Source organism: Bos javanicus, chromosome 6 (assembly GCF_032452875.1).
Source record: "Bos javanicus breed banteng chromosome 6, ARS-OSU_banteng_1.0, whole genome shotgun sequence".
NCBI classification, from domain to species: domain Eukaryota; kingdom Metazoa; phylum Chordata; class Mammalia; order Artiodactyla; family Bovidae; genus Bos; species Bos javanicus.
Genome location: NC_083873.1, coordinates 38,400,959 through 38,473,047, shown reverse-complemented (window position 1 = coordinate 38,473,047; position 72,089 = coordinate 38,400,959). Strand labels below are relative to the sequence as shown.

The 72,089-nt window shown below is 40.1% G+C and overlaps 1 pseudogene; it reads left to right on the top strand.

The window, feature by feature from the left end:
* The first annotated feature begins 29,809 nt into the window (after positions 1 to 29,809).
* On the top strand, positions 29,810 to 47,356 carry LOC133250047 (protein SET-like; annotated as a pseudogene).
* Positions 47,357 to 72,089: the final 24,733 nt, after the last annotated feature.

The window sequence follows — 72,089 nt, the reverse complement described above, 5'->3', positions numbered from 1 at the left end:
ATCCTATTTCCAGTTCACCAATTTTGTGATATGTCCATTTTGTAAAGTAGGAAAGAACTCGCTGAAATAAAACAATTTGAAATGAAAATGACAAACTAATAAACAACCCCACTGCAAATGTGAAACCAAAACATCGAATAAACATTGTGCCATTACTATAAATCAAATAATACTGATGTCAAATGGAACACTGGTATCAACTCCAAGATATAAAATATATTAAATCCAGTATACAAAAATCCAAACACAGATCTACTTGGGGATGGACATGAGCACTGTGTTTGGAGCCAATATTAGAAAAAACAACTCCTTCTCTGGGTCTCATCTCTTTTTATAAAGTGAGGAATTTGGATAAAAGATCTTACGTTTTGGCTCTAACAATCTATAAGAGACTACAGCCAGCATCAGTTTCCTTCACTCTGTGTATTATTAATCGTGCTTCATGGAATTTGTCTAAATGCAATCCATGCTTGATTTTCATTCATAAGGAGCTCCATGGTCTATGTAGAGTCTAATTGGAAAATTAGTATTGTTTCAAAAACACCAGCTAAGTCTCAAAATGAGATGCCCTCAGTATGACACGCATATCTAATTTCTTCCATGGCTGCATAAAGTAAGCAAGAAAGGCATTCTCATCCACTCCTGACAGCTTTTATCATAGGATATTCAACAAATGTTTTCTGTCCACTTGTCTGAGAAAGCTGATTAGACAAAACAGCTGGGTGGAAACACAAAGAAGAACATTCATTACTTACCAAGGGACTATAAAAGATATTTAAAATGAATAAATAGTGGACACAAAAATGACTCTTGGAAGAACTGCATACACATTTTTATTGTGAAATTGTCAGGAGTGCGGTAGACCACATTAGAGGCTAAGTTTCCATTACATTGCAAGGATAGGTATGATTTTTTTTTTAATTAAATGCACATTATACAGGCTCCTATTAAACACAAAACTCTTTTCTGTGTAATCCTTAGGACACTGCTCTTGAGAAGATTTCTCAGAAAGCCTAGGTGACTTGGAATATTTAGAGGATTTACTAGCCTCAATATAGAAAAGATATCTTGAAGCCCTGGGCCATTTATTACTTCCTATGATCAAATTGTTCCTTTTGAATGCAGTGAAGAGATAGCAGTGAATGATATAAAGAAAGGGACATTGTCTCTATACCAGGGAAAGGCTGTCTGCCTGCTTCCCTCCAGCATATAAGAGAAGGAAGATTTACACTCATCACAAAAATCTCAAATCCCACACTTTCATCTCCTTCAGTATTCCTTCATTACAGTCAAGCACACACATGCCAAATGTTCTCCATTAGGAAACAATAAAAGTAAATCCTAACTTTGCTTTTGTTTTCTAAGGGTAGCCTTCAATTATTTTCTGTAAATAATTTACCATGGCAATTTTATCTAAAAGAAGAAAGTATAGGAGGAAGTGCAGTGGCCAGGGCTCAGAGGAGGCAGTAATATAATTCTCTGACTAACAGACTGTGTTGACTAGGGATCATCTTTCCTCAGGGCCCGAGTTTCTTCATCTCTACAGTGTGGCTTCATCTTTGGACTGGATCAAGGTCTAAATGAATACACTAATCAAAAGACTGAGGTCGACCCAGATAATCTCTGCAATTCCCTCTTCCTCACTTTCCCTCTCTTGACATTATAATCCTATCCAGAAAAAAAATTATAATTGCATATCCCTGCATAAAAGCATTCCATATCCATCATCTCATTCACTCCTCATGGTGAATATAAGGGAATTAAATTAAACTAATAACTATGGCAGACCTACTATGTACTAGTTCCTCTGCTGTTCTTATTTTAATTATCACCTTTTACTTTCAAAACAAATTATATGGAATGGAAGCATAGCTTCCCCTTTCTCAATAAAGATGCTGAGACTTAGTAATTAAATGATTCACTACAGTTCACATAGTCTGTTAAGAGTCACTGGCTGTGTAATATTCAACAGGACTGGGTCTCAGGCTCTCCCCCAGATCCAGAGGGTGAAGTCATTCCCATCTAAACCAGGTCCAAGAAAAACAACAGAGAGATAGTTCTTCAGAAAAAAAGAAAGGCATCATTTTACCTGAAGAAGATACACAGGCAAAACCATATACTCACTCTAGTTATTATAAGTACAAGGTCTTCCCTTCTTCCTCTTCCTCATCTTCTCTTCTATTGCCAAGTAAATTTTCTAAAGAATCATTCACTAAAATGAATTTTCAGTGACTCAATTAGAATATAAAATTGAATGGCCCTTTCTGAGGTGGCCATATCCTCTTTTCTGCCTTGTATCCTCTCCTGCCCTACAGTGACTACTGAGCCAATATAACGAAAGTGCTACACCCTGTTCCATGCCTCTACACTACTTTCTTCTGTAACTCTTTCCCGCTTTCTTTGTGTAGCAAAGACATACTCTTTCTTTATGCTTCAGTCCATGTCAATTTCTTGGCATCTTCTTCCCTGGAGTGTTTACCTCAACCAACTTGCTTCCACAGTATCTTTCCAACCACAGTGAGTTAAACCAGTATTTGTAGGGTCCTAATCCCTTTCCCCACACCCCAATATACTAGGAATTTCTTAAAGGAATATTTCTTCTCATTTGTTTTGGAAGGCTTAGAGCATAACATAGTCTATAGTAAAGCCAGTGCCCACAAAGTTTATGATGAACTGAATGAATAAATGAAGGTAGAAATAAATAAATGTGTGTGTTTCATCTGAATTGACTCCTAACATGGGCTAATCCTTCCCTCTCAGATTTCTTGGTTGAAAGGAAATACCTTGAGACCAAGTCAAAAAAGGATATTAATATCAAATATTTTAGAAACAGTCAACGGCCTCGTGAACTTGGGGGCATTTTCTAGCCATATGCTTTTCATCTCCTGGCTCAGCTGATAGAGTATGGAAGTAATTGAATGGCCACTCTTTTCTAGGATGTCAACATACATTTATCAAGGTTTCCAGGCAGTTAGTTTCTCTTTTGAAATCCTAAAAGATGTGACTCTTGGCAGTACTGCATAAACATTAGGTTATTTTCCTGATTTTTGCTTAAGAACTATCATTTGATTCATCTGCCAAGATAACTTCATTATGTCCTTGAGGCAATTCAATATACCAGCTATTTGTGTCTCCATTTTTCAAATTCACCAAGCAAAAACTCCTAGTCTTGAAAGTAGCCAGCACAAACCTTTAGGAGGCAGGGTTAGAACAGAGGGAGAGCATTAACTATTGTGGGTTCTCAGAAGTTTGTTAAAGACAAGATACGATGTTTCCATGCATTCTACCATTTTCTCTCAGCTTTTCTTCATCTTCCTATAGTGAGATTTAGATTTTATCTATGCTGTTGTTGTTCAGTCACTAAGTCTGAATAATACTTAAGTCCAAGTCTTTGAAACCCCTTGGACTTCAGCACACCAGGCTTCCCTGTCCTTCATTATTTCCCGGAGTTTGCTCAAATTCATGTCCATTGAGTCATGATGCTATCTAATCATCTCATTCTCTGCCATCATCTTCTCCTTTTGCCTTCAATCTTTCCAGCGTCAGGGTCTTTTATAGTGGGTCAGCTCTTCACATCAGGTGGCCAAAGTATTGGAGCTTCAGCTTCAGTCCTTCCAATGAATACTCAGGATAGATTTCCTTTAGGATTGGTTTGATCTCTCTGCTGTCCAAAGGGCTTTCAAGAGTCTTCTCCAGCACCACAATTCAAAGTCATCAATTATTTGGTGCTCAGCCTTCTTTATGGTCCAACTCTCACATCCATCCATGACTACTCCTGTAGGAAAAATCATAGCTTTGACTAGATAGCCTTTGTTGGCAAAGTGATATCTCTGTTTTTAAATATGCTGTCCAGGTTTGTCATTGGAGAAGGCAATGGCAACCCACTCCAGTACTCTTGCCTGGAAAATCCCATGGACAGAGGAGCCTGGTAGGCTGCAGTCCATGGGGTCACTAAGAGTCAGACACAAAAGTGAGCAAATTCACTTTCACTTTTCACTTTCATGCATTGGAGAAGGAAATGGCAACCCACTCCAGTGTTCTTGCCTGGAGAATCCCAGGGATGGCGGAGCCTGGTGGGCTGCCGTCTGTGGGATCACACAGAGTCGGACATGACTGAAGCGACTTAGCAGCAGCAGCTAGGTTTGTCATAGCTTTTCTTCCAAGGAGCAAGCATGTTTTAATTTCATGGCTACAGTCACCATCAGCAATGATTGTGAAACTAAGAAAATAAAATCTGTCACTGGTTCCACTCTTTCCCCTTTTATTTGCCATGAAGTGATGGCACTGGATACCATGATCTTAGTTTTTTGAATGCTGAGTTTTAAGCTGGCTTTTTCACTTTCTTCTTTCACCTTCTTCAAGAGGCTCTTTATTTCCTTCAGTTTAGATCTATCTATATTTTATAGCAACTGAATTTTTTAAGACTTTAATTATAGCTCTTTGATCATATGGTGCCTTGTATGATAGTTAGTGGTATACATGAGTCATCTTTGACCATAACAAATGTCATACCCCAGCCAAGCTCCACTTCTGTTGCAAGGCATAGAATTTTAAGGCTGGGTTGGCAAGAGGAATAGTCCTGGAACCTGGCTATAGGGACTAAGAGAAAGGAGAGCTGCAGCCCAGATCATGATGTTGCCAGGAAGAAGGAGCACTTCCAATGAGGACTGTATTTCTTAGGAAGCTGAGTTGCTGATACTATGTGACCACAGCAGTGTCTGAAGTAAGCTTCACAGGTTAGTGTCTTGTTACAATTACTGACACAATCATCTGAGTAAAAACAGACTTGCACTCTTAAGCCAGGAGTTTAAGAAAGTGGCTCCAGTCGCTGGGGTGGGAGGAGGGCGCTGGCTAGAGATATCAGGCCAATAAAGGTTCCCAATAAAAGAACAACACTGGGGAGAAGCTGTGCATAATGAAGACAGTAACTGAAATCTGTTAAGGAAACCCAAACTAGCTCAAATATAAATATGCTCTCAGAAGTTTCCTGTAGCATTTCCCCAGGCTGCCACAGGGAGGTAAAGCAAAAATGTGGTCAGAACTGGTCAAATGGATCTCACTTTGAGGTTGGTTCTTCACTTCATCTTGTTTATGCCTGGTCAATAAGGATGCCTTCAGCAGCAACTAACAAATCAAACACTCTGACCCAAATTGACATTTTAGACAGTAAATGCATTAGCTCATCACACCTGAAGTTGTCTCTAGTTTTTTCACAGTGGAAAATATTTGGAGCAGTTTCTGACACTATATGTTATGTGTTCACTATTGACAGGAAATGAGAGATTTGCTTCCGGATCTCTCTCTTCAGAATGAAAGATTTATTTTCCTAGGAATCATCAGCTAGTCTTCAGTCTAAGCCAGATCATATGTCTATTCCTAAATCAGTACCTCTGCCCAGGCAGTGCCATTGGCTTAACACCTGAGGCCTGAGTTCCTGAACAACTCACTTGCAAGGAATGGAGTTATCATTAAATCAACAGGGACCCTTCTAGAGCTGCAGATGGTATCAATTTTCAGGAGGAATTTTCTCTGCATTAGGAAAGCGTGAATATCTGAACTAAATCGAAGTACTTATAGACAGGAAAAAATGGAATTGGAATTCAGATAGGCCACTACAATAGTATCTACAAGGTCCTCTGTCTGTGAAATGGGGAGAGCGAGATTAATGCCCACCTTGGACATTGTTGGAAGGATTAAATGAGTTAATTCATAGGATGCACATAACTCAAGAAATGTGACAGTGTTTGTTTCTGGGATTGCTTCTATCATTGTTTCCCTCATTCTCTATTCTCCCTGATGAACCCACAAGCTCCATTCTGTTGCTCGTCCCCCTGCTTTCTTCCTGGCACTTGAGTGTCAATCCATTTCCTTTTAATTGACTCACCTCTTGGGTTGGCCAACCCAATTTTTGGTTCTTGATACTAGGTTTTCACACTTGCAATTACTCAAAAAACAAGTTCACCATCATCATCCTTTAAATATGAAAGCTCTAATCTCATCAAAGTCAGTGAACACATAATGATGTTTCATGATGTTAAGAAAAACAAAGAGATACAGAACTGAATACGACTCCACTATGGACTCTGCAAAGTTCACTATACTGACATCCAGCAGTGTGATTAGCACATGGTCAGTGTCCAATAAACTTTGTGGAATTAAATTGATATCTAAGGGAAATAACATGTTTGCATAAATAATCAATGTAAATCAAGTTGAGGCAAGTACAACAGTAGAGATATGAATAGGTATTGCAGAAGTTGGTAGCAGTTGAGGCATAAACATTAATCCAAATTGGGATGTGATTTGAAAAGATTTCTTGGTCAAAGTTGAAGTCTGAGCCAGAGAGTAAAGAATTCCAGCACAAGTTGAGGCCAAAGAATAGAGGTGCTCATTTTCCATCCACTAGATGTATTCTTGTATCACATTTATCAATTCTATACATGAAATACATTTACACAGTTAAACTTTATCAATTGCTTGTCTGGGAAAGTTTCCTGAGTTTAGCTGGATAAAAATTGATGTTTAGGGAAGTTTTCACTAAATACCACATATTCTGTCTATTAAGTAATAAATTCTAAAACAGAATAACAGATGAAAGGCATTTGAGAATCAGGATTCAAAATTGCTTTCCATTGCATGTATGTATAATTTCTGATGAAGCAAGGCAATGTTTGATATAGTTTCCTGCGGTCTTCAGAATTTGCTTTTTCATCCCACATAATCCTGCTATTTATTATTTCATGTTTAGTTTGCCTTCAGTAATGAAAAAGATTTAAAGATAACAAGATGGATAGTTGGGGGTTATAGAAACCTGGCTTCATTTTCAAGCCAGAAATCACTTGTAGCACAAGATGGAAACTCAAAATAACAGAATTAATAAGGAGAAAATAAGCATAGACTTGTGGTTTTAACAAGTGACCACTGCTGTGAAAACAACATTGCCACCAACTGGTATAATTTTTTATCATTCATTATCATGCCTAGCAGAAGGCATATTGTGCAAATACAGACAGCATAGGAAGAGGTCCAAATGGCAATTGTTATATCTCAGCATATTATGCACAGCAATGAAAAAGCAAAATGGATTTCATTTCTCCAGACACTCCATCTTTATAGTATATTTTAACAACCAAAGGCAAAGTCTCTAGTTCCAAGCATACCAAGTATGTTTTAATAATTTTTTCTCAGTGTGCAGTTCTTATTTTTTTGATAAAGCAGGTGGTTAAAAAAAAATCCTCTAGCATAGACTGATCTCCATAATGTTTTGACAACATTTGTCATATTATTCCTACCATATGAGACATTTAAAATATTATTCTCATTCTGTCATAGAAGTGAAAATTTTTTTAAAAAAACAGGAAATGAAAAATACGGTTAAATTCAGGAAAATTTTCCAAGGTGACACAATAATTTTATTGAGATATCAAATTTTATATTTTCCCTTGGAAATCCAAAACCAAAGCTGAGTTTGTGACTATTGCAAGTGATAAAGACAACATTGTCAACACTGACTATTAACAATGACATTAACAACACAGGTCTCTCTATTTTCATTGCATAAAATAAACACGAATGTGTAATTAGCAAGAATAGACTAGAAAGTTAAGTATCTGTGAGGTCTCTTTGTTAGAGGCTCTAGGTGGAGAATATAAAGCCACAATGCTTTCACACTTTATTATAGTTTCCATGGTAATCACTCCTCAAAATATGAAAAGGAACATTGAGATTTACTAGAAAAGAAGACATCACAGGTTGCAGTGATAGCATTGTGAGCCCTCTGCTCCTGACATATCTGCAGAAATGTGTGCACACTATCCCCCCACCTCCCTCTTCCAGCTCTCTCTCTCTCTCACTCACACACACACATCCACATATGGTATATGTGTGCACAGACACACCACTTCCTGACTTGAATTCACAAAAACCTGAAAATAACAGGTTAAAAAAGCACTGGACTATGTTAACAAAGAAAGCAGCTTATGGGACCTTGAGTTTAGAATACTAAATATATTGTTACATAGGTTCTGTCCAGCATCTTCAATATAAAAACAAACTGCAATTAACTAGACTAAGGCCAAGGTCTTTCAAGCAGTTAGATTTTGTTTCAGAGTCGAGAATGTCCTGTCCCCCTCCATAAATAATCAGGGTCCAGAGAGGCCTTCAGCCAGAGTACAGCATTTCAGAATCTTGGTTGGGACATGACACGTAATGCCAACAGTTTATAGATTGCAGAGTTAAAAGTGCTTAGAGCATGTACACATGCTAGGTATTATTCTAGGTTTAGGCACTATCAGTTACTCAGATGGTAAAGAATCTGCCTGTAATGCAGGAGACCCAGGTTTGATCCCTGGGTCAGGAAGATCCCCTGGAGAAGGGAATGGCAACCTACTCCAGTGTTTTTGCCTGGAGAGTTCCATGGACAGAGGAGTCCATGGGGTCACAAAGAGTTAGACACAACTGAGTGACTAACATGCACTACCAGTTAAGAAAATAAAAGATTTCTTACCCTCACAAAGCTTATAGTATAAAGAAGAGACAGGTAATAAACATAATGAGTCCTCCCCAATGGCTCAACTAGTAAAGAACCCACCTGCCAATGCAAAAGATGCAAGAGATGCGGGTTCAGTCCCTGGGTTGTAAAGATCCCCTGGAGAAGGAAATGGCAACCCACTCCAGTATTCTTGCCTGGGAAATCCCATGGACAGAGAAGCCTGGTGGTTCTTGGGGTCACAAAGATTTGGACACAACTAATTGGCTGAACAACAACAAATACACAGTATGATATGTATGGTACGATATGTTCAGTTCAGTTCAGTTCAGTTCAGTCACTCAGTCGTGTCCGACTCTTTGCAACCCCATGAATCGCAGCACGCCAGGCCTCCCTGTCCATCACCAACTCCTGGAGTTCACTCAGACTCACATCCATCGAGTCAGTGATGCCATCCAGCCATCTCATCCTCTGTCATCCCCTTCTCCTCCTGCCCCCAATCCCTCCCAGCATCAGGGTCTTTTCCAATGAATCAACTCTTCGCATGAGGTGGCCAAAGTACTGGAGTTTCAGCTTTAGCATCATTCCTTCCAAAGAAATCCCAGGGCTGATCTCCTTCAGAATGGACTGGTTGGATCTCCTTGCAGTCCAAGGGACTCTCAAGAGTCTTCTCCAACACCACAGTTCAAAAGCATCAATTCTTCGGCACTCAGCAGGTGATAAAATTCTATAGAAAAAAAACTAGAGTAAGGGGAATTAGGAGTGCTGATATGTTAACAAAGTTAATAGCATCTGTAAATGTGATGCTATAATATCTGCCTGACAAGCACATGCTAGACGCACCGTGTTCTGGACAAACCAATAACATGCCTGAGTCATCTTGCCTTGGCCTTCTACCTCCCTCATTACCTTTCACACCTCCTTGGGCAGAATATTCCTTCCTAGGGCATGCTTTTCAAATATAAACCAGCTAAGCCTTGGTCTATACCCTCAATCACTACCTTTATTGGGTTTTCACACTCCAAGCCACTATCCACCTTCCTTAATCACTCCAGGGCCAGGTGCCAGACACCTAGAGACAGCCCCTATGTATCAGAGCCTACTGAAATTATTCAAACTGATCAATCCTAAACATGCTTGCCTTGGCTTGTCTATTTCTTCACTTGGAAACCACAATAAAGGCTCTTGACCACAGTTACTAGACCTTCCTCAGTCTAGTAACAGACCCTGAGCTGCTGTGCATGTCCCCTCCCCATGGGAATTATGAATAATGAGCTCTATTTTCAATGGTAATTTTTTCCTGATCTGTTGGCCTTATTGTATAGCAAATTTTCTATGAATACACTGTATTTTAAAATAATAAGCATGGAGTACCGTGGGCTAGGTGACTTCTGTAGAACATTTTATTAAAGGATGCAAAAAAGAGGAGTGACTATGGGGGACAATTGAGGAAAGAACAGTCCAGGAAGAGGGACCAGCCAGTTAAAAGGCTTTTGGTGGTTTGTGCTAGGTGAGTTTGAGTAATAGTGAATATATCTAGGCTGAGTAAGCAGAATAGCCAAAGATGCTTGCTCCTTGGAAGAAAACCTATGACAAACTTAGAAAGTATATTAAAAAGCAAAGACATCACTTGCCCACAGAGGTCCATATAGTCAAAGCTATAGTTTTTCCAGTAGTCATGTGTGGATGTGAGAGCTGGACCATAAAGAAGACTGAGTGCCAAAGAATTGATACTTTCAAACTCTAGTGCTGGAGAAGACTCTTGAGACTCCCTTGGACTGTAAGGTGATCAGACCAGTCAACCCTAAAGGAAATCAGTCCTGAATATTCACTGGAAGGACTAATGCTGAAGCTGAAGCTGCAGTTGTCCATCTGATGTGAAAAGCTGACTCACTGGAAAAGACCCTGATGCTGGGAAAGATTGAGGGCAGGAGGAGAAGAGGGCAGCAGAGAATGAGATGGTTAGATAGCATCACTGACTCAATGGACATGAGTTTGAGCAAACTCCAGGAGATAGTGAAGGACAGGGAAGCCTGGCATGCTGCAGTCCATGGGCTCTCAAAGAGTCAGACACAACTAAATGATTGAACAACAAGGGAGACTAGGAATATAACTAGGACTGAACCAGATGAAAACTTATAGCTAATTTAAACTTTTCAGCTGTTACTTCTCATGACTAAAAATGACATTTCAAGGAAGTTTGGGATGAGAGAAAGAAGATTCCAAAGAGCTGGTATAGAAGAAAATACAGTGGAGAAAGGACACATTCTGTAGTTTTGAGGAGAGTCATCCTTCTATCAACATGTGGCTTGGAAGCTGCTCCATCAGTCAAACCCATGGAGACAGAATACAAAACTCCTTCTCACAGTGCAGATAGGAGAGATGAGACTAAGTCAAGGCTGGAAGCCAAATGAAGTGGCAGCCCTAGAGAAGGGTAAGCAGAGAGTAGAAAGAAGTTCTTGGAGCAATCCTGAGAAGAAAAATAGGCCATTAAGAAGTTGTGGTTTTATTTCTTGTTTCTTCCACAGGAACATAAATATACTAGGAAATTGAGTGTTGAAATCATGGATAAATATTTGTTGAGAAAGACATGAAAGCTTGTACCATAAAACTGAGAATGTTTATCTAATTATCTCACAAAGCTCATCTTCAAAGATGAGCACATTGAGGGTTAGGGCTTCAGCATATGAATTTGCGGGAGACACAGTTCAGTCCATAGCAGGGACCAAGTAGTGACCCCATGTGACCGCTGAGCCAAAGAAGTCCTAAATCTGTATTTGTCATGTTATGTTACAGGTCTCTCTAAAAACTCATTCTCATTTTAACCTATTTTAATTTTTGTCCTTCAAGTAAACAGTACAGATCAGCTAAGAAAACGAGTTAATTTGAAACTCTAGTTAACTTAAAATGAAGGATGTGTGGCATGTATACAATTATCCAATGTTCAAACAGAATGTTTTTAAGGAATTCAGATAATATTTGCATTGAAGAAATAATTTTCTTTCCATCAGATAACCATGGAGAAGGATATTTGTAGTTTCACTGTAACCACATTTGTTTTTAAGTCAAACACTTGTAAAAAATGACAGTTTGTAAAAACAATATCACTTCAGATCTACGGTATTTTTTTTTCTTTTTATTTATTTTGGAAGCTAATTACTTTACATATTGTATTGGTTTTGCCATACATTGACATGAATCCACCATGGGTGTACACGTGTTCCCCATCCTGAGCCCCCCTCCCACCTCCCTCCCCATCCCATCCTTCTGGGTCATCCCAGTGCACCAGCCCCGAGCACCTTGTATCATGCATCGAACCTGGACTGGTGATCCATTTCACATATGATATTATACATGTTTCAATGCCATTCGCCCCAACCATCCCACCCTCGCTCTCTCCCACAGAGTCCAAAAGACTGTTCTATACATCTGTGCCTCTTTTGCTGTCTCACATACAGGGTAATCATTACCATCTTTTTAAATTCCATATATATGTGTTAGTATACTGCATTGATGTTTTTCTTTCTGGCTTACTTCACTCTGTAAAATTTTTCTGTGACTTTACTCCAACTACAGTCCAACTCATGAGAAACCGTATGTTTCTAGAACCCTGGGTAGCATGGGTTTAGAGTAAAGTATAGCAAGGAAAGAAGCAAAGAGGTTGCTGCAAGCAACTTCTTTGTCTCTGAATTCCTGTAGGATTATGTCCATCACCTCTCCTCAGACATGCATCACTTTAGCTCTAATATTAAAGGTATATGTATGTGGCTGACAATTTCATGTCCCAGTAGGTAGAGGAAATGACAATCCAAAAGAGCTTATATTTGACCAAGGAGGAGGAATTGGCTGCTGAAGTGGATGTGACAGGAACCCAGGAAGAAAATGACCCTCTCATATATATATATGCTGTTCTCATTTCTATGACAATCAATTTCAAACACACTATCTCAACATCCCTCAAAGCACATGGGTATTTGTCAGGTCATATTTCCTGATGTGAGTTTCAGAAAGCCTGAAAACTTGATCTCAAACTGTGTTCATTTCCCTTCTCAGTGTATTAGGCAGATTTCTTATACTGAGTAACTTTTACAGAGCAGATACTCAGTGAATTTGTTGTGTTAAATAGGTAATGAAAATTTAGACCTCAGAAGGGCACAAGGGGCATGCGAATAGAATCAAACCATCCTATTTTCTTCTCGGAGGCAAGTGCAGTGTGAGAGAAGATGGCAGAGTTTCTGCTTAACTTTAATCTCCCTTTGCTTTGGACTAATGGACTAAAAAGTCAAATAAGGAAGAAGACAATGTTTCAAAGAGGGAAAAGTTGGCAGTGTTGAAAAATACTGAGAAAAAAAGAAGTTTGTTGATCCCTGATGTAGAAGACGGACCCCGTAGCAGATCGCAGAAGCATGGCCAACAGGAGCTACCCCATGTCCAAGGTCAGGGGCGGCAGCAGAGAGTGCTAGGCTGCGACAGCGCAGGAGCAGCTGAGAGGAGCTACACCACGTCAGAGGTCAGGGATGGCAGCCTGGAGGAGCTACCCTCCGCCCGAGGCCAGGGGCGACGGCCAAGAGGAGCAACCCCACGTCCAAGGAGCGGTGGCTGTGCTGGCGCAAGAGGGCTGAGAGGAGCTACTCCACATTCAAGGTCAGGAGGGGTGGGGGTGAGGAGATACCTCTCCTCCGAGGTAAGGAGCAGCGGCTTCACTTTGCTGGAGCTGCCTTGAAGAGATACCCCGCGTGCAAGCTAAGAGAAACCCAAGTAAGACGGTATGTGTTGCAAGAGGGCATCAGAGGGCAGACACATTGAAACCATAATCACTAGTCAATCTAATCACACTAGGAACACAGCCTTGTCTAACTCAATGAAACTAAGCCATGCCCTGTGGGGCAACCCAAGACGGGCGGGTCATGGTGGAGAGGTCTGACAGAATGTGGTCCTCTGGAGAAGGGAATGGCAAACCACTTCAGTATTCTTGCCTTGAGAACCCCATGAATAGTATGAAAAAGCAAAATGATAGGATACTGAAGGAGGAACTCCCCAGGTCAATAGGTGCCCAATATGCTACTGGAGATCAGTGGAGAAATAACTCCAGAAAGAATGAAGGGATGGAGCCAAAGCAAAAACAATACCCAGCTGTGGATATGACTGGTGATAGAAGCAAGGTCTGATGCTGTAAAGAGCAATATTTCATAGGAACCTGGAATGTCAGGTCCATGAATCAAGGCAAATTGGAAGTGGTCAAGCAGGAGATGGCAAGAGTGAACATTGACATTCTAGGAATCAGGGAACTAAAATGGACTGGAATGGGTGAATTTAACTCAGATGACCATTATATCTACTACTGCGGGCAGGAATCCCTTAGAAGAAATGGAGTAGCCATCATGGTCAACAAAAGAGTCAGAAATGCAGGACTTGGATGCAATCTCAAAAACGACAGAATGATCTCTGTTTGTTTCCAAGGCAAACCATTCAATATCACAGTAATCCAAGTCTATGTCCCAACCAGTAACACTGAAGAGGCTGAAGTTGAATGGTTCTATGAAGGTCTACAAGACCTTTTAGAACTAACATACAAAAAAGATGTCCTTTTCATGATAGGGGACTGGAATGCAAAAGTAGGAAGTCAAGAAACACCTGGAGTAACAGGCAAATTTGGCCTTGGAATATGGAATGAAGCAGGGTAAAGGCTAATAGAGTTTTGCCAAGAGAATGCACTGGTCATAGCAAACACCCTCTTCCAACAACACAAGAGAAGACTCTACACATGGACATCACCAGATGGTCAACACCAAAATCAGATTGATTATAGTCTTTGCAGCCAAAGATGGAGAAGCTCTATATAGTCAGCAAAAACAAGACTGGGAGCTGACTGTGGCTCAGATCATGAACTCCTTATTGCCAAATTCAGACATAAATTGAAGAAAGTATGGAAAACCACTAGACCATTCAGGTATGACCTAAATCAAATCCCTTATGATTGTACAGTGGAAGTGAGAAATAGATTTAAGGGACTAGATCTGATAGATAGAGTGCTAATGAACTATGGACTGAGGTTTGTGACATTGTACAGGAGACAGGGATCAAGACCATCCCCATGGAAAAGAAATGCAGAAAACCAAAATGGCTGTTGGAGGAGGCCTTAAAAATAGCTCTGAAAAGAAGAGAAGTGAAAAGTAAAGGAGAAAATGTAATATATAAGCATCTGAATGCAGAGTTCCAAAGAATAGTAAGAAGAGATAAGAAAGCCTTCTTCAGCGATCAATGCAAAGAAATAGAGGAAAACAACAGAATGGGAAAGACTAGAGATCTCTTCAAGAAAATTAGAGATACCAAGGGAATATTTCATGCAAAGATGGGCTCAATAAAGGACAGAAATGGTATGGACCTAACAGAAGCAGAAGATATTAAGAAGAGGTGGCATGAATACACAGAAGAACTGTACAAAAAAGAGCTGCATAACCCAGATAATCACAATGGTGTGATCACTCACCTAGAGCCAGACATCCTGGAATGCAAAGTCAAGTGGGCCTTAGAAAGCATCACTATGAACAAAGCTGGTGGAGGTGACGGAATTCCAGTGGAGCTATTTCAAATCCTGAAAGATGATGCTGTGAAAGTGCTGCACTCAGTATGCCAGCAAATTTGGAAAACTCAGCAGTGGCCACAGGACTGGAAAAGGTCAGTTTTCATTCCAATCCTAAAAAAGGCAGTGCTAAAGAATGCTCAAACTACCACACAATTGCACTCATCTCACATGGCTAGTAAAGTAATGCTCAAAATTCTCCAAGCCAGGCTTCAGCAATATGTGAACCGTGAACTTCCAGATGTTCAAGCTGGTTTTAGAAAAGGCAGAGGAACCAGAGATCAAATTGCCAACATCTGCTGGATCATCGAAAAAGCAAGAGACTTCTGGAAAAAACATCTATTTCTGCTTTATTGACTATGCCACAGCCTTTGACTGTGTGGATCACAATAAACTGTGGAAAATTCTGTGGGAAAATAAACTGTGGAAGAGATGGGAATACCAGACCACCTGACCTGCCTCTTGAGAAACCTATATACAGGTCAGGAAGCAACAGTTAGAACCGGACACAAACAACAGACTGCTTCCAAATAGGAAAAGGAGCATGTCAAGGCTGTATATTGTCACCCTGCTTATTTAACTTATATGCAGAGTACATCAAGAGAAACGCTGGGCTGTAAGAAGCACAAGCTGGAATCAAGATTGCCGGGAGAAATATCAGTAACCTCAGATATGCAGATGACACCGCCCTTATGGCAGAAAGTAAAGAGGAACTAAAAAGCCTCTTGATGAAAGTGAAAGTGGAGAGTGAAAAAGTTGGCTTAAAGCTCAACATTCAGAAAACAAGGATCATGGCATCTGGTCCCATACTTCAAGGCAAATAGATGGGGAAACAGTGGAAACAGTGACTGACTTTATTTTTCTGGGCTCCAAAATCACTGCAGATGGTGACTGCAGCCATGAAATTAAAAGACGCTTACTCCTTGGAAGCAAAGTTATGACCAACCTAGACAGCATATTAAAAAGCAGAGACATTACTTTGCCAACAAAGGTCCATCTAGTCAAGGCTATGGTTTTTCCAGTGGTCATGTATGGATGTGAGAGTTGGACTGTGAAGAAAGCTGAGCTCCGGAGAATTGATGCTTTTGAACTGGTGTTGGAGAAAACTCTTGAGAGTCCCATGGACTGCAAAGAGATCCAACCAGTCCATTCTAAAGGAGATCTGTCCTGGGTGCTCTTTGGAAGGAATGATGTGGAGGCTGAAACTCCAGTACTTTGGCCACGTCATTCGAAGAGTTGACTCATTGGAAAAGACTCCAAAGCTGGAAGGGACTGGAGGCAGGAGGAGAAGGGGACGACAGAGGATGAGATGGCTGGATGGCATCACCGACTTGATGGACGTGAGTTTGAGTGAACTCTGGAAGTTGGTGATGGACAGGGAGGCCTGGCATGCTGCAATTCATGGGATTGCAAAGAGTCGGACACAACTGAGTGACTGAACTAAACTGAATACCTAAGGCAAAACAATCAACAAACATCTATTAATTATTGCAAATAAAGTAAAGAAGAGAGCTAACATTTTCTGTCACCTAAACCAAGGCAATTTATTTGGCAATTTTTGTACATCACTCCATTTAAGATTCAAAATAATTCTACACAAGAGGAAGAATTTATATTTTTCATGTTACAAAAGAAAAAGGCTAAAGTTGATGGAAGCTAAGCAGAGCTAGAATTGGGAACTAAGATTTTCTGACTTCAAAGCACACACTCCAAAGTTAAAAGTATTCAGCTAAGTGCCCTAAAAGGATGTAAAAGTGATATTCATTTCTGAACCTCCCCAAAGCTTTATAGTCTCATTAGGCAGAATCAAGGCTCATCCCAACTTAAACTCAAGGATCTTAGAGAACATCTAATCTAACATGCTTGCTATACACAAGAGGAAACCAAAGTGTGGATTCAGACAGTTCCTTGCCAGAAGCTACATAGCTAGCAAAGAGCAGAGTCAGTCTAGAAATAGGATCTCCTGACTCATGCTCAGCAAGGTGAAATGCATTCTTTAATCTTTCATGGCATTTAGATGTACATTTGCCATGAATTAAAAGCACGATGGGATACACTGATGGTGACATATGGGTCTTCTTCCTTTACCCTCTATAGTCAGGAAGAAAACAACATAACAAGTAATTATAATACAATGCTAGACTAGAGGAAGAACAGGGGGAGCTGGATTAGTGAGGGCATTTTTTAGGATTCTTGGCTCCTAGGGGGCTTAACTCAACCTGATCTACTTAAGCCAAAAGGAGCTGTAAATCTTTGCATGAGCCAGGAAATTTTCATGTTCAAAAGCATTGTCTTGGAATGCTTTCTCCTGTTCCATATTTTTGGCCAAGCCTTCCCAGAGCAATAGTCATCTCCCCCACAAAGGTTTCTCTTTATCTCTCCCTACTTCCCAAAGGCAAGCGGCCAAGCCTTTCTGTTGCCAATCTTCAGTCTTCAGTCTTACATAATTGATGAATTTTCTGTCTCCTCCACCGGTTTATGAGCTCTTCCAGAACAGAAACAGTTTCTTGCTTATCTCTGAAATCCAGTATCTAGCACTTAGTAGGACAAAATAAGCTCTCATTAGATGCATTGTAAATGGTAGACGAATGATATTTTTTAATTTTGGTAGGACCTTCTTTTTATTTTAAGTTGACATACTATTGATTGACAATATTGTGTTAGTTTTGGGTATACAGCAAAATGATTCAGTTAGATATATTCTTTATCAATTTTTTTCTCTTATAGGTTACCACAAAACATTAAGTATAATTCCCTGTGCTAAGCAGTAGGTCCTTCTTGATCGTGTATGTTATATATATTAGTGTATGTTAATCCCAAACTCCTAATTTACCCCTCCCCCCGACTTTTCCCTTTGGTAACCATAAGTCTGTTTTTTATGTCTTTGAGTCTGTTTCTATTGTGTCTTTAAGTTCATTTGTACAATATTTTTGATTGCTCGTATAAGCGATATCATATGATATGCGTCTTTGTCTGACTTACTTTACTTAGTATGACGATCTCTAGGTCCATCTGTGTTGCTGTAAAAGGCATTATTTCATTCTTTTTACGGCTGAGTAATATTCTGTTGTATAAATATACTACATTTTCTTTATCTATTCATCTGTTGATGGACATTTAGGTTGCTCCCATGTCTTGATCATTGTAAATAGTGCTGCTATGAATACTGGAGTGTCTGTATCTTTTCGAGTTATGCTTTTCTTTAGATATATGCCCAGAGGTAGAAGTTCAGGATGATACAGTAACTCTATTTTTAGTTTTTTAAGGAACATTCATACCATTCTCCATAGTAGCTACACCAATTAACATTCTTACCAACAGTGTAGAAAGGTTCCTATTTTTACCCACATATTCTCCAGTATTTACTATTTATAGACTTTTTGATGACTGTCATTCTGACTGGTATGAGATGATACCTCATTATAGTTTTGATTTATAATTCTCTAATAAATAGTGATGTTGAGCCATCTTTTCTCATGTGTTTTTTTCTAATTAATTCAAAGTCAAGTAATTAAAGACTGTATTTGAGATTTTCTGAGAGACTTGTGAAGGTCAATTCCCTAAGAAACTGTTTTAAGCTAAAGGTCTACACACTCAAATGGAAAGTCATAGGTTACTTTAAAATCACTGAAATGAGCCCTGTCTCTTGGAATATGCTTCTCAAGACAATTTTTCCCCCCCAAAGTTGGAGAAGCCACTTATATGTTCTAATACTTATTTGTGAATACTCCCTAGAATAATTTAATTTATATTTTAATTTTATGGTTTATGAATTTGCTAACGGACAAAGACTTCATGATATTTCTAGCAAAATGGCTCATTTGCTACACTAGAGGATGGCTTTGAGCTTCTGATTATTTTACATGGTTTGCTACAAAGAATAAATGTCAATAAGTAAATAAACAAAATCTTCAACTCCCAATATAGTTGCCACTCATCATTGGAGTTTGGCCCATGTTAAGTAGGGGTGAACCCAAACTCACCTATTGGAGTTTGGCCTATGTGAGAGTTGGACCATAAAGAAAGCTGCTGCTGCTGCTGCTGCTAAGTCACTTCAGTCGTGTCCGACTCTGTGCAGCCCCATGGACGGCAGCCCACCAGGCTCCCCCGTCTCTGGGATTCTCCAGGCAAGAACACTGGAGTGGGTTGCCATTTCCTTCTCCAATGCATGAAAAGTGAAAGTGAAGTCGCTCTGTCCTGCCCGACTCTTTAGCAACTCCATGGACTGCAGCCTACCAGGCTCCTCCATCCATGGGATTTTCCAGGCAAGAGTACTGGAGTGGGTTGCCAAAAGCTGAGCACTGAAGAATTGATGTTTTTGAATTGTGGTGTTGGAGAAGACTGTTGAGAGTCCCTTGGACTGCAAGGAGATCAAACCAGTCAATTCAAAAGGAAATCAGTCCTGAATATTCATTGGAAGAACTGATGCTGAAGCTAAAGCTCCAATACTTTCGCTCCAATACTTTCGGAACAAACAATATCTAGAGTTGAATCAGATATCAGGGAAGAACTGTGATATCTGCAACTCTAACTCTCGTAAGGTAGACAAGCAACTTGAAAAAGTGTGCTTTGGAAATGTGGTTAATTGTGGTTAATGAACTGAGTCATTTGAAAAGACCCTGATTGAAGATAAGGGAAAGATTGGAGGCAGGAGGAGAAGGGGACGATAGAAGATGTGATGGCTGGATGGCCTCACTGACTCAACGGACATGAGTTTGAGCAGGCTCTGGGAGTTGGTGATGGACAGGGCAGCCTGGCTTGCTGCAGTCCATGCGTCACAATGAGTCAGACATGACTGAGTGACTGAACTGAATTGAACAGAAAGCAGGACACAGAAACTGTTGCTGTCTATGGTTTCCCACATGAAACACATCCATGTTCATAATGCTAGAAATTTTGTATAAATTTGTTTTCTGATGATTACATTGTCCTATGACACTGTTAAGACTAGCTTTGAGGCAGCAGAAATAAATTACTGTAACTTCCGTTTATATGTTCCAATTTGGAAAATCCCTGGGTACAACAATGGGAAGAAGAGAGAACAGGAGTTGTCACATCAACATTTAAATCCTCTGGTGCTGAAGTGACACATGTTACTTTTGTCCCATTTCATAAGCCAGAAATGGTCATATGGCTACATCTAACCACAAAGGAACAAACATACCTAGAGTTGAATCAGACACCAGGGAAGAACTGTGATGTCTGCAACTCTAACTCTCGTAAGGTAGACAAGCAACTTGAAAAAGTGTCCTTCGGAAATGTGGTTAATTAGAAATAAAATCCAAAATTCAAGCACAAAATAAACAAGAAAAAACTGTTATTCCTCTTATTCCTATTACAAGTGATTAATTAGTAAAGCAAACAATAAGCTCATAAACTCTTATGAGATGTCCAAATATATGAGACATCCAAACATGTCATCAAGAGAACTTTGATATCTGTGACCATGAATGATGATTCTTGCTGTCTATGGGTGTTACACGCAGGTACAATAGCCAGTGAGAGGAATACATACACAAGATTTATAAATTAATATCTATTCCCAGATTAAGAGCTAAACTATAAGACTACATAAAGCTATCTCTCCATATATATATGTGTGAGCATGTGTGTTCATATATATGTATATGCAACTAATAATAATACATAGAATATAAAATAAATATGTGTGAATAACTCTAAAATATGAAGTTTGGACCAATTAAGAGTGCTATTCCTGAGAAACTATTTGATATGGGATCCTCAGAAATATGCCAGTTTGCTGTGTGCTGGGTATTTGCACCTAATGATAAGACAACCACACGGCTAAATACTTAGGCAAGGTTGACAGAAGTGGTAGGGAACAGAATGCCACAGAATGACAAAGGTCAACTCAGACACCCAGTCAAAGGCATGTTTTGCTTAGATTGTTTTATCAACTACTGTATTTCTCTGTAGAGAAATTTGAGAGACTTGGAAAGCATGTGTCTCCCTCTGCTGCTACTGCTGCTAAGTCGCTTCAGTCGTGTCCGACTCTGTGCGACCCCATAGACACTCCCCCATCCCTGGGATTCCCTAGGCAAGAATACTGGAGTGGGTTGCCATTTCCTTCTCTGGGAACATGCAAAGAAGTATCTTTGGCCATTTAAGGAACATTTAATTCTTGAACCTTTTCATCAACTATATTACTTTCAAGTTGTGAATACAACACCGTTGGAATGCCAAAGTCAACATGAGCATCATATATTTCTGAGTTTTGGTGATTTTGCCATCAGTTTCCCCCCTACCACCTCATGAAAATGAGCTAACCAGGTTGCTTAGATGATGCTGTATGATAATATTGAAAAGTGAAAAGAAAGTGGATATCTCAGGAAGTAAGTAGATCCTCACTGATGAAAAGAAATAGGGAAAGAAAGTGGTGGTGGTAGAGGAGGAGGAGGAAAAATTTAAGTGTGTCACGAAAGTCCCAACACTGAATATTTAAATTCACTAAGATTCTCATCAAGCAGGTTTGAATTTTTATAATCTCGGTGGCAACTTGGAAAGTACAAAGGGAAGGAGATAGAAAGAGAGGAAAGAAGGAAGGGAAAGGGAGGGAGGAAGAAAGAAAATAAAATGAAACCTAGTAGATTTTGGCAGAGATTTATTCTAAGATTACTGCTGCTGCTGCTGCTGCTACTAGGTCGCTTCAGCCCACCAGGCTCTGCCGTCCCTGGGATTCTCCAGGCAAGAACACTGGAGTGGGTTGCCATTTCCTTCTCCAATGCATGAAAGTGAAAAGTGAAAGTGAAGTCGCTCAGTCGTGTCTGACTCTTAGTGACCCCATGGACTGCAGCCTACCAGGCTCCTCCATCCACGGGATTTTCCAGGCAAGAGTGCTGGAGTGGGGTGCCATTGCCTTCTCCGACTGAATTTCCTCAAATTGCTTTCAATGATGACAAGGGATCAAATACATGGTAATAAGAACATGAAAATATGTAACAGAAAATTATCTAAATTGTTTCCTCTCATTTCTATTATTTTCATTAGGGTGAAAGGATCAAAGGTTTATTCCTGCAACTGGAAACATGCTAAGCATTTCATAAACATTTTTAAATATGTTCTTTTCCACCCTCTTGATTTCCTTTTAACTAGATTCAAGAGGACAAAATTTTACCAGCTTGACTAACCACTTGGATTCTTATTAATTAGAGTCACTGTTAATTTCTAAAGTTGAAACTAATGAACAATATGATTTTCTTCATGGACCCAGCAATTTGCCATATAAGGCAAGTAACCACATTTCCATTGTTTAAAGGTTTATGAACATAGGCAATACTAATTATAAATACCAAATCAATTATTTTGGAAATATTTTCAGTTATATTTAGTACTATCTAAAGACTATTTACTTCCTTCATACATGTCTTACAAGAAGCTGCTTAATAAATAGAGGGGTGGTACAGAGCCGAAGATTTGAGAACACAAAACCAGCAAAACTGTAAGTTCCTTGTTACCACAGTGTTTGTGGTTATTACTCCTAATTTTAGAAGTTTCAGTCTCATGAGCCTGAAGCATGCTGTTTTCTGTAAAGTACCAAAAAACAGAATAAAGGTTTTCCTCTTAATTTTGCAAGACTGCCTTAAGAAATCAAGGGAAACGCACTGGCTCAGCAAAGAGAAACTTCATTGTCTGTACTTAGCACCTTGTGGATGGTGGGACGATATGCCTCTCAGAGTAGAAAGAAACATTTGATGACATAATCTATTTTCTTTCTTATTGGAAAATGGATCTTTCAGGCTGGAACAGGTTTTATTTGTTAATCTGCTTTGTTTTGTAAATAAACCAGCATAGTGTATTTTTATATCCATATTTGGATAGGCCTTATAAATTTGAAAACTTTTTGTACATAAAGTCAGCAGAAATAATACCTCAAATGAGTGGTAGGAGATGGAAACTGGAAATCAAACAATTTTTATTGAATTTATTTTCTTTTCTTTTATCAACCATCAGGATGACTGCCATTCACATCACAAGAAATCTAGCTAGCACTTCTAAGCTAACATCTAACCAAGGCACCAATTTAAGAAGGTCAAAGGCTCTTGGTGGTAGAAGAAATCCTAGAGATTAGCAAATACAGCCCCCACCACTAACTAAAGTCTTTCCATGTATGATGCATGCACCACTTGGATCAGAATCTGCTGAGGTGCATACTAAAAAGCACACTCTATATCAGACCTATGCAAGTACAGTCTACACCATCAGCATGCTCTCTAACATTGAGAACAAATTTAATTATCTTTCATATGTCAGCTCTTCGAATATTAAGGAATACTGTCTTGCTGCTGAAATATTTTTTCTAAATACACTGTGTCCAAGTATAGTTAAATATCTGATAGAAAATATGCAGACAATCATTATTTCTCAAATCAGATTTAAAATGAAAGAAAGAAATTAGTCTCAGCAGAGTTATTAGAATTTATCAATTCTTGTTTCTAAGGAGATGAAAACTAAAATTAGACGCTGCATTCAAAACACTTAGCCCAGTGTCTGACGCCCAAGTCCAAGTAATAACGGTGGTATCAGTAGAAACGGCTGCAGTGGTGATGACAGCGAACGTGGAGGCGATGGTGTTACTGGACTGTTCTGCAGACTCACTGCTGCCTGCCTGCCTCCCTCCCTAACTTCTTCCTTCCTTCCTTCCTTCTTTTCTCCCTTTACATATTTTTTGTAATTATTTTTAAGTATTTATCAAAGTGATATATGTGCATGGTAACAAATCAAAAGATAGTTCTAATTTTTTTAAAACAACAAAACTCCTTTTGCATATTCCACCAAATAAAGCTTAGTTATACAATGGTATTATCTTTTAATGTTTGTTTTAATTCTACTGATAATTTTTTGTAATAGTAAGTAACATGTTAGTAACTACACTTCTTATCAGCTTAGGAGCACAACTACTGACTCTACAAAATGATGAATTAGCTACCTAAACTTCCACTTCCTCCCTTCCCTTCTTCCCAAAGGTAAATAAATATATTATTTATATTATTTTCCCAGTTCTTCAAATGATCAACTCTGTAACCTTAGACCTATACGTCTATTTCTTGTTCCACCAACTTTTGATGGTGTCTCTTGGTGTTCTGACTGTATGAAATGAGGATTTTTAGCCGCAAACTGTTCTTTTACTTTCATGCCTCCTTTAATTCAGTCACACTTTTACCTGTGCACCATCCATAGTTCAGTTCAGTTTAGTCGCTCAGTCACGTCCGACTCTTTGCAACCCCATGGACTGCAGCACGCCAGGCCTCCCTGTCCATCGCCAACTCCCGGAGCTTACTCAAACCCATGTCCATTGAGTTGGTGATGCCATCCAATCATCTCACCCTCTGTCGTCCCCTTTTCCTCCTGCCCTCAATCTTTCCCAGCATCGGGGTCTTTTCAAATGAGTCAACTCTTCACATCAGTGGCCAAAGTATTGGAGTTTCAGCTTAGACGTTAAAAAAACTGGCTGTGAGAAACAGAAACAGGAGCGGCAATAGATGGCACTAGAAGATCGTAAGTCTCAGAGGCAAAGTGATTTTCATTTTCTCCTTCAGTCCCCATAATACATGAGGAGGGCAGACTGTCAGGGAGTTGGGGGACAGAGGGGAGCAGAGGTGGGGCAGGGGGCAATGGCAGGAGAACCACAGCTGCCTTGGTAAGGATGCTAATTCCCTTGTTTACTTTTCCTGGACAGAATCCTGTAATGTGTTGAGGGGCAGGGAGCAAATGGCCACTGACTACAAAGATTCTGCTCCAGGCACAACATGAACATGAGTCAGTTCTTAGAATCAGGTGGCCAAAGTATGGATTTTCAGCTTTAGCATCAGTCCTTCCAATGAACACCCAGGACTGATCTCCTTTAGGATGGACTGGTTGGATCTCCTTGCAGTCCAACGGACTCTCAAGAGTCTTCTCCAACACCACAGTTCAAAAACATCAATTCTTCAGTGTTCAGCTTTCTTTGTAATCCAACTCTCACATCCACATTGTCTCACATCTTACATTGTTCATAAATTGATCATAAAAGGAAAAAAGCAATGAACAGCCTTTAGTAAATATTGCATATTAAGATTATGTTTTCTTTTCTATATGTTGGGCTCTTGGTTCTAATGGAGGGACTATTCTGTATTATTCAATTTGTTACCACATGCGTATGATTTGGGTGTTTTTTTGTTTTTTTTTTGTTTGTTTGTTTTTTGTGGTGGAAAAAGTATCTAGTCAGGTTTCCAAAATCTAGACAAATGCTAGTGTAAGAGGGTTTTATTTAGAGGTATTGAGATTCAAGCTAGAATAGTTAGCTTCCTCCAAAAGTTTGCTTCAGTTTTGTTAAAGTCCCCTGCTCTACCTCATTAATTGGCAACAATCTGTGCTTACCTTGTTCCTGGTAGCACAGCTGATGAGTTTTGAACACTGGCCATTGACACCAGCACCTATTCTTCTCACCACTGCCCTATGCCATCTTCCCCAAAACTCAAAATATATGAAAAATATTTGATGAGGTGTTACTCTTTGTGATTGGAAACAAAATTCCAATATTATGTGGAAACACAGAACTTTAGCACTTGTAGAGATCCACCTCCGAAAAAAAAAAAAGAAAGAAAGAAAAACATGAATGGTCCAAATTTTGTCCAAGTATCCAACTCCACCACAGTTTTCAGAAGCATGGTAGAGGAAGGTAGCACCACGAGGTTGATGTAATTTTCCCATTAATGGATCACCCATGTGTCTTTCCAATTTCAGCCTACTCTTTCCTGGTGGTAATCCTTAAAAATTTAGCTAAGAGGTGCTGGGAGCTGCACTGCCTGGCCGTCGCCTCTTCTGATATGTGCTTATGCTCCCCTGTCCTAATTCCTGTCTCCCAAGAATCTGTGGAAAACCCTGTTCCCTAGTCATACCCACGCCTGTATGCGTGCGTGCTAAGTCATTTCCGTCGTGTCCGACTCTGTGCGACCCTATGGACTGTAGCCCACCAGGCTCCTCTGTCCATGGGATTCTCCAGGCAAGAATCCTGGAGTGGGTTGCCATGCCCTCCTCCAGACCCATGCCTATATACTTTTCCTAATTCTCTTTGGTATTATGGGAAGGGGCCCAGAAGGAATGAGGACTTATTTATGATTAAAGTATATAACACTCTTCTCGGAATATCTGAAGATGCTCTCAAAGTTTGATCCAGTTCTAAGAAACACTGACATTCTGCCAATGAATCCCTTCCTTAGATTTTTTTTTTTTTTTCCCTTTCTGAAATCCTGGGGGAAAAAATCTCTGTTTGGACAACAAATTCTCATCTAGCCTTTGTACTCTTGTCACCATAAATATCTAGTTGTAACTAGATATTTAAAAGAAGAAAAGATTTTGTTTTTGTATCAACATACTTTTCCTAATACCTACATATGGTTTCCTTGACTGCTAGATAAATCACATCTAAATTTTATTCCAGACTCAAAATGAGTTGCAAATTGAAGTTTACAAGTGATATTTCACTCATAGCCACTCCACTACTATTTTTTACAAAGACATATATCTGCATAAAAATACTCCTAAAGTAGGTGCTGCTATAGCAACTGCGTGTTCCTTTCAGCTCAGGATGCCTAAGGGTACAAACTGCAAAACTGACAATTCTCTTGATAGCTTCTGACTGTATCAAAGCTGAAAGATACATTTTTTTTTCTTAATAGTATGTTTCTTCCCAAGGTCACAGATCCCAGAGTCAGATTTAAATCCTGCATCATGCTCTGAATTAAGCAAACATCATCTCAAATAGCACTTGTATTTTCAGCTTGCAGGCTGCTTCTGAACTTGCATAATTGAGTTTTTATTTCATTTCTCATTCTTCTACAGTTGATTTTATAACAGCGTTCCCTATAAGCAGTTTATCCAAGAGAATCATGGAGGAAGGACAGCAATCAGACCATTGTTAAGAATTCTCAAACCAGCTATTATTGAGTGCCTGATAGATGTCAGGCAGATTGCTAAGCTCTTTGCATTGCATTATTTCATCATATCTTTATGTACACTTTATCAGGTGGATGAGAAAGAAAGATTTCTGAAGTCCATTAAGCCTAACTTCCCATACCATTAGGTGAAAACATATATCACAGTGTGAGGTATTTCACGCCCAGATATTTCAGCTGCAGAATCGGTATCTGCAAAGCCCAGAGGCCAGAAGTCCCTGGAGAAGATGATCTTTCTCGAGAAGAAGGAGCAAATAAACTGGTTTTCCCAACTCTGGACATTCATTGAATTGGGAACATATCCAATTCAGATATGTGCATTTTAGATATGTATGTGTATATATACATACATATATGTGTGGACATGTAAATGTGTATTTTTTCTTTATCCATTCATTGTCGATGGACACCTAGGTTGTTTCCATATCTCAGCTATTGTGACTAATATTAGTACTAAACATAGGACTGAAGATATGTCTTCAAGATACTGATTTTACTTTCTTTGGATATATACCCAGAAGTGGGACAACTAGATCATATGGTAGTTCTACTTTTAACTTCTTGAGAAACTTACTGTTCTCCATAGTGGCTGTACCAATTTACATTCCCAGGAATGGTTTTATTTTTTCTTTTTCTTGGTACATCTTCACCAATATTTGATATCTCTTGTCTTTTTGGTAACAGCCATTCTAACGGCTGTGAGATGATGTCTCATTCAGGCTTTGATTTGCCTTTTCTCCAGAGATTCTGATTTATCTGGAAGTCAGATTTTGCCATATGTTAGAATCACCTTGAGGGGATTTTTAAAGCTGCAGATATCAAAGCTGCACCCCAGATCAATTAAAAGTAGACCTGAGAGATATTTCTACACCAGAGAGATATGCAAGAAAGAAAAGACTGACAAAACTTGTGGGATTAATTAGAGGTGGAGGGGGACAGAGAGAAGTCAAGAAAGGCACTCAGATTTCAGCTTGAGAAACTGGGAGACATGTGATGTCCAGCAGTCTTCCTCCTGAGTTCAGTTCAGTTCAGTTCAGTCGCTCAGTTGTGTCTGACTCTTTGCGACCCCATGAACTGCAGCAAGCCAGGCCTTCCTGTCCATCACCAACTCCCGGAGTTCACTCAAACTCATGTCCATCGAGTCAGTGATGCCATCCAGCCATCTCATCCTCTGTCGTCCCCTTCTCCTCCTGCCCCCAATCCCTCCCAGCATCAGAGTCTTTTCCAATGAGTCAACTCTTTGCAAGAGGTGGCCAAAGTACTGGAGTTTCAGCTTTAGCATCATTCCTTCCAAAGAACACCCAGGGCTGATCTCCTTTAGAATGGACTGGTTGGATCTCCTTGCAGTCCAAGGGACTCTCAAGAGTCTTCTCCAGCACCACAGTTCAAAAGCATCAATCTAATATGCACCACTGGCAGCCACATTCTCTCATGAAATACACATTCTTTGAGCCCTGCAGGGAGAGGACCTCTGAATATGTATTGATACGGGGAGTCTTTATGAAGAACTGGAACTCTAAACTAAAAACTGTATTTCCCCAGTATGCAAAAACATTGATATCTATTTCCTGTCAAAACCTTTAACCATCTCCTGAATAGTCAGCTCAGTTGTGCCAAAGGAGATAGCACCAAATCCTCTTGTAGATCATAAAAGAACTGATCACATAGTATGCTAATCATTTGTACCCTTGCCTGATTCCGCTATCAGATTAGGAGCTCCTTAAGTGATACAGTAGGGGTAAAGAATCTGCCTACAATGCGGAATACCTGAGTTCAATCCCTGGGCTGGGAAGATCGCTTGGAAAAGGGCATGGCAACCCACTCCAGTATTCTTGTCTAGATAATTCCATGGACAGAGGAACTGGTGGGCTACAGTCCATGGGGTACATGGTTACAAAGAGTCAGACATGACTGAGTGACTAACATTTTCACTTTTTCAAAGGATACAGTGTCTTTGTATCTCCAGAGCTCCTAGTACGTAGTAGTTGTTCTTGAATGTGATGTGCATAAAGGCACAAATGGCCAACAAATAGAACACAGTTTACATGAAAGGATAATAAATTCTCTTTGATGTGGCTGCTTCATAAACACACTTTCCCCAAACTAAATTGCTTGTGTTTTCCTTTCTGTCCATGTCTTCTCCTAGAAAGTTTACAAGAAGCCACTGCCAATTAATGCTGAACACATTCATTGGTCCAAGAGGATATTATTTCTGAATAAAATTTAACACACTTTGGCATGAAGCTGTCAGTGTCAATCGGCTTAAATCAAACTGAAATGTCAAACTACTTAGCATATGGCTTATCCATATCTAATGTTGGAAGCAAGGGTAACATTCTCCCAAAGAGAAAATAACCCTGGTACACAGGGAGCTGCCAAGTCTTTAAAGGGCCAACCCTCATCTGAAAACACACAAAGTCCTGTACTTACAATTTTCAACACACCCTTTCATAAGCACGTAAATGCAAGTTATAAGGGGGCAGGGGTGAGTCTGCCCTATTTTTCACATCATTCTCAGAACTACACAGTGCCTGGTACAAAGTGAACATGCCACAAACATTGGCTAAAGGGAGGGATACGAAGAGAAGAGTTATTTGTCAAAGCAAAAGCATCAGATCTGCCCACCACCACAGATGCCATTAGCAGTCACATATTGTGGCTGATGTTTGCTTTAAAATGCAGTAAGAGTGCTTAACGGACAAGTCCTGAGTTTTTATAGTCAAGAAAGGAGACATTCAAACAATAGTTGGTAAGAAAATTATGAATATTATCTGTGCAAAAGAGATGATCAAAACCAAGATTATCAACCTGCAGGGCTCTCTCGTGAAACCAAACTGCAGTGATACACTCACATCAGCCCTTGTAGAATATTTGGACTTACAGATAATCCAGTAAGTGTCTTCAAAACACTGGATGGTCATAAGTTAAGGAGCCTCCATGCCAGACTTCCAATAGATGAATAATGCTATATAGTTAATCAAAGATAACCAACAATTACTGAGAGTTTACTATACCCCACGCAATATATCATTAAGTTTGAAGTTGTCATTATCTACTCATTGATTCATAATTTACAGAATTATGTTGCTACCAAGTTGCTACTCTCATCATCCCCATTTTACAGATGAGGAAGTTGACTGGGGAAGTTAAGCAACTTGCCCAAAGTCACACAGATCAAAGGTGGTAGAAATAAGAATCATATGCAAGCAAAATGCAGAATCATTCTTTAACAAAACATAAACACAGTTAAGGGCTTCCTTGGTAGCTCAGCTGGTAAAGAATCCACCTGTAATGCAGGACACCCCAGTTCAATTCCTGGGTCAGGAAGATCCCCTGGAGAAGGAATAGGCTACTCCAGTACTCTGGGGCCTCCCTCGTGGTTTAGATGGTAAAGAATCTGCCTGAAATGCGGGAGACCTGGATTCAATCCCTGGGTTGAGAAGATCCCTTAGAGGAGGACTTGGCAACCCGTTCCAGTATTCTTGCCTGGAGAATTCCCATGGACAGAGGAGCCTGACAGGCTGCAGTTCATGGGGTTGCAAAGACTTGGACACAACTGAGCGACTAAGCACAGCACAGCAAACATAGTTAAAACTAATCTAATAAATCTCTAGGCATGTTTCAAGGGAAACAGTTAAATATTAAGATTTTCTACTAAATGATCTCTTAAAATTGCAAAATTGATCATTCATTAGGAACAAAACCAATCAATGGACTTTCTTTCTTGTGCCTGGCGTTGTTTCAGGGGGACAGGGAATGCAGTGTATTATATTAGGGAATGCCACTGCTCTCATGGAGCTTACATTCTAGTGGGGGAAAATAGATTATATGCATAAAATATAAAGTCAGTATTTTCAGATTACGACAAGTGCTATGGAGAAAAGAAAGCAGAATAATATAATAAGAGTGACTTTGTGACTTAAAGTTACTTTAAGTTAGGTGGTTGACAAATTTTTCTCTGACATCTGGGCTAGTGACATCTGGGCTGAGCTCCATGTTGACAGGAAGAAGCAGCCTTTTGAAGATCTAGGAAAAGAGAAATTCAGCATAAGGAACAGCTGATGGCGAAGTGCTGAGCCTGGGGAGAGCCTGGAGCTCAAGGAGCAGAAACAATGCCAGTGTCGGAAGAAAGGAAAGAATAGGAAAGGAAAGGTGAGGAGAGAAGGGAAAGAAGCAAAACCATGGGTGTTTCACAGTAATTGCATCCGATATATAAAGTCATTTGTGGATAATTAATCACTTTGCTATCATATACTCCCATCCACTGAATGGAATGTATCTTTATTCCAGGCCTCTTTCAAATCATTCAGTAAATTCTCATGGTTTTCTTTATATACTGCTGCCAAGTCGCTTCAGTCGTGTCCGACTCTGTGCGACCCCATGGACTGCAGCCTACCAGGCTTCTCCGTCCATGGGATTCTCCAGGCAAGAACACTGGAGTGGGCTGCCATTTCCCTCTCCAATGCATGAAAGCGGAAAGTGAAAGTGAAGTCACTCAGTCGTGTCTGACTCTTAGCGACCCCATGGACGGCAGCCTACCAGGCTCCTCCATCCATGGGATTTTCCAGGCAAGAGTACTGGAGTGGGTTGCCATTGCCTTCTCCCATCTTTATTTATTATTATTTTTTTTTAATTTTATTTTATTTTTAAACTTTACATAATTGTATTAGTTTTGCCAAATATCAAAATGAATCCGCCACAGGTATACATGTGTTCCCCATCCTGAACCCTCCTCCCTCCTCCCTCCCCACACCATCCCTCTGGGTCGTCCCAGTGCACTAGCCCCAAGCATCCAGTATCGCGTATTGAACCTGGACTGGCAACTCGTTTCTTACATGATATTTTACGTTTCAATGCCATTCTCCCAAATCTTCCCACCCTCTCCCTCTCCCACAGAGTCCATTAGACTGCTCTATACATCAGTGTCTCTTTTGCTGTCTCGTACACTGGGTTATTGTTACCATCTTTCTAAATTCCATATATATGCGTTAGTATACTGTATTTATGTTTTTCCTTCTGGCTTACTTCACTGTGTATAATAGGCTCCAGTTTCATCCACCTCATTAGAACTGATTCAAATGTATTCTTTTTAATGGCTGAGTAATACTCCATCGTGTATATGTACCACAGCTTTCTTATCCATTCATCTGCTGATGGACATCTAGGTTGCTTCCATGTCCTGGCTATTATAAACAGTGCTGCGATGAACATTGGGGTACACGTGTCTCTTTCCCTTCTGGTTTCCTCAGTGTGTATGCCCAGCAGTGGGATTGCTGGATCATAAGACAGTTCTATTTCCAGTTTTTTAAGGAATCTCCACACTGTTCTCCATAGTGGCTGTACTAGTTTGCATTCCCACCAACTATACATCCACAATTCTTAACTTTATTCTCACACATTAAATTTTTAAATCAATATAAATGGGACTCTGTTTCTTCATATATATATATAAGCAATTATAAGAACAACATGGCAAACTTGGTGAAAAATTCTTGTTCCCAAATGATATACACCTCTATAGTCATGGAAATTTCCTTTTCTTTTTCAGACAGAGCTGAATAAATACTGACACATTTTTTTTTTCCTTATTAAGTTCCAGTCTGACTACATTGCTTTCTCTTGTGGATATCACTTCCCCCTCCACCCCTTCCTTCCTCCATCCCACCTTCAGTCCCTCCATTCCTCCTTCCTTCTTTCCATTTACCTATCTTTTTAATGGGCTTCCCAGGTGACACTAGTGTAAAGAATCCTCCTGTCAATGCAGGAGATATAATAGACAGGGGTTTGATCCCTGGGTGAGAAAGATCCCCTGGAGAAGGGTATGGCAACCCACTCCAGTATTCTTGCCTGGAGAATCCCATGGACAGAGAAGCCTTGAAAGCTACAGTCCTTAGGGTCACAAAGAGTCGGACACAACTGAAGCAACTTTACACGCATGCATTCAGTTTAGTTCAGTCGCTCAGTCATGTCCAACTCTTTGTGACCCCATGAATTGCAGCACACCAGGCCTCCCTGTCCATCACCAACTCCTGGAGTTCACTCAGACTCACATCCATCAAGTCAGTGATGCCATCCAGCCATCTCATCCTCTGTCGTCCCCTTCTCCTCCTGCCCCCAATCCCTCCCAGCATCAGAGTCTTTTCCAATGAGTCAACTCTCCGCATGAGGTGGCCAAAGTACTGGAGTTTCAGCCTCAGCATCATTCCTTCCAAAGAAATCCCAGGGCTGATCTCCTTCAGAATGGACTGGTTGGATCTCCTTGCAGTCCAAGGGACTCTCAAGAGTCTTCTCCAACACCACAATTCAAAAGCATCAATTCTTCGGCGCTCAGCCTTCTTCACAGTCCAAGTCTCACATCCATACATGACCATAGGAAAAACCATAGCCTTGACTAGACAGACCTTTGTTGGCATGCATTAGATTAGATCTATTTAATAAACATTGATTTCAGAATCTGTTATATGTCAAAAACTACACCTGAAGCACAGAAATATAACCTTAAGTTGCCTGTGGCCTACTGAGGTCAGATAATTAATAAGAAGTTGAAATGCAGTGTGGTAAGTTCTCTGGTGGAATAGAAGTAGCCTGTGATGGGACCACAACAAGGCCCCTCCCCCAGCCTGGGGTGGTTAAAAGACACTTCCAAGAAAGGCTCAGCCTAGAGACAAGGAGGTCTGGGCAGAGACTGTTCAAAGAGCCCAGGACAAATGGGTATATTCATCAGACATGAAACAACCACCCAATCTGGCCAATGTGTACAGGAATAAAATATATTTTTTCAATTATACAAGTAACCACATACACAAGTTTAGTATAAAAATACAAACAAAAACTAGGAAAATGGAAAGAAAGATTTTAAATATATGTTTCCTTCACCTGAAAATCTTACAGACAATAATTTTTAACCATATGGTTACATAGACTTTCATAATTTTTTCTAAATGTATATATACATGCCTATTTTACATAATATAAATAACATGATACATGTTATTCTGCAACTTCTTTTTTCATTGAAAATATCTTGGAATGCTTATGTTGTCTATGAAAGTGAAAGTGAAAGTCACTCAGTCTTGTCCAACTCTTTGCAACCACATGGACTGTAGCCTGCCAGGCTCCTCTGCCCATGGAATTCTCCAGGCAAGAATACTGCAGTGGGTAGCCATTCCCTTCTGCAAGGTATCTTCCCAACCCAGGGATCGAACCCAGGTCTCTCACATTGCAGGTGGATTTTTCACCCTCTGAGCTACTAGGGAAGCTATGTTTTCTATACATATAGATATCATTCTTTTTAATATCTATATGGTATCTATTTTTTTCAGAAATGATATGTAGTTACAGGTTCATATTAAGAAAAATAATATTAAACCTAAAAAGTGAAAATGGAAGTACCCTAATCCTCCCAGAACTTACCATTCTCATTCTCATTTCCCAGAATTAATTAACCTTTTTTAATGTCTCCACATACTGTCTTGTAAATGCTGTGGAGTGTGTGTATATGTGTGTGTATGTAAATATTTTCTCCATTCTCTTAAAGTCAAGCTGTTCTCAGGGACTCATCAGTATACAGACACCCTACTTTTGCTATGCTAATCCACCCCTCGGAAGAGCTGGGAGTGAGGTGTAGAGAGGTGGGTTGTGGCACTGGGCTTCCCAGGTGGCACTAGTGGTGAAGAATCTGCCTGCCAATGCAGGAGACCCAAGAGACATGGGTTCGGTCCCTGGATTGGGAAGATCCCCTGGAGGAAAGCATGGCAGCCCACTCCAATATTCTTTCCTGGCTGGTAGGCTCAGTCCATGGGGTTGCAAAGAGTTGGACACGACTGAAGCAGCTTAGTATAGCACATAGCTATTCACCACAATCAAGTTGAAGGTTCTAGTCAACATGCAGTACAACCTCAGTAAAGACCAGTCAGAAAAGAATTGCATTTTCTGACATGAAACATTCTTTTACTAGGGTAACAGGCTAAAAGAAAACAGAAAATGCTCTTATTGCTACTGTTGGAGAGGGAAGGAGAGTTTTCTTTGTAAATTATTCACTCTCTTAAGCCAAGTTTTTCAGAACATGCATTTTAAATAAGGCACAGGAAAACCAACAGGATCCATAGGTAGAGAATCTATTTGAATTGCCACCTGCCACAAAGAAACGAATACTGTATCCTCTAGATAAGGACATTCAACTTTACATGCTGCAAGGTTACCAGTGATCCTAGCTCCTGGCTCTGGGATAATTTATAGCAAATGAGGCATGTCTTTGTAGGAATTATTTATTTACTTTGAAGTAAATCTGTGATCTGTGAATGACCCTATTACTTGTTAATAGAGGAAAGTACTTGTGACTGGAATGAAAGCAAAAGCATATACCATGTTCAACGCGCAGTTTTCACAATTTCGCCCCAAAAGGTTCATTTCAGTAACATTCACAAGGAGGTAAGCAAAGCAAAACTATCGTCCACACTTGAGAGGTAAAAAAATGGATCCCCTCACACTTAGATACCTGACCCGTCCAATTTTACCTAGAAGGTTCACGAGCAAGCCAGAACTGGGGGGCTTGTCACCCCAGGGGCTCTCAGGGTCATATTCAAATATTTAATCATTATGAAGCTAAGATTAGCATTGCAGTTTATATTTGATAAAGCAAGTTTACAACAAACAATTTCATACAATAACTCAGTTTAAAAAGAGTATTTGAGGTACTATTTACAGCACTTCTTCAGAACAAGAAAATATAATCTCGGGAAATTTAAAAACTTGATTCAGCTCATGCCCCTAAAAAGTGACAGTATTCAAGTGACACTGCTTCTGCTGGAAACGTTCACTTACTCCTATCCATTTTATTACACCACAACACTTAGAATTTCAAAACATTTAAAGCCAGTATTATTTTATTTCTCCAACTCATGCAATAAGGCAGCAAAGAGATTTTCACCCTTACTTCCCAGAGCAGAAATCAGCGGTTTAAACTACAGTCACGCTATTGGGAGAATTAGCAGCTAGTTCCAAAACCAAGGAAATTTATTCTCCCTCTGCAAGACTGAGATAACTGTACTATCTAAATAATCACAGCGGTTTCTCTAGGAAATCAGTACAACTGTAGAAATCTGTAAGAGCCTACTGCTTTGGTCCTTTATAGGATAAGATTTTACTCTGGGCGAGTAGATTGTGGGTGAGATTTTCTAGATTTAACCACGTGGGGGCAGTATGATCATGGCATTGAAAGGCTTCCAACCTCAGCAGTTCAGGAGCGCGCATGGCCAATTAATGCAGGAAAGCATCCCTTTGTGTCCTCTTTTTTGACTTAGAGATATGCAAAAAAGATAGCAAGCTGTGCTGTCCCTGAATGAAGAGCTCTGCTTCTTCCATCCAGCTTAACTGGAGGGATGTGGATGCAGGATGAGGGGCAACCATTATAGCCTAATGAGCCAATTACTTTGAGTGGCACAAATACACCTAGGGACTTGGAGAAAGGTGCTTCCACAAAGCTGGAGGGATAAAAGAACAGGACTATAATTTTAGGCAAATCACAAGCTTAAATGTGCCCCTGGCCTTAAAATGTCTTTTCTTTTCTTTTCATTGGACTTCCCAACAAAGAAACAGGAAAGAGATGTTTATATTGGCATTGTCCCTTTTTGTTGGTGACTGTAATTTGTACAAGTCACGTTTATCCTGGCAATAAATCTACAATGCAACCAGCTTGAAAACGCATGCATTCAAAATATTTAATCCTGTTACTTTTACCTACAATTTTATTATGGAAGAAACTAGCTCTCGCCCTTCCGTATATGTGAGCTTTTTTTTTTTTTTTTTTCTGATATACTAAAAGGACTATCTCACTTTACCCTTACAGCACGTCTATATAGTAGCTGTCATTGTTTACATTCTACAGATAGGGAAAGCAAAGTCAAGAAACATTAACTGAACTGACTCAAGTTCACACCCAGAGAAAATAGGCAGGGCCTGTTCTATTTGATATACAAACCCACAATTTGTCTTCTCCGCATACTTACTTAAAACTCTGAAACATTTCTCCCTCTCTTTTCATTAATCTGTGATTTCTTTCATTTTATTATTGTTCAAATTTATGTTTAAATAGGGAAATCTCATGAGGGAAATAAGAAATAGCTGATAAACTAATGTCCAAATGGGCCTTGATGTTTTAAAGGTAAAAATGAGGGGGAAAAAAAAAAAGGAGGAAAAATATAACATGTTGATCTGATGAGAAAGAATAATCATACACAAAAGCACAAAATGAAACATAAAAAATTTTCTATGACCTACACACATACTTCTCTCTACAAATATTACCACAATACTAATAATAAATAATTTGAAATACAAGTATAATATATAATGGTGTATGTAATAAGCTGCACTTATAAAGTATCAGCTATTAACCAGGCACAGTTTGTAGCACTTTAAAAGTATTAAATCAATTAAATCACTTAATGTGTATGAAAAGCCATATACTCATTTTTATTAATATTAAAGGATCTTACTCTTCATAATATTTTGAACTTCTCCTATTTGCCCTATTTTTTTCTTTTAAACATGTATTTTGGAGACCTTTCCATACCCATGCAGGATAATCTTTTTTGTTTTTTACTATTTTAGACTATTCCATAGAAAAGATGAATCACAATTAACAGATACTGGTGGTAATCTCTGCTCCCAATGATCTTAAATAAGAAACTGGATGGTTAGCATTCTTCTAATTTAGAAGTCCCATTTTAGCAACAACCGTAAGACACTGAATATGATTAAAGGGTGGTTAGGTTAGAAAGGAACTGATAAATGAAGAGAAAGACTATTTTTATGGTTTAGAGAACTATCAGGAAACAGCATTGCCAGGCACCTTGAGGCCATAGCAAGCAGCACTGGGCTGGCCAAGGACAGAGGTCACTGACTTCACAGGTCAAATTATCCTGTCCCCTGAGCACATTATCCTATCAGGAAATTATCCTGTCCCCTGAAAACCTCCTGAAATAAAATGCTTCAGGCCCACGGCAACAGGTTCCAATCAATCAGTCAGTTCAGTCACTCACTCATGTCCAATTCTTTGCAACCCCATGGACTGCAGCATGCCAGGCTTCCCTGTCCATCAACAACTCCAGGAGCTTAGTCAAACTCATATCCATCAAGTTGGGGGATGACCAACCATCTCATCCTCTGTCATCCCCTTTTCCCCCTGCCTTCATTCTTTCCCAGCATCAGGGTCTTTTCAAATGAGTCAGTTCTTCGCATCAGGTGGCCAAAGTATGGAGTTTCAGCTTCAGTATCAGTCCTTTCAATGAATATTCAGGACTGATTTTCTTTAGGATGGACTGGTTTGATATCCTTGCAGTTCAAGGGAGTCTCAAGAGTCTTCTCCAGCACCACAATTCAAAAGCATCAATTCTTCAGCACTCAGTTCTTTATAGTCTAGCTCTCACATCCATACATGACTACTGGAAAAATCATAGCTTTGACTAGATGGACCATTGTTGGCAAAGTAATGTCTCTGCTTTTTAATATAGTGCCTGGGTCATAGATTTTTTTTTCCAATGAGCAAGCGTCTCTTAATTTCATGGCTGCAGTCACCATCTGCTGTGATTTTGGAGCCCAAGAAAATAAAGTCTGTCACTGTTCCTATCAGTATCTTCCGATCAGTATCTTGTAAATCAACTATCTTTGTGGCACAGTTCAGAGAGCCTTCCACCAGATGCTGTCTATCCCCTGGGTTCTGGAGAACAACCATAAGAATGAGAAGGACTTGGGGCCAAACTCCATTTATTACTCTGGTTCCATTGTTTCTCCCACCCAAGCTGAAGGACTACTAGCATCACTACCAATTCAAACTCTTTATCTGATGGCTTTCAAAAAACCTGAGCTTTCTTCTTTCCTTGCTGCCAAATGTCTACAAGTCATTCCAGGAAGGATCAAAAGTGTCTTTACTACATACTTTGATCTTCATCAAAGAGATCTGCAATTTCCTTCTGTTAGCTGGGTTCTGGGTCTGTGAACTGATGTAGATCTGAAAACTAGATAGTTCAGTTCAGTTACTCAGTTGTGTCCGACTCTTTACAACCTCAAGGACTGCAGCATGCCAGGCCTCCCTGTCCATCGCCAACTCCTGGAGTCCACCCAAACCCATGTCCATTGAGTTGGTGATGCCATCCAACCATCTCATCCTCTGCTGTGCCCTTCTCCTCCTGCCTTCAATTTTTACCAGTATCAGGGTCTTTTCAAATGAGTCTGCTCTTCGCATTAGGTGGCCAAAGTATTGACATTTCATCTTCAACATCAGTCCTTCCAGTGAATATTCAGGCCTGATCTCCTTTAGGATGGACTGGTTGGATCTCCTCGCAGTCCAAGGGACTCTCAAGAGTCTTCTCCAACATCACAATTCAAAAGCATCAATTCTTTGGCACTCAGCTTTCTTTATAGTCCAACTCTCACATCCATACATGACCACTAGAAAAACCATAGCCTTGACTAAACGGACATTTGTTTGCAAAGTAATGTCTCTGCTTTTTATATGCTTTCTAGGTTGGTCATAACTTTCCTTCCAAGGACTGTCTTTTAATTTCATGGCTGCAATCACCATCTGCAGTGATTTTGGAGCCCAAAAAATAAAGTCTGCCACTGTTTCCACTGTTTCTTCATCTATTTGCCATGAAGTGATGAGGCCAGAGGCCATGATCTTAGTTTTCTGAATGTTGAGTTTTAAGCCAACTTTTTCACTCTCTTTCACTTTCATCAAGAAGTTCTTTAGTTCTTCTTCACTTTCTGCCATAAGGGTGGTGTCATCTGTATATCTGAGGTTATTGATATTTACCTCAGCAATCTTGATTCCAGCTTGTGCTTCTTCCAGCCCAGCGTTTCTCATGATGTACTCTGCATAGAAGTTAAATAAGCAGGGTGAGAATATATAGCCTTGATGTACTCCTTTTCCTATTTGGAACCAGTCTGTTGTTCCATGTCCAGTTCTAACTATTGCTTCCTGACCTGCATACGCATTTCTCAAGAGGCAGGTCAAGTGGTCTGTTATTCCCATCTCTTTCAGAATTTTCCACAGTTTATTGCGAATCACACAGTCAAAGGCTTTGGCATAGTCAATAAAGCAGAAATAGATGTTTTTTTCTGAAACTCTTACTTTTTCTACAATCCAGCAGATGTTGGCAATTTGACCTCTGGTTCTTGTGTCTTCTCTAAAATGAGCTTGAACATCTGGAAGTTCACAGTTCACGTATTGCTGAAGCCTGGCTTGGAGAATTTTGAGCATTACTTTACTAGCGTGTGAGATGAGTGCAATTGTGCGGTAGGTTGAGCATTCTTTGGCATTGCCTTTCTTTGGGATTGGATGAAAACTGACTTTTTCTAGTCCTGTGGCCACTGCTAAGTTTTCCAAATTTGCTGGCATATTGAGTGCAGCACTTTCACAGCATCATCTTTCAGGATTTGAAATAGCTCAACTGGGATTCCATCACCTCCACTAATTTTGTTCATAGTCATGCTTCCTAAGGCCCACTTGACTTCGCATTACAGGATGTCTGGCTCTAGGTTGAGTGATCACACCATTGTGATTATCTTAGTCATGAAGATCTTTTTTGTACAGTTCTGTGTATTCTTGCCACTGGATAAGGGGCCAAGGTTTCTCACTGTGATAACTGGTGTCAGCCTTCTGCCTACCAACTTTCAATCTTCTTTTTTCTTCTCTTCCCCTTCCTTCCCCTTCCTCCTCCTCTCCCTGTCTCTCTCTCTCTGTCTCCTTCTCTGTCCCTTTCTCTACCTCTCTTTCTGCCCTTCCCCACAGAACATAATAATTTAACAGTTATCACCCTATCCTTATTGGACAAAGCACCCCAGTTGCCACTCTGGACATAACGCCCATTATGATCATTATTTCTGTTTTGCAACTGGCATTTCTATGCTACAGTGTGGCTTCTGCCATTCCCCAAATCCACCATCCATATGTGGGAGCCCTCAGTTTTGTGTCCGCATTTCCCACCATAAAACGAAGTCAATATAAAACAGCAACCACTGAGCTATTGAAAAAGCTGGTGTACTTCCTACCAGTGCATTCTCTACACGCTTAGTGAAGCTTGTGTTCCCTGGGCTCTCCTGGTACCCACAGTCAGGTGTAGCACTCTCAGTGTCTTACACAATAAAGCCATTCAAACCTTTCCCCTTCTCACGCCAGAGAAGTTCTGCCACCAGCACCCCATTCACTGTAGTTCACTTTTATATTTAAGCTTCAAGGTCCCATCTTGAAAATTCAGATATCTTTTCCAGAACATGAAAGCAGAGTCATGAGAAAGTGCCCTGACAAAATTTCTCTCCTAGCAAGCCTCATAATCTACTCTGCCTGGTCCAATACCCTCTAATTCCATTCTCACAAATGCTTCCCTAGTTATTAACGGTACATATTAGTCAACTTCTGGGGCTTCCCTGGTGGCTCAGATGGTAAAGAATCTGCTTGCAATGCAGGATACCTGGGTTCGATCCCTTGGTTGGGAAGATCCCCTGGAGGAGGGCATGGCAATGACAGAGTTAATTCCTAGGCAGCCTGATAAGAAGTCCAGGGCCCCTGAGGAGAGAGGGGTCTGGGGCTCTGAAGGATGAGATAGGGGTCTGGAATTCTCAAGGAGGAGGAAAAAACAAACTTTTTTTTCTACATTTCTTAGTCTTAAAATATTTTTTTCTTTAATCCCAGAACTGATGATTACACAACAAACTCAGTTTAAACTCTGTACTAATGATACTTCCCTGGTGGCTCAGACAGTAAAGCGTCTGCCTACAATGCTGGAGATGCAGGTTCAATCCCTGGGTCAAGAAGATCTCCTGGAGAAGGAAGTGGTAACCCACTCCAGTATTCTTGCCTGGAAAATCCCATGGACCAAGAAGCCTGGTAGGCTACAGGCCATGGGGTTGCAAAGAGTCGGACATGACTGAGCGACTTCACTTTCACTTTAAGGATTATACAACCATGTGTCCTGCTTGAGGACAGTTTCTCCTTCCTGAAAACCTGACTAATCCTGTTGTCTTAAAATGTATATTATTGGAGTGAGTTTGGTAAAATCTTTCTATTGTTAAATTTTAATCCAGTCATCTTAAAATGTAAATTGTGGGAGAAGGTTTAGTAAGATCTTTACAACCTTGAGACATTCTTTTGATTTATTGTAATAACCAACTTTAGAAATATATAACTCCCTTTCTAAGACTATCAAGGGTGGCACTCTCCATCCCCCTTCTGATGTCTGTGTCAGAAGCTTTCTACGTCCCTTTTCTTACTTTAAGAAAACTCTGCTACACAAAAGCTCTTGAGTGATCAAGCCTGGTGCCTGGTCCCGAAGCTAAATCTTCAGAGATCATGAATCCCACATTGTTCACTGTAAGCTATCAGCAACCCACTCCAGTATTCTTGCATGGAGAATCCCCGTGGATGGAGGAGCTGGCCAGATACAGTCCATAAGGCTGCAAAGAGTCAGACAAGACTGAGCAACTAAGCACAGCACAGTCAACCTCTGAGATTCCTTGGGGGTATAAGCTATATTTTCTTGAGGTCCAAATAGTACTTCCCCATTCCAACAGTGACTGCTAAGATCTGATCATAGATAGTGGTCTAGATGAAGTAAAGATTAGTGGATGTAGAGCTTGAGGAGAATAGGAAAGCACTATTAAGGCCTTTCGTGGCAGAGCATCAGATGGTCTGCAGGAAAGAGAGGCTACTTTCCTCTGGCAAAAGGAAGAGGGGTGCTTCTTCCTTGGTGGGACATTCAAGGGAAGGTGAGGTTCAAGGTCCTCAGGCTTCTGGACCACAAATTCAGTTTTCAGGCTCTTCCTGCTTTTCTGTAAGGTCCTAACGAAGAAGATACGTCCTGGCTGTGCACTTGGTTTGTTCTGCAGCTGCGTTCCCTTACCTCCTGCACAGTCTGATGCAGGCTTGTAACAGATCGCACTGCTGTTCACAGCAGCCACAGAACCCCTCTGACTCTCACAGACTGTCAAGCTGGCAGTTTATGTCTCTGTCTATTGTTTTCTTTTGCCAAGGACTGCAATGCAGTTAATCCACTGAAATATCGTCATAACTATAATTTTTCCCAAACTGTTTACTCAGCAGAGCCTTTCCATAAAAAGTGTTACACCTACTCCTTTCACCTCCCAATTAATTGTAAGTGAAAACATTAGTAATTATAATGCCACTACATGCCAGGAGCTATTACCCTACTAATTACTGATACTATGGATCCTTCATTGCCATCAGATCACAAGAAACCCAACTCCAAATCAGATTCTTGATGTCTGCTTTCCAGGACTTCTCCTGACCCCAACTGGCAAAGCATAGAGTTCCCACAAAGCATAATTTCAACTATTATTGACAAGAAGTTAGGTAGTACAGGAAAGATATTTAAACAAATAATGACAAGATAACAGAATAAATTCTAAAATAAAGATATGAATATTATTTACTCTGAAACCCATCTGAGAAGGCGGGTGATTATACTTGCAAAGTCGGGTATGTCTTCATGGAGAACTAAGGCAACAAAACTCATCCATCATTCATTATGTGTCAGAATCTATGCAAAGCCCTTTATATTTAATACTTTAAATAACCCTATGTTGCAGACAGTTCTTCTGGCTCCATTTTAAAAATGAGAACACTGACCAAAGCTTAGTGAATTCCCACAGATGCTAAGTGGCAGAACCCGGGGTCATGCTTTTGAACACTGTGCTAAGTTTTTTCTGGAAGACTTGATGCTGACCTGGTTTTTGATAAGGTGCTTTTTATCAATTATAGAAGGAGAAAGTACAGTGGGCAAAAAAGAGAGGAGATGCAAAGTCAAAGATATATGAAAAGACTGCCATATTTTAGGATAATAAGAAATTCAGTATGAACTGGGAGCCTTTTAAAGGGTATCTTAGTTTGTTTGGGCTGCAATACCAAAATATTACAAGACTTATAAAGAACAGAAATTTATTTCTCACAGTTCTACAGACTGAGAAGTCCAAGTTCAAGGCACCCAAAGATTCCTTGTTTAGTGGGGTCTATCCCAGGTGGCACTAGTGGTAAAGAACCCACCAGTTCAGGAGACATAAGAGACGCAGATTCGATCCCTGGGCTGGGAAGATCCCCTGGAGGAGGGCATGGCAACCCACTCCAGTATTCTTGCCTGAAGAATCCCATGGACAGAAGAGCCTGGCGGACTACAGTCCATAGGGTCACAAAGAGTCAAACACAACTGAAGTGACTTACCACAGCACACACATCTTCCTGGTTCATAGAATGCTGACTTCTGGCGATTTCGTCACATGGTAGAAGAGCCACGGTAGCTCTCTGGGGTTTCTTTTGTGGGCACTAATCTCATTCATGAGGGCTCTACCCTGATAACTTATTCATCTCTCAGAAACCTCACTTCTTAACACTGTCACACTGGAGAATAAGTTTAAACATGTGAATTTGGGGGAAACAGCAGTGCTCAGTCCATAGCAGAGGATGAACAAGAGTGAAGAACAGGCCAGAGAATTTAGACTGTACAACCAGTTCGTGGGTTTTACAACAGGATGTCATGAAACTCTGAAAATGAATTATGGCCTGGATACCAGCAAAGGGGCCAGAACTTGTGCTGTTCCACTGATGTTACCTTACTCTTCTCCTCTCTGAATCTAAATGCCAGATACCCTATTTGTATCTATATGACTTTGGATGAATCTCTCAATCTCACTATCCTGTTTCTCTAGGTATAATATGAGGAAGATAATAGCTACCACCTACCTTGTCAGATTGTTTAAAATATTCAGTGAAATAATGTGAGCATAGTACTCAACTCAACATCCACATTTAACAGAGTAAGAATTCAACTATAAGCTCTTGTCCAGAGATAGAAATATTAAAAAAAGCAAGAGAAGGGAATAACAGTTCAACATTATGTGAAATTCCACTTTCAATAACTGGTATTTATTCCTAGGTGAGAAAGGAGGTGTGAATCTGCTCTTCCCATATTTAGCCCTAGTTCCCCCTCCGCCTCTCAGAGTGTGAGCATCTCACAGACCAGAAATCTTTTGTGTTTAAAGCCATAGCTTAGCATAGTGAATGATACAGTATACATTCAGTGAGGGTTCGCTAAATGCTTGTTCATATCCTGGGTGTTATTCTTCTCCACTCTCTCCGTCTTCCTAGATGTCTTCAACCTCTGTCACTGGTTTATTTGTCAAAGTTTCTCTCTTTGAAGAAATAGCTGTCCTGTGTTGGGGACTTGGCCTACCCTGGTCTGCAGGCAGGTTGCTGGGCAGAAGTGATTTCTTTCAGGATTATCTAGAAGCAGCTACTCTTTTAGAATCGGCTATTCAAACCAGAATCTGTTCCTGAGTTCTTGCCTAATTCCCACAAACATTTCACCTAGAACTGATGTCTATCTATTGCCCTACCAGCCCCAGAAGGAAAGAGGATTAATAAGAGCATATTACTCTCAACTCCTCCTACCCTTTATTTAAGCCCCATCTCATGTCCCAACCTGGGACTAATCTTTTCCCACAACCCTGCCAGGGACAATATCCTTTCCCATCCTGGGAAAATCCATCTCCACCCACAAGGTATGATCTGGTCCCAGGCTCCTGGCAGTCATCATGATCTGACAGCTCATTCCTAAAATGCTTGTTTATTTAGAGTTAGTCAGCGCTGTATACAAGAAATAGCTTGCCAAAGTGGGCCTGCCAAAATGGTGCTGTGCTGGTCCAAGCTGATCTCAACTGGTCCAAGCTGATCTCAACTCCTGCTCCCAGCCCGTTCTCCTGTGCTGGGTGAGAACGATATTAAGCCACCTTTAGTGTGGTCTGTCTTCCACTTTCCATCTCCTGGAAGCAAATGCTTAGGCAAAAAAACAAAAATGCTAACATTTTCCTGAAACAAAAGATAATGTTTAGAGTTCTCTGAGCTCACAGTACCTCTCTCTTCCCCTGGGAGGATTCTTGGCTTTTTTTCCCCAGCATTGCCCCCAAACACCAGTCTTCACTTACACCTCAATCAAAGAAACCAAAGAAAGCGAGGCCGACTCCTGCCTCCAGGCCAGGCAAGGTCTCTGGTTCTTCAAACTTGCCACAGGAAGGAAAAGAACAGCAAGAAGCAACTGCACATATTGATAAAGTACAAAATGAAATAGACAGACTTAATGAACAAGCCAGTGAGATTTTGAAAGCAGAATAAAAATATAACAAACTCTGCCAACCATTTTTTCAGAAGAGTTTGGAATTGATTGCCAAAATCCCAGATTTGGGGGTAACAACAATTTTTAACCATCCACAAGTGTCTGCATTGCTTGAGGAGGAGGATGAAGCGGTGCTGCGTTATTTGACAAGAGTTGAAGTGATAGAATTTGAAGACATTAAATCAGGTTACAGAATAGATTTTAATTTTTATGAAAACCCTTACTTTGAAAATAAAATTCTCTTCAAAGAATTTCATCTGAATGAGAGTGGTGAACCATCTTCAAAGTCCACTGAAATCAAATGGAAATCTGGAAAGGATTCGATGAAATAATCAAGTCAAACACAGAGTAAAGCCAGCAGGAAAAGACAGCACGAGGAACCAGGAAGCTTCTTCACCTGGTTCACTGATCATTCTGATTCAGGTACAGATGAGTTAAGAGAAGTCATCAAAGATGTTATTTGGCCAAACGCACTACGGTACTACTTGGTTCCTGACATGGATGATGAGGAAGGGGAAAGAGAAGAAGATGGCAACGATGATGAAGAGGAAGAAGGATTGGAAGATATTGATGAAGAAGGGGATAGGGATGAAGGTGAAGAAGATGAAGATGATGATGACTAATGGAATGCTGATGGATTCCAACTGTTTGAATTTTCTCCAGTCCCTGGGACCGAGTTGCAGTCCTTTTCTTTTCTCCTCTTGTGCTCAATCACCCTTGAGCACAAGGGCGATTTCTGAGGTCTCTTTTCTCCTTTATACCATGGTTCACAACTTATTTTAGAGGAAAATACCTTGAGTAGAATTCAGTAGGAAAAGAATCTCTACCCTTTCAGTTCCAAATTCACTCTTATCGCTTCCTGTTTCAACAAAAACTTTACGGAATCAACATCACCATGCTCTGTGGGAAAAAAGAAAAAGCTTCCGCTCCCTGAGCTCTGCTGGAAGCCGGAGGGTGCTAGGCCCCTGTGTAGTAGTGCATAGAATTCTAGATATTTTCCTCCTTTCTCTGTATATTGGGGTCAGAGATTACACTGTGTCTCTATGTGAATATAGACAGTTAGCATTTACCAACATGTATCTGTCCACTTTCTCTTGTTTAAAAAAAGGAAAAAAAAAACTTTTAAAAAATGGGGTTACAGAAGGTCAGCAAAGGGTAGGTTTGAGGTGTTTGGGTGGGTTAGGTGGGCATTTTGACAACATGGCTTCTCCTTTGGCATGTTTAATTGTGATGTTTAATGGACATCCTTGCAATTTAAGGTGACACTTTTAAAATAAAAATTCTCTCCTAAGTGAAGAGGAATGAAAAAGCCTCTTGATGAAAGTGAAAGAGGAGAGTGAAAAAGTTGGCTTAAAGCTCAACATTCAGAAAATGAAGATCATGGCATCCGGTCCCATCACTTCATGGGAAATAGATGGGGAAACAGTGGAAACAGTGTCAGACTTTATTTTGGGGGGCTCCAAAATCACTACAGATGGTGACTTCAGCCATAAAATTAAAAGACGCTTATTCCTTGGAATGAAAGTTATGGCCAACCTAGATAGCATATTGAAAAGCAGAGACATTACTTTGCCAACAAAGGTCCGTCTAGTCAAGGCTATGGTTTTTCCAGTGGTCATGTATGGATGTGAGAGTTGGACTGTGAAGAAGGCTGAGTGCTGAAGAATTGATGCTTCTGAACTGTGGTGTTGGAGAAGACTCTTGAGAGTCCCTTGGACTGAAAGGAGATCCAACCAGTCCATTCTGAAGGAGATCAGCCCTGGGTATTCTTTGGAAGGACTGATGCTAAAGCTGAAACTCCGGTACTTTGGCCACCTCATGCGAAGAGTTGACTCGTTGGAAAAGACTCTGATGCTGGGAGGGATTGGGGGCAGGAGGAGAAGGGGACGACAGAAGATGAGATGGCTGGATGGCATCACCGACTCAATGGACGTGAGTTTGAATGAACTCCGGGAGTTTGTGATGGACAGCGAGGCCTGGCGTGCTGTGATTCATGGGGTCGCGAGGAGTCAGACACGACTGAGCATCTGAAATGAACTGAACTGAATGATGACTTGAGCCCTGCCACTTGATGGGAGAATCAGCAGAACCTGTAGAAGATCTTATTTGCAATTGACATTCTCTACTGTAATTTTGTTCCTGTTTATTTTTAAATTTTCTTTTTGTTTCACTAGAAAGGAATGATGAGACTCAGTTTTAAACGTTTAAAGTGTGCATGTTACTTTGTTATAATAAAACTAAATGCGTATTCAAAGGAAAAAAAATAATGTTTAGACATAGGGAAATTTAACCCAAAATTTAGAAAAAAGTACTGTGCACAATTTTCAGGCATATCAAACATATGTCCAATGTAAATTAATAAACAAATGCCTTAACACTGCCATCAGCAGCTTCTGCGTTTGGGTAACATCACTGTCAATTGGGTCCTTGCCAAGAATAATGGATGTGTGTTTGTCTAAGTCAATAAAAGTGAAAAACTGACCAAAGTCCTCTCTCCCAGGAAAAAGAGGACTAAAGACAAAACAAGTCTTCATGCTAAAAGTAAAATTTCCAAATACACTGCTTAGTACAGATCTCACTTTTTTTTTAAACATTGTAACTATTATTTGTTATCACCTGGCTGCATGCCATCCTTCCAGCATATACACCAAGCACAAAAGCATTTTTGTTCTTTTTTTATTTTCAGAGTCAAATGAAATAAAAATTTGTCATCGCCATTCCTAATTCATTTAAGAGTTTGATCCTATGAGATGGTTTGAATATGTAATTTGTTGCATTAAAGTTCAGGTTACAAGCTCAAAAGTGGGTTAAAAGCCAGTTCACATTGCCAAGTATCCCTATTGGAAAAGTTAGCAGTCTAGTGGAATGGGTCAGTTCACCCTCAATACCCATTGAAATGTACAAGGATTTTTAGTGCAGAGAATTTTGTGGATATTTGTATGGCAGAGAAAAACAATAAAAGAAAGCTAATCCAGCCCCTTTTTGTGAGATTTAAACAGCAAAGTTTCAACTAAAATCATGATCTTATTCCAGTGACCTTTTTATTTAGTCTACACAGCTCACATTTTATAACATTTGAAAGAGTTGAGACAAGTGCTATGCACATTTAATTTTTTGTTGGAAGACTGGAATCTCTGAATATTAGAGCTGACAACACACACACACAAACTAACCTATCATCTTCCCCACCATGCTCACTTTATGGTCTGGCAATTGCTAGGAATACATGTGGGTGCTGGGGGAAATGAATGAATTTGAAGCACAGGGTTGCCAAATACAAGTCAAGCACCTCAACTTACTGGCTTGGTGATGCTGGTTGAGTTACTTCTCCTCTCTGGATTTCATTTTACTGGCCATAAGACAGAAATGATAATAACAGTTACCTCGTGGAAATATAGGGCTTCCCAGGTGGTCCTAGTGGTAAAGAATCCACCTGCCAATGCAGGAGACATAAGAGATGTGGGTTCAATAACTGGATCAGGAAGATGCCCTGGAGGAGGGCATGGCAGCCCACTCCAATATTCTTGCCTGGAGACCCCATGGATAGAGGAACCTGGCAGGCTACAGTCCATGGGGTCACAAAGAGTCAGACATGACTGAAGCAGCAGCAGCATGGAAATATAGTGAAGCCTGAGTAAAGCACTGTATATATGGGCTGCTGTTGTTCAGTCACTCAGTCATGTCCCAGTCTTTGCGACCCCATGGACTGCAGCACACCAAGCTTCCCTGTCCTTCACCTGATCTTCCAGAGCTTGCTCAAGCTCAGGTCCATTGAGTCAGTGATGCCATCCAACTCTCTTGTCCTCTGTTGTCCCCTTCTCCTCCTGCCTTCAATCTTCCCAAGCATCAGGGTCTTTTCTAATGAGTTGGCTCTTCACATCAGGTGGCCAAAGTATTGGAGCTTCAGCATCATTCTTCTGATGAATCTTCAGGGTTGATTTCTTTTTGGATTGACAGATTTGATCTCCTTGCCATCCAAGGGGTTCTCAATAGTCTTCTCCAACACCACAGTTCAAAAGCATCAATTCTTTAGTGGTCAGCCTTCTTTACAGTTCAATTCTCATATCCATACATGACTCCTGGAAAAACCATAGCTTTGATTATATACCTTTGCTGGGGCAAAGTAATGTCTCTGATTTTAATAAGCTGTCTAGGTATGTCATAGCTTTTCTTTCAAGGAGCAAACGTCTTAATTTCATGGCTGCAGTCACCATCTGCAGTGATTTTGAAGCCTAAGAAAATAAAGTTTGTCACTCCTCCCGTTGTTTCCCCACTTATTTGCCATGAAGTGATGGAATTAGATGCCACGACATTAGTTTTTTTAATGTTGAGCTTTAAGCCAGCTCTCTCCCCCATGTAGCTCATTTAGTAAAGGATCTACCTGCAATGCGGGAGACCTGGGTTCAATTCCTGGGGCAGGAAGATCCCCTGGAGAAGGAAATGGCAACCCACTCCAGTATTCTTGCCTAGAGAATCCCATGGGCAGAGGAGCCTGGAAGGCTACAGTCCATGGGGTCACAAGAGTCAGACAAGACTTAGTGCTTCATACACTTTAAGATGCTGCACAAACATTACATGCAGTTACACTGATGTGCTATGTTAGTATATGATTTGAAAGCACAGGACCTTAAAGTCCTCGTTTTCCCACTGACATTTATAAGTGTTACAGTCTTTATCTACAAAGTAGGATACATACAACATTTTCCTCACAAGGTTTCTATGATGACCCATGAAATATGTGTAAAGCACTTAAGAGTGCCCAGTACCTACATAGACACTTCCTGTGAGTGTCAACTCTCACTAGACATTTGAGGATAAAACTGATATTTCTTCAACAAGTATTTAAAGCAATCCAGCCATCTACTAGGCACTCTATCTGTGCTGGGAATGAAGGTGGGAAAAAGATACCTTCTGGCTCTGAGGGGATTCACCAAGGACTGCGAAATAGCTTACTTATATGTCCATTGCCAAAGCGATCAGAAACTTCTCATTGCCCATAAAGTAAAGCTCAAGTTCTTTCTGCATTTAAAGCATTCCATTGCATGACCTCACCCTATCACCCACTGAACCTTCTTATGTAATCTATGTTTCCAATAAAAATTTCTCATGTCAGTGTTGTTATTCGTTGTATTAGTAATGATTCTCTGGAGAAACAGAACCAATAAGAAGAGATTTATTATAAAAATTGGCTCACATAATTAGAAGCTGAGAAGTCCCACAATATGCCATCTGCAAGTAGGCAACCAGTTCAGTTCAGTTCATTGGAAAAGGCAACCAGGAGAGCTGGTGGTTAATTCAGTCTGTCTAGAGTCCAAGCAGCAGATGCATTGGCGTTTGAGGGCAGAAGAGGATGAAGATATCAGCAAATTCTCCCTTTCTCCATTTTTTTGTTCTAGTTAGGATCTCAGTGGATTTTATGGTGCCTGCCCATTTTGGTGACCGTGACCTTCTTTACTCACTCTACAGATTCAAATGATAACATCTTCTAGAAACACCAGGATAGATCTACTCAGGAATAATGTTTTACCAAGTATCTGGGCATCACACTCATGCTGGATTCTCCACCTGGAATACACCTCATTGTTTCTTTTTATGTCAAACCCCTATACTTCACAGCCAAACCAAAGTGCTCTCTATTGTAAACATCTAGTTTTCTGCTTCTTTTCATGTTCCTTTAAGGAACAACTTTTTTTCTACATTTCTTCTAGTGTAGCTGCAGATGTCACTCTTTGGCCAAAAAAATGGGTACAAGAGTACCTGGTTCATGTCTAAGAGAGCATGAACCCCCCACACACACTTCAGGGAGTAGTTTAGGGGTAGGTATGTGACCCAATGTAGGCTGATGAGAATGACACCCAAGATTAGTGCAGTTATGTTCAGAAAGAACATTTCCTTTTACCTTGGAGTTGTGAAGGTAGTTGTTAAACAAGATGATTGTGAGTCAAGAGCTACAAGATACCATCTTACCTATAAGAACACCCAACTCAGAGGAAAGCAGATCTAAGAGATAGAGAGAAATAAATCCCTAACAGCACTGTTGACCACTTGTATAGACATCTCTTGACTTTCAGTTAGGGAAGCCAGTCTGTGTATTATTAGTACTACTACTACTTCTATTATTATTACTATTTAGTTACAATCAAGAATCTCCTGCAGACCAAGACCACAGTTTATTTGTATTTGTTTCTCCTATGAATGAGAAACAAATATAGGATGAGTTAAAGAAATGAGAATGAGAAACAAATAGTAGGATGAGTTTTTGCCTACTGCAGGTGCTCAGTAAATGTTAGGTTAGATTAATTAATCTATAATTCATGGAAAGAAATTTAATGGATTCTAAATGGCATACAACCTCACTAACATGTAACCTAGTTCATTAAAGCAGAGGAAATATGTCTGAGTCAAATGATTCATTTGTAAAGATTTTTCAGCTATTCAGTTTCTCTAGAGCCCCTAAAGGAACCAGTACTTTGCATAATAACCTACATAGATAGGGAAATTATAATTTTCCAAGTGTTTTTAATGCTCACTTTAGAAATGAGAAGAAGGCCTGGAGAGATAAACTGATTTCCTACAGTCTCACAGGAAATGGACAGATCACTGCTTTGATTCCAAAGGACTATCGGTCCTTTGTCTTGCTCTGTCTCCAGAGCCAGGCTGGTATAGGAGTAAGAACTTTTGAAGTCATCCAACCTGGAGGTGAAACCTCATCCTCACCAGCTGTGAAGCACTACCTCAGTCTAGTGCATAGTAAATGGCAAATAAATGTCAGCTTTTGTAATTACCATTAACACAGATTTTTATGTTTCTAAGTACAATAGATGTTTACCTGACTCAAATCTTGGGGCAGTTTCATCTGACTATTTTCCACTGTTACCTATGAGATTTCTCTGCCTTAGGGAAAAACAAACTCCCCAGCAGATGTCTCAGTGGGAAAAGAGCATAAGTTATTGATGTTCGTGTTATGATGGATTTCCCACCCATTATCCATAGGTTTTCATTATTCACTATAAAATGGGACTTTTCTGAGTTCATTGAGGGGAAAATATTAGTTGGCTGTTGTTAAAGATTTGTTAAGTTTCATTCATTTTAATCTAATTTAGATTGAAATCCTTGGAGAGGGAAATGGCACCCCACTCCAGTACTCTTGCCTGGAAAATCCCATGGATGGAAGAGCCTGGTAGGCTGCAGTCCATGAGCTCACTAGGAGTCAGACACGACTGAGCGACTTCACTTTCACTTTTCACTTTCATGCATTGGAGAAGGAAATGGTAACCCACTCCAGTGTTATTGCCCAGAGAATCCCAGGGAAGGGGGAGCCTGGGGGGCTGCCGTCTCTGGGGTCACACAGTCGGACACAACTGAAGCGACTTAGCAGCAGCAGCAGCAGCAGATTGAAATCCTTATAGGCTACAGTAGGTACTTCTCAATAGACTGAAGGTATTTGGTAACTGTTGTTGGAGAAGGAAATGGCAGCCCACTCCAGTGTTCTTGCCTGGAGAATCCCAGGGATGGGGAAGCCTGGTGGGCTGCCATCTATGGGGTCACACAGAGTCAGACAGGACTGAAGTGACTTAGCAGCAGCAGCAGATAAATAAGAAAATGTGAAAATGAATATAAGATTTAATCCTGTAAAAGTGAAAAAGCTTCAGAAATTCTTCCCTCAGATGGAAGGAAAAATTAAAGGACAATTGACTCCTTTATGTGACTGTGATTCTCATCACTGTCCTACTTAAATGTCAAAGGACAGACCTGCAAAGAAAGCACCAACCCAAAAGATATAGCTAACAACAAGGTTTTCTGACCCAGAAAGAAGGCTATTTGAGGCTACTGCAGAGAATTTTATTATGAAAACTTTCTTTAGTTTTTTAAATTTAATCTAGCTAGGTCAAATGTGATTGCTTTGTAAATTTTTTAAAAAGTAAACACACCCAATGACTTAGATGATACTTAGAATCAGTGCACAATTTAAACAGAAGAACTATACAAGAAAGATCTTAATGACCCAGAAAACATGACAGTGTATTCACTTACCTAGAGCCAGACATCCTGGAATGCAAAGTCAAGTGGGCCTTAGGAAGCATCACTATGAACAAATCTAATAGAGGTCATGAAATTCCATCTAAGCTATTTCAAGTCCTAAAAGATGATGCTGTTAAAGTGCTGTACTCAACAAACCAGCAAATTTGGAAAATACAGCAGTGGCCACAGGACTGGAAAAGGTCAGTTTTCATTCCAATCCCAAAGAAGGGCAAGACCAAAGAATGTTCAAACTACTGTGCAATTGTACTTATCTCACCCACTAGCAAAGTAGTGCTCAAAATCCTTCATGACAGGCTTCAACAGTACGTGAACTGAGAACTTTCAAATGTGCAAGTTGGATTTAGAAAAGGCAGAGGAGTCAGAGATGAACCTGCCAACAACTACTGGCTCATAGAAAAAGCAAGAGAGTTCCAGAAAAACATCTACTTCTGCTTTATTGACTATGCCAAAGCCTTTGACTGTGTGGATCACAAGAAACTGTGGAAAATTCTTAAAGAGATGGGAATACCAGACCACCTTACATGTCTCTTGAGTAATCTGTATGCAGATCAAGAAGCAACAATTAGAACTGGACATGGAACAATGGACTAGTTCAAAATTGGGAAAGGAACACATCAAGAATTGATGCTTTTGAACTGTGGTTTTGGAGAAAACTCTTGAGAATCCCTTGCCCTGCAAGGAGCTCCAACCAGTCCATCCTAAAGGAAATCAGTCCTGAATATTCATTGGAAGGACTGATGCTGAAGTTGAAGTGCCAATCCTTTGGCCGCCTGATGTGAATAACTGACTCATTGGGAAAGACCCTGATGCTGGGAATGATTGAAGGCAGGAGGAGAAGGGTATGATAGAAGATGGGATGGTTGGAGGCATCACTGACTTGATGGACATGAGTTTGAGCAAGCTCTGGGAGTTGGTGATGGACAGGGAAACCTGGCATGCTGCAGTCCATGGGGTCACAAACAGCTGGACATGACTGAGCAACTGAACTGAACTGAACAATTTAAACTATAACTTCAAAATTGGGAAGCCTGACGTGCTGCATTCCATGGGCTCACAAAGAGTTGGACATGACTGAGCAACTAAACAACAACATTAAAGTTGAAAGCATGCCAATACAGGAAAAGAGAAGACCCTTCTTCTTAGGGGAGAATTATATTAACATTTTGCTGACAAGTGTACCTGTATGGCAAAAGTCTCTCTCAAAACTTTTAAAGAGAAAGCTGTAAAAGAAAGGGCTATTAGGGGAAGGGAATTAACATGTAGGTAGTGAGCATCTACTTCATGCCAAGTATTGTCCATGAAGCTAAACATATGTGAGCTCCTATCATTCTCCTGAAAACTCTTGAGTAAATTTCCTCAATACACACAATAGGCCTTTGAACCTCGGGGTACTGAGTAAAGTGCCTACTGTCACCCAACTAATAAAAAGTATGTGTTGAGACATAAAAAATATCAGCATTGTGATTAAAATACCAAAACAGACCTCCAAGGCTCATGCTTTTCCTGTTCCATCAAGTATTCTCCCTCTTTCTTATTTAACTTTAGTAAGTTGGTTATATTGCTGTAGGCTGGAGATTAGTTGTTTACCAAACTGAGCTTCTCTCCTACCTGGGTTAGACCATAGTTTCCGACTTCTCTTAAAGCTATGTGGCCATGTGATTTAAATCCTGCCAAAGGAATGTGGTAGGTGTGATGACCATCATCCCCAGATCCCACCCACTTCCTGTGGGCGGGGGAACTTCCTATGCAGTCCTCTAAAGTCTCCCTATTTGACTACCAACTCAATGGACATGAGTTTGAGTAAACTCTGGCAGTTGGTGATGGACAGTGAGCCCTGGCAGGCTGCAGGCCATGGGGTCCCTATTAGCTCTTCTCTGAACTGTATTCACTCTCCCAAGACAGACGGGTCATGGTGGAGAGTTCTGACAAAATGTGGTCCACTGGAGAAAGGAATGGCAAACCACTTCAGTATTCTTGCCTTGAGAACACCATGAACAGTATGAAAAGGCAAAAAGATAGGACACTGAAAGATCAACTCCTCAGGTTGGGAGGCACCCAATATGGTACTGGAGATCAGTGGAGAAATAACTCCAGAAAGAATGAAGAGATGGAGCCAAAACAAAAACAACACCCAGCTGTGTAGTTGATTAGTGATAGAAGCAAAGTCCGATGCTATAAAGAGCAATATTGCATAGGAACCTGGAATGTTAGGTCCATGCAAAGTCACTTCAGTTGCGTCTGACTCTGTGCGACCCCATAGACGGCAGCCCACCAGGCTCCCCCGTCCCTGGGATTCTCCAGGAAAGAACACTGGAGTGGGTTGCCATTTCCTTCTCCAATGCATGAAAGTGAAAAGTGAAAGTGAAATCACTCAGTTGTGTCCAACTCTTAGCGACCCCATGGACTGCAGCCTACCAGGCTCCATCCATGGGGTTTTCCAGGCAAGAGTACTGGAGTGGGGTGCCATTGCCTTCTCCAGTTAGGTCCATGAATCAAGGCAAATTAGAAGTGATCAAACAGGAGATGGCAAGAGTGAACATTGACATTTTAGGAATCAGTGAACCAAAATGGACTGGAATGAGTGAATTTAACTCAGATGACCATTATATATACTACTTTGGGCAAGAATCCCTTTGAAGAAAAGAAGTGGCCATCACAGTCTAATTTTTTTCTATTACATGAAAAATAAAACTATATTTTAAGGTTTATTATATAATAATCTTGTGATAATGTACTACTCTGATCACTTCACTGTGCTTGGCAGGTACCAGGCCCCTTCTTTTAGTCAAAATCCTGAAGATACAAAGTGAATGTTCATTTCAGGATATGCATAAATAGGCACTGTGTCAGCCCAGCTGGACAAGTGCCCTTTAAGTCCAGAGGGCTCAGCTAAAAAGGAGGAAATTGAGCAGGAACTCCAGAGCTACTCTGATTTAAAAGGCAGCAGAAGCCTGTTGGCAAGAGGGGATAACTATGGCCACATATCTCTCTTAGTTGCTCAGTCCTCAGTCCTATGGTTGCTGTATTCTTTCAGGAACCACTGAGGACAGAATAAACAAGAACAGTGGCTCTTCCTACCACCACTCTGCCTCTAGATTATGGAGTCAGTTATGCTCACGCTCTTCTAAGTTACCCAGAACTATGGCCTCAATCCACATAAATTCCAACTTGTATATTTTGGTATCTGTCCCCAGAATACCATTTATCCTAACCACAAAGAAAACCTCCTAAACCCAAGACTGCTGTTCTGAAAACAAACCAGAAGAGTAAGAACTTCAGGAGGGCAAGGACCACATCCTAATTATTTCTGATTCTCCAGAACATCCCAGAACACAAAACAGGCATGAAATGAACATTTGCTAAACTGAACACCACAGGCGGATCTGTTCAGAAGAAAAAGAAGAGTTTTCATGTCACCTCATGGCAATCGACTCCACAAGAGAGCTTTGCTAAAGAATTCCATGAAAATACATTACAAATTTTCAGTAGGCATAAAAGTATTAACCAAGTTTTCCTTCTTAGAAAGGAAACAAAAAGCTGTGTTTGAAACCCCACTGTAAAGTCAGATGACTACTAAGTCTCACATAATTAAGACAGAGTTGGCATTTACAGGAGTGAACTGCCACTGAAATTCAACTGCATCTACATATATATACACATACACACATTACATTGCCACTTCATTAAATCAAATAATTTTGCCGGTTTTGGTGATAGTGCTTGAAACTGTCTAATGTTGAAAATCAGGCCACCTACCCAAAACAGAAAGAGAGAGAGGGTAGAGACAGAAGGAGAAAGAGAGCCCCTTTAGTACAAAATATATTAAGGATAAAACCTGGTGACTCTTCTGGATAGCAAATCACTAAGTAATTACTGTGGCCCCAGACATCTTTTCCATACAGGCTTTCTGCATTTTTCCACTTGTTATTTATGGAAACATGGGGGTGGGGGGACAAACAAACTCTTACCATGGCAACCCTTGCAGAACATGTTACAAATAATACTATCTGTCATGGCTTAGAGAGCACTTCACACCAGGGGGGGAAAATGCTTTTGACTTGACTATATGAGTATTTAACATCCATCAAGGAAAACATAGAAAGCAATTAAAAGAGTGCTCATTTTTGTCACCTTAAGAGTGGAAATAAAACTCTGAGGCTCTCTTCTTTTTAATAAAATCTTCATCTTTTCCATGGAAGAATTGACAAATTTGTATAAATGACCTTAAGTGTCTTAATGTGTTGAACAGGTTCTACCATTGTGCTAAGATTAAAGATAATGAGTATATTTAAGGTTTCTTTCCAGTGTTTTCTATGTGGAGCAAAAATGTTCCCTCCCCAGCAGCTGTTTCCTTTCAGGTGTTTATCCCCAGGTTACCATGGATTTACTTCTGAATCATAAGGTCACTATTGTCACTGGGTCAATTTGCTTTCAGTCTCTCTTTCTCTGCTCACCTTCACCCTCAGCCTGCTGTCCTCTAAGTCTTCTAGAGATAAGCAAACACCTTTGTTCTCTCTCTTGCCTTTGCTTTTAATCACCTTATCTGAGCTCTGGTTTCCTCTTTCTGAGAAACACCCTAGAACTGCCTGAAATATAAATGTGTGCTAGTTGCTCAGTTGTGTCCAACTCTTTGCGACCCCACAGACTGTAGCCCACCATTCTCCTTTGTCGATGCAGTTCTCCAGGCAAGAATACTGGAGTGGTTTGCCATTCCCTTCTCCAGAGGATTTTCCCGACCCAGGGACTGAACTCTGGTCTCCTGTATTGCAGGCAGATTCCTTACCACTTGAGCTACAGGGAAGTCCTTAAAGTGAAAGTCGTTCTGCTGCTGCTGCTGCTAAGTCGCTTCAGTCGTGTCCAACTCTGTGCGACCCCATAGACGGCAGCCCACCAGGCTCCCTCGTCCCTGGGATTCTCCAGGCAAGAACATTGGAGTGGGTTGCCATTTCCTTCTCCAATGCATCAAAGTGAAAAGTAAAAGTGAAGTCGCTCAGTCGTGTCCGACTCTTAGCGACCCCATGGACTGCAACCCACCAGGCTCCTCTGTCCATGGGATTTTCCAGGCAAGAGTACTGGAGTGGGGTGCCATTCTCTTCTTTGACACCGTGGACTATACAATCCCTGGAATTCCCCAGGACAGAATGCTGGAATGGGTAGCCTTTCCTGTCTCCAGGGGATCTTCCCAACCCAGGGATCAAACCCAGGTCTCTGGCATTGCAGGTGGATTCTTAACCAACTGAGCTATCAGGGAAGTATTTATATCAGGGAAATATAAATACTGTCAGGCAATAGGAATATAAACAGCAAGGAAAAGACGCCAAGAAGATAGCAAGTGCATCCATGTTATGTTGTGAGGCAGGCGAGAAGACAGGTTTTCATTTCTGGTCATCAATCCACAACTGGAACACATGAAGCTATTTTCCAAAAAGTCCTAGCTTCTAAGACTAATCCTGACAGTTACCCAGGGTTAGATTAATCAGAAAACCTTTATAGACAAGCTCAAAAACACACCTCTATTCTGATCGTTGACAGAGTTCATGGATTCATTCAGAAAGGAATTTAGAATGACCCTGTTCTAGGAACTGTGCTGGAGCACAATGATGCCTGTTAATTTTTGCAGTTTAGAGTGTGAAGTCCTCTAGAAACCATCCTCTAACTTCTAAAGCTGAGTCAGATAACCTCCTCTGTATTTCCCTGGCACCTTGAGTTTGACCTTAAGCCAGCACTAATTGTTTTGCAATTAATTTCTTCTTTTTATAAGAAGATAAGATTCAAATTTCAGGAGCAAATGAACTCCCAAGTTTCAGTAGTTGAACAAAACTGTAGTTTTCATTTAAATCACTACCCAGTGTAGACTGGGTGGTCCTATAACAATGCTATTATCTAAGAACCCACTAAGGGACTCAGGTAGCTTCTATCCTTAGCTCCTCTATTCAGAAAGCTTTGCTTCCAGTTTAATGCACAGGATAAATAAGGTTGGGGAGAAAGAGTGTGTGACAGAGAGAGAAAGATCAAGACAATGGAGGTGCCAAATGTGTTAACTGTTGTGTAAAGACGAGTGACACTGACCCTATACAAATTAAGGGTGGGAAACGTGGGGAAACATGGTGACAAAAGTCACACTGTGTTCCTATATGCTAAATTAAATTGAAGACTCTTTGAGGACAGAAACTGGTTATATGAGAATGTTACAGCACGTCAGTTTGTATGTATCTGATAGAAATTAACCAATAGATACAGAAAACTCAAAAAGATTTATTTATAAAGTCTTATTAGTGAGAAAGTTCAGCATATATATTTCATACAAGAACAATATTAAAAGATTGTGCAAATATAATGTGCAAGTTTTTACAAAGACAATTTTTACAAAACAGGGAAAACTATAAGGTGTGTGGGAGTGTAAAATGGTTCTTTCACTTTGGAGAATTGTTGCTGCTGCTGCTGCTGCTAAGTCGCTTCAGTTGTGTCCGACTCTGTGTGACCCCATAGATGGCAGGCCATCAGGCTCCTCTGTCCCTGGGATTCTCCAGGCAAGAACACTGGAGTGGGTTGCAATTTCCTTCTCCAATGCATGAAAGTGAAAAGTGAAAGTGAAGTCGCTCAGTCATGCCCGACTCTTAGCAACCCCATGGACTGCAGCCTACCAGGCTCCTCTGTCCATGGGATTTTCCAGGCAAGAGTACTGGAGTGGGGTGCCATTGCCTTCTCCGGGAGAATTGTTAGGCAACCTGTTATAAATTCACATACATACCTGATGGCTTAGCAGTTCTATTCCAGGTATTTACCCTAAAGAAAGAAAGGCACCCACAAAGAGAATTACATGATTTTCTTAGGGAATTCTTAGGAGATTTGTTCATGAATAGGCAAAAATTGGAACAACCCAAATGCCTATAAATGCTCTGTAGTATAAGCATGCAATAGAATAGTACACACAATAAAATCAAATAAAATGTTGCTCATGCAACAACAAGAAAAGAAACCTAACACGTTATGTTAAGCATGGACCAAATGAAAAAAAATACAGAATGTATAATATGATTTATATGAAGTCCATGAATGTGCAAAACTAATGATAGAAATTAGTAAGTACTTATTTTGGTGGTAAGTGAAAATTTCATAGGAAAGCATCATGAGAAACTGTCTGAGTAGTGAAAATGATTTATATTTGCTTCGAATATATAAAGGTTTATACAACTATCAAAAGTTCTCAAACTGAACACTTAAGATCCATGAATTTTACCTTATTTAAATAATAATATGACAGTGCTTCCCTGGTGGTTCAGTGGTAAAGAATCTACCTACCACTGCAGGAGACATGGGTTCAATCCCTGATCTGGGAAGATTTCATATACCATGAAGCAACTAAGCCCAGGTACCACAACTATTGAGCCTGTTATTTAGAGCCCAGGAGCCTCAGCTACTAAAGCCCTTGCTCCCAGAGCCTGTGCTCTGCAACAAGAGAAGCCACTGCAATGAGAAGCCCACACACTGCAACTAGAGGGTAGGCCCCACTCCCCACAGCTAGAGAAAAGCTGATGCAGCAACGAAGACACAACATGGCCAAAATAAAATAAATAAAATTTAAAATGAATAAATAAGTACCAAAATTTTTTAATTAAAAAAAAAACAAAATAATATGACATTATGACAATGAAAAAGCTCTAAGTGATCAGAAGCAAAATTTCAACAATGTTCAAGATTCTCCAAAATAATTTATCAAACTTATTGAAAAACATAAATGAAAATATATATCAAAATAATGGAGAAGAAATCTCAATCCCATCAAAGTAATAATTCTCATTAAATAAAGCTGCATATTTCATGAAATTTTGGTCAGTCTCAATACCTGCTTCTGTGAATGAATGTGTGTGTATATGTGTGTGTATGATCACCTCAATGGCTGATTTTAGAATTTATATAGAAGAATGTAGAACCTAGCCTTGCCATGATAACCTTGGAGGATGATCACAGTAAGAGGATGAGTAGAAAAATTATAGAGCAAGACATACTACTATATAGACAATTTAGAACAATAATACTGCAGTGCTGACTTTAAAAACATTATTTCATCAGCAAAAAAATAACTGATTCAAAATTGTACTTTGGGATTTATAACCATGATGAGTCACATGCAAGTCATCACACAGTAAGAGAAGTATAACTCCTTTATAAAAGGGAAAAGAAAGTTGGAAGAGCTATGGTACATAAAGATCCCATGGCATTTCATTGCTGAGTTGTTACCAGGAAACAAAAGAAGACTTTCTTCTTCTTTTGGGGTTCTGCTATCATCATAGATAGGACACTGAAAGATGAACTCCCCAGGTCGGTAGGTGCCCAATATGCTACTGGAGATCAGTGGAGAAATAACTCCAGAAAGAATGAAGGGATGGAGTCAAAGCAAAAACAACACCCAGTTGTGCATGGGACTGGTGATGGAAGCAGGGTTCGATACTATAAAGAGCAATATGGCATAGGAACCTGGAATGTTAGGTCCATGAATCAAGGCAAATTGAAGTGGTCAAGTAGGAGATGACAAGAGTGAACATTGACATTCTAGGAATCAGCGAACTAAGATGGACTGGAATGGGTGAATTTAACTCAGATGACCATTATATCTACTACTGTGGGCAGGAATCCCTTAGAAGAAATGGAGTAGCCATCATAGTCAACAAGAGTCTGAAATGCACTACTTAGATGCAATCTCAAAAACGACAGAATGATCTCTCTTCATTTCCAAGGCAAACCATTCAATATCATGGTAATCCAAGTCTATGCCCTGACCAGTAATGCTGAAGAAGCTGAAGTTGAACATTTCTATGAGGACATACAATACTTTCTAGAACTAACACCCAAAAAAGATGTCCTTTTAATTATAGGGAGCTGGAGTGCAAAAGTCAAGAAATACCTGCAGTAACAGGCAAATTTGGCCTTGGAGTACAGAATGAAGCAGGGCAAAGCCTAATAGAGTTCTGCCAAGAGAACGCACTGGTCATAGCAAACAACCTCTTCCAACAACACAAGAGAAGACTCTACACATGGACATCACCAGATGGTCAACACTGAAATCAGATTGATTATAGTCTTTGCAGCCAAAGATGGAGAAGCTCTATACAGTCAGCAAAAATAACACCAGGAACTGACTGTGGCTTGGATCATGAACTCCTTATTGCCAAATACAGACTGAAATTGAAGAAAGTGGAGAAAACCACTAGACCATTCAGGTATGACCTAAATCAAATCCCTTATGATTATACAGTGGAAATAAGAAATAGATTTAAGGGACTATATCTGATAGATAGAGTGCCTGATGAACTATGGACAGAATTCGTGACATTGTACAGGAGACAGGAATCAAGAACATCCCCAAGAAAAAGAAATGCAAAAAAGCAAAATGGCTGTCTGAGGAAGCCTTACAAATAGCTGTGAAAAGAAGGGAAGTGAAAAGCAGAGGAGAAAAGGAAAGATATCCACATTTGAATGCAGAGTTCCAAAGAATAGCAAGGAGAGATAAGAAAGCCTTCCTCAGCGATCAATGCAAAGAAATAGAGGAAAACAAAAGAATGGGAAAGACTAGAGATCTCTTCAAGAAAATTAGAGATACTCAGGAATATTTCACACAAAGATGGGTATAATAAAGGACAGAAATGGTAGGGACCTAACAGAAGCAGAAGATATTAAGAAGAGGTGGCAAGAATACACAGAAGAACTGTACAAAAAAGATCTTCACGACCCAGATAATCATGATGATGTGATCACTGACGTAGAGCCAGACATCCTGGAATGTGAAGTCAAGTGGGCCTTAGAAAGCATCACTACGAACAAAGTTGACGGAATTCCAGTGGAGCTATTTCAAATCCTGAAAGATTATGCTGTGAAAGTACTGCACTCAACATGCCAACAAATTTGGAAAACTCAGCAGTGGCCACAGGACTAGAAATGGTCAGTTTTCATTCCAACCCCAAAGAAAGGCAATGCCAAAGAATGCTCAAACTACCGCACAATTGCACTCATCTCACACACTAGTAAAGTAATGCTTAGAATTCTCCAAGCCAGGCTTCAGCAATATGTGAACCACGAACTTGCAGATGTTCAAGCTGGTTTTACAAAAGGCAGAGGAACCAGAGATCAAATTGCCAACATCTTCTGGATCATCGAAAAAGCAAGAGAGTTCCAGAAAAACATCTATTTCTGCTTTACTGACTATGTCAAAGCCTTTGACTGTGTGGATCACAATAAACTGTGGAAAATTCTGAAAGAGATGGGAATACCAGACCACCTGACCTACCTCTTGAGAAACCTGTATGCAAGTCAGGAAGGAACAGTTAAACTGGACATGGAACAACAGACTGGTTCCAAATAGGAAAAGGAGCACGTCAAGGCTGTATATTCTTACCCTGCTTATTTAACTTATATGAAGAGTACATCGTGACAAATGCTGGGCTGGAAGAAGCACAAGCTGGAATCAAGATTGTCGGGAGAAATATCAATAACCTAAGATATGCAGATGACACCACCCTTATGGCAGAAAGTGAAGAGGAACTTAAAAGCCTCTTGATGAAAGTGAAAGAGGAGAGTGAAAAAGTTGGCTTAAAGCTCAACATTCAGAATATGAAGATCATGGCATCTGGTCCCATCACTTCATGGGAAATAGATGGGGAAACAGTGGAAACAGTGACTGACTTTATTTTTCTGGGCTCGAAAATCACTGCGGATAGTGACTGCAGCCATGAAATTAAAAGATACTTACTCCTTGGAGGGAAAGTTATGACCAACCTAGACAGCATATTAAAAAGCAGAGACATTACTTTGCCAACAAAGTAATGTCTAGTCTAGTCAAGGCTAGTCCTTCTTGTCTAGTCTAGTCAAGGCTATGGTTTTTCCAGTGGTCATGTATGGATGTGAGAGTTGGACTGAGAAGAAAGCTAAGTGCCAAAGAATTGATGCTTTTGAACTCTGGTGCTGGAGAAGACTCTTGAGAGTCCCTTGGACTGCAAGGAGATCCAACCAGTCCATTCTAAAGGAGATCAGTCCTGGGTGTTCATTGGAAGGATTGGTGTTGAAGCTGAAACTCCAATACTTTGGCCACCTGATGTGAAGAGCTGACTCATTTGAAAAGACCCTGATGCTGGGAAAGATTGAAGGCAGGAGAAGGGGACAACAGAGGATGAGATGGTTGGATGGCATCACCAACTCAATGGACATGGGTTTGGGTGGACTCAGGGAGTTGGTAATGGACAGGGAGGCCTGGCGTGCTGTGGTTCATGGGGTCACAAAGAGTCAGACACGACTGAGTGACTGAACTGAACTGATCATCACAGATTGTGAGAGTTCTCCTTTCTATCCTCCCAAGTCTATTTAACTGAGGTTATTGTTTATTAACTTTTTACATTTCCCTCTTTTGATCAAGATCTTTCTCTAAAAGCATCAGTGATCAATAGTCAGGTTGTCCACATTCAATGGCTACTTGTCCCTCAGTGCCAAGAAGGGCCTTTCCAGGGTGTAGAGTCTCACGCTTTCCCTTGGGGGAAAGTGCACAGATTGGAAGCCTTTTGAGATCATATTCAAGTTAACAAGAAGGGGTAGTAGAGAGAACTCTAAGGTACTTTTTATCTAAAATGCATGTGTTGTCAAGATCATAACACTGGAAATCTTCTAAACTATGACATCATCATCAAAACTGGTGACAAACGTCCAACAGGCCTGACCCTGATGTCTTAGGAAAGCTGTCTCATCAGATACTGTATGCCTCAATTCTGGGAAATCCTTACTTTCAGGTCACTATGATGTATAGGTCCACTCAAGGATCAGTGTTTTCTTTAGGTATATCATGTGAACCGAAAAGTATATTCCCTGAAGTTTGGTGGCACAAAGTTTGGTTAGTAGTACATGACAGGATTCTCTCCACTGAGGGCATTGCTTTCACAACATTCAAATATCATGAGTTACTTTAAAATCAATTTTTCTCCTTGGCTAAAGTAATAGCCCATGTAAGAGTATATAATTCAGCCTGTTGGGCTGAAATAACCATAGATAAAGATGCTGCTTCAACAATACAAAAAACAACTGAAAAATAGCATATATAGCACAATATTTTCCATTGTAACCTTTTAAATGAAAACCATAAGTGAACCATGAAAAGTCTGCGTTATACCCAAAGAATTTCCTACAGAGCATCACAAGGAGTCAGGAGGTGATACATAAGCATTAAGCTGTCATGAGAGAATTCATCAGTGATGGAGGGGAGAAGAGGGCAGAATTAAAGTAACCAGAGAGTTAAGTGGAGCAGTTAACAAACTTCACAAGAAGTAACATAGCTAACAGAAATGTGAATGTGATGAGAATTCAGGAGAGCTTCTACTGTATGAGGTACAATTTGGTTATAGGGTATCCCACAGTAATTTTCTTGGTGGCCTTAGACAGTGATAGTAAAGGCTCTAAGTTAAACGGTGTGTCCCCATGCCACAGGATCCAGTTGTAGGCTATAATACTCCATGGGTTAATGCTGCTTTCTGTGCTTTAGGGTAAGTACCTCATGGGCACTCCCTTTCTTTTAATATACAAAAGAGAAAAGGAGAATATGATCATTAGGATGCTAAGGGAAAAGTGAGTTCATCAAAAATCTCCTTTAGAGCTTTAAAGGCTATGTTGTACAGTTCTTCCTATAAAATTGTGTTAGGATTGTTATTTTTTAGTAAAACATATTCAGCTTTGACCATAAGAGAGAAATTTAAAATCTAATTTCAGCAATAAGTTTTAAATAAATAAATTTAAAACCTAATTTTCCAGCTAGCCTGAGAAAATCTCACAGTTGGTGCTTAGTTTTGGGTTTTGAGAAACTTAGAATACCATGGCTCTTAGCATAGCCCTTGTTCTGATATAAGATGCCCTGAACAAACCACAGTTTTTTGGGTGACCTTATGTCCTTTTAAGGCTAAAAGCTTTAGCAAATAAATGATACCTTCCTATGAGGAGATTTGAGAGGGACAGCAAAAATGCAAATCATCCACACACTGAAACAAAGTAGAACCTCTAGGGAACTTTATATCATCCAAAACAGCCTCCAGGATTTGTGAGAAATAAGAAGGACTCTCAGTAAAACCCTGAGAAATTACTATCCAGAAGAACAGCTTTTCTTCCCAAGTGAAGGCAGGAAGGTATTCGCTAACTTCATCTACCAGAATACTGAAGAATGCACCGCATGTATCAATTACAGTGAAGAATTTGCTTCCAGTGGGAAGTATGTTAGTCACATAATGAGATTTAGGAACAATAGAATATCAAGGTATAATAATGCTGTTTATTTCCCCTCGAGAAGGAAATGGCAACCCATTCTAGTACTCTTGCCTGGAAAATCCCATAGACGGAGGAGCCTGGTAGGCTACAGTCCATGGGGCTGCAAAGAGTCGGACATGATTGAGCGAAATACATTAATGCTGTTTATTGCTAGACAAGCCTCCACCTTTGGCCCTTAGGTTTTTTCACCAGCAAATTAGGTATACTACAGAGACAAACATAAGGGATAACAAGGCCTTGAACCTTGTAATCTTCTATTATGGGCTGTATGCTTTGTAAGACTTCTTTACTTATAGGATATTGATTAAATCTGGGAAGATATTTTGAGTAATCTATTTGAATAATGGGAAGTGTACTGTGACTTCTGCCAACATCAGTTGGAGATTTTGTCCATAGGGAAGGGGGTAGCTGACTCAATAAGGACAAATGATCAGTGTTTCCAGAATCAGCTCTAGTACTGTTAGCTTCACAGCAAATAGAAGATGTCAAAGGACCATTTAATCCACGTAGTTGGCTGTTTTGATGACTTCTTCAAGTTCTAGAATTTTTTCCCCCTTTGTAGAGAAAGATACTCCGTTATGTTGCTTGGCCTAATAAATGGGTAGAAGCAAAGTAACTATGGAGAAAAGGGCATGTATCTCTAGGTTCCTAAAAAAAGGGAATAAGTTCAGAGACAGTTACCTCTTGAGGTTTATTAGAGGTATTCCAAGGAAGGGGCTGCTTTATAGTGGCAGAGTTGAACACAGATTCAGACTAGAAGAGATTCATTTCTAATCTGAAGAAACGTTTTGCCAAGATGATTAAAAGGGAGGACTATGAAGCGTCTCTGAGTTCTTCAGCACTGTCATTGAGAATTAGGAGGGCAGAGGAAATGATCGTTAGAAGGCCCCTGAAATGCTTGAATTTGTAACAATCTATTTTCCTATTCTGTGGTTCTTTGCAATTACAGCAGAAACTAGGAAGATTTGGTTTTATTTAGTTTTCAATTGCTGGAGTTGAAGATTAAACATTTTGGCTATCTTCCTTGTAGGTGACTCATTTGGAGTATGAGAGAGCTGGTTTGCCAAATTAACTAAATATGAAGTGGATATAGTTTCCTATTCCATTATGGCCCTTTTTACTAAAAGGGAAAGGCCCTGGTTAATAAACAGTTATTAATAAAATCTACTCAGGTAGAATCAACATCTGAGGGAAAACCAGAATTTTCTGTAAAATTAATCTGAAGTTGGTTGTAATAGCCATAAACAGCCATCGTATTTTTGGGTACAAGCCCAAATTTTGTTCCAATCAACAGGCTTTGGAGAAGACATAGGAACTGCTCAATGAAGTCACCAAGTGATGGCCTCACCCAGAATTTATAAACAAGTCAGTGGGCTGGTCTCTTGGTTGTCATTCTAGAGACCTTTCAGTAGTTTCCCCATTAGTGGTTTACATCTGACCAACAAGTATATAAACTAGCTGATATGTCAGAGAAACCAGGTTGATAAGTTTAAAAGACTATATAAAATTCCTCAGCAAATCTGTGAGGATCTTCAGTTACTTTGTGAAAAGCTTTGACTGTGGCTTCCAGTTCAGCTTTACTCCAGAATACAAGAAATTAAGGGTTCCAGTTTTGGATCTTCCAAAGGCTTAATGTTAAAGTGACAGATATTCTAATAAGTTCAGAGGAAAGGGGAGTCTGGAGAGTTTCAGAGAAAAAGGCAGTTTGGTGAGAGAATTAGTTTGGGAACTAAGGTTATAGAGAAGGTGTTGGCTTCATAGACTGGAAGGAGGAAGATGGCACTGGAGGTAGAGCCTGAGACAAAACACACACACACACACACACACACACACACACACACACACACAAGGAAAGAGTCTAGGCTTCAGGAGCCAGGCTCAGCAGTAAAGAAGTTGCTGGCAACGCAGGAGACACAGGGCCAATCCCTGGGTCGGGAAGACCCCTGGAGGAGGAAATGGCAACCCACCCCAGTATTCCTATCTGGGAAATGCCATGGACAGAGGCGCCTGGGGGTTACAATCCATGGGGTTGCAAAAAAGTCGGACATGGCTTAGCGACTAAACAATAAGAATTGCTTGTTCACCTCAGTTAATCTTAAAATCTTATTTTTCAGAGAGGCAATTTTAGGCTTCTGATAAATTGTGAAACCTTTGAAATACCAATTGAAATAGAATTTCCATTCAGTTCTGATAAAAGTTTTATATATGTATATATAGTATATATAATTTATATAATTATTTATATATTATATATAAAATGTAGCTACAGTGGTCCAATTCAATTTTTTTTTAATTAATTTTGGGCATTTTGAAAGTTTCCTACACAGGCCATTGATATTCTAAACCACCTTTGGTCAATTCCAAAGTTAGAAATTCAATTTCAGTTAGAAATGTGTATGAAGAAAGATAATAGTTTTTAAACATAAAATTGGCCAAGGTTTCTGTAGGGGGAGAGGTACCCTTAAAATAGATAATGGGGATTCCATTTCTCCGAGGATTCCATTTCCCTAAGGATTTCTGTAAAGTAAGAGAATGATTTTCAAACAGCCTACAAGCTTACACAGCTCAGTTTACGGCTCAAATAGATCAAACAACTTGAACATCTCAAATATCTCAACAACTGCAGGTTTAATATTATCCACTTAAGGGGAAAGTTTTGTTATGGATGAGCTAGGCTGAAGACTTTTCAGGCCAGTTTTTCTTCTTCTTATAATTACTATTCCAAAGGAATGGGCTGAAAGCCGAAAATGGCAGAGTTTCAATGAAACAGTCCCTGTTCCCAAAGAAATAACTCAAAGGCAAGCCAGTTTCAATTGAAACAGTCAAAATCAGACTGAAATACCAAATGATTACTTACATACAAAACAAAGCCTTAACCAGAAAAAAAGAAACCTTAAAATAGACTCCAAATAAACCTGGAGAGTTTCAAAATACAGAGGTTGGAAGTTGGGATTTAAGAGAAAGACGTATCCTCAAACTATAGAATTGGAGAGAAAAGCAATGAGTGACAGTGTGCTCAGTTTTAGGTGCCACACTTGACTTCTCAGAGACGTCAGGCAAGGGTCTTGAGGTCTCTATATGGGCCATCAAAATGTTGACCTAAAACAAGTAGATTTTCAGTTATTTCTCCAGCAAAAAAAAAAAAAAAAGATTTATTCATGATCAGCAGAAAATTTCAGTTTGGGGTCTGCAACTATGACAAGCCATGTGCAAGTGCCCACACAGTAAGGGAAGGAAAACTCTATTATAAAGGAGAAAAAGAGGTTGGAATGGTTAAAGCAAACAGAGTCCATGACTTTTTTTTGACTGAGTTGTTGTCAGGAAAAATGAAGAGCTTTTCTCCTTCTTGCTGGGCTTTGCTATCATCACAGGGCAAGAGGACACTCCCAACTTTTGGCTTTGGAAATCTACTTAATTGAGGTTTCCAGTGATTGACTTTTTACATTTCCAGCAACAGTGTACAAGAGTTTGAAAATTTCTTCACAATCATTTGCAGCATGTCTGCATGCTCAGTTATGTCTGACTCTTTGCAACCCCATGGACTATAGCCCACCAGGATCTTCTGGCCATGGGATTTTTCAGGCAAGAATAGTGGACTGGGTTGCCATTTTCTCCTCCAGGAACCTTCCCGACCCAGGGATCAAACTTGCATCTCTTATGTCTCCTGCATTGGCAGGCATGTTCTTTACCCCTGAGTTGTCTGGGAAGCCCCTCGTTTGCAGCAAGACTCCCTAAAAAAGAGTTGTCTGGAATTGCTATCTCCAGTTTTTCTCTTTCCAGTCTCTGAAACCCATTCTAAGCAATTTCTCACTACCAACCCTCCACTGAAAAAGATCTATCAAGGTCAACAATGACCTCCTCATTTTACCTGCATTTTTAATACAACTGATCATTTCCTTCTCTTTGATGAGCTTTCTTGCATTCCAAGTTATCTCACTCCCTTTCTTTTCCTCTTCTCATTGATCCTTCCTTCTCAGTCTACTTTCTGAATTTTTGCTCTTCTCCCTTACTGCTTGATTTTGAAGTAGGCCAAAATTAAATTCTCTATTTCATTCTCAATTTATACTTAAAACTTTACTGATCATATCCAATCCTACGGCATTAAATGTGATCTAACATACCTATGCCTTTCAAGTATAACTCCCCAGCTCAGAACTTTCTCTCACTCTAAACACATATATACAAGTGACTCCTCAAGAAATTCACTTGGATGTGTAATAGTTAACTCAAAGTCAAAAGATGTATAAGTAAACTCCTGACCTTCTGCCCAAACTACTGTACATATAATTACCCTATTTCAGTTGGTAACTCCATTCTTACTTACAGTTCTTCAAATAAAAATATTTGAAATCATTTGACACTTTTATTTCTTTCATATTCAAACCCAATCCAGAAGGCTCTACTTTCTCAGCCTCTTGCATTGCTACCACACTGATGTGAGATACCATCATTTCTTTCTGAGTTACTGGCAATAGTCATCTAACAAGTCGAATTGATCAAATGAGTTGACTGCTGTAAAACGCAATTCTAGAATATGAGTGGCCTAA